The 72,089-nt window shown below is 36.8% G+C and overlaps 1 long non-coding RNA gene across 3 annotated transcripts; it reads left to right on the top strand.

Moving 5' to 3' along the window:
- The first annotated feature begins 41,893 nt into the window (after window positions 1–41,893).
- On the top strand, window positions 41,894–68,174 carry LOC139045211 (uncharacterized). Of its 3 annotated transcripts, XR_011503109.1 has the most exons (6): window positions 41,894–42,206; window positions 43,333–43,498; window positions 52,596–52,829; window positions 56,252–58,012; window positions 61,180–61,410; window positions 61,745–68,174. It is a non-coding gene; the product is annotated as an uncharacterized lncRNA (long non-coding RNA). The 3 variants fall into 3 exon arrangements; XR_011503108.1 differs by having other exon boundaries at window positions 61,180–68,174; XR_011503110.1 differs by lacking the exon at window positions 52,596–52,829 and having other exon boundaries at window positions 61,180–68,174.
- The last annotated feature ends 3,915 nt before the right edge of the window (window positions 68,175–72,089 follow it).

Below are 72,089 nucleotides of genomic sequence, written 5' to 3'. Positions count from 1 at the left end.
CTTACATCCAGTGGAGGAAACAGAGGGATGTATGGCAGAATGATTGTGGTGGATGTGCAGGCGGGGGACATGCAGGAAAAAGGATAAAGAGATTGATTCTAAACTGGTGGCTTGGAAGTTATGGAGGAGATGTAATTTGTGGTCCAAAACCATACGCCAGTGGTCATTGGTCCAAGGTCTTCCGCTGTTTGAATATTGCTAATCAAGTTGTGACCAGAAAAATCACAGATTGCTAGTTTTTGGAGATAAGCCTGGAGTTATAAATTTCCCACTGGGCAAAGTACCAGTTGGCAAAGATTTATAAAATGGATTTCTATAAATCAACAATTTAATATTCAGAAGGTTATACTGCAAATTCAATGACTTATATCACTAATACCAAGAGGTAGAGACTGAAATAATTTAGGCAAGAAATAATATTCATTTTAATGTAATTCAACTCAGAAAACTAACAAGGCACCAGATGGTTTAATATGTTTAAATTGATTTTTGTTAGTCTCACTGAAGAAGGAGAATTTAATTTAAAAAGATCTGATGTATAGATTAAAATATGGGATTCCATGTATTTAACAAAAGAACAAAATCTATGAAAAGGAGATTTATCTTTTATACGTTTTAGTCCCTGTAGGAGAGGAAGAAATTTTCCTCTGCTCTTCTAGATTCTTCTGAATGGTCTAAGAATTAAACTGAGGGAGGACAGATTAACAGAGGAAAAACAAAAAAGTGTACACGGGAGAAACCCAGGAAAACTAACTCACCAAAATAGTCGAAGCCACCCCTCAAATACCATCTTCAGCCAAGGACAAAAGGGAATGTTGGGGGGCGTGGTTTGGGACTTTGGAGGGGAGGAAGGTAATTCATAGGGAGATGGAAAGCGAATGTTTGGTGAATGAACGTTTGCAGCCTTGCAGAGACGACGGATCTTGGGGAGCCCTCATCTCCAGACCCTGCTGTCTCCCCACCGCACTGGGCCTTGCTCTTTGTGGACGTCTCTGCTGATAGCGCTGCCCTGCTACAGGCCATTTATCTAAATTCTTGTTAGGCAGTTAAGGGGAGGTAACAAGAAAAGCTCTCTGAGTCTTTTGTTTCTTAAAAATAATCAGCCTAGGGGCCCGCCCGGTGGCGCAGTGGTTAAGTGCTCACGTCCCGCTTTGCAACCCGGGGTTCACCGGCCTGGATCCCGGGTGCGGACATGGCACCACTTGGCACACCATGCTGCGGTAGGCGTCCCACATATAAAGTAGAGGAAGATGGGCATGGATGTTAGCTCAAGGCGAGTCTTCCTCAGCAAAAAGAGGAGGACTGGCAGCAGTTAGCTCAGGGCTGATCTTCCTCAAATAATAATAATAATAATAATAAGCCTAAAACAATCCTTATTTTAAAAGGACACATTTTGGAGGGGCAAATTTTGTTTCCCCTTCATCCCAAAGAAGTTTGATTTATTGAAAACAGCTCCATTCAGTAAAGTTTTACAAACGGAAGATTTTCCAAAGAGAAAGACTTCTTTGCGAAAAGAGAATGCAAAAGTAACAAATGAAGCAAGGAACAAATGGTCCACACCTGGGCATATACAATTGTTTTCATTGACGGTCATCGTTTACAAGAGTACCAGGAAGGTTTATCTGTGAAGAGCTTTGTAAAATATCTATCTATCGTCTATCTATTATCTATCTATCTATGTATATCTATGTATCTGTCTATCATCTATCGTCCTTTATCTATCTTCACAGTAATAATCGTCTGCACATTTATCAAAGATGAAAACACAAAAGGAATTCTTCATTCGCTGAGAAATGTTTAATCTAAATTATAATAAATATTTATTTTAATAAAAATTAGTTTACAAGTGACATTGTAATTTATCATAATTGTTTTGATTTTACCCTTTTTATCTTTACCAATTATTTTATATTCAATAAATTTTACATGAGTCAAATTTTGGATTTTTTATTCTCTTTCAACATGATAAGTTTATATTTGCCAAGAGAAGTAATCTGCTTTTGCAATCTATATAATCTTAGCTCCAAAATATTAAATAAATAACATATTGAATGTTAAATATATAAATATTAACCGGATTAAATCTGAATATATATTTTCCAGATTCTATCTTGCATTAATTTAATGAAAATATCAATTAAGGCTGTTTAGAATCTTTGAGTTATACACTGATGAATACTTATAGGTAAATAAACATTTAAAGAATCAAAATAAATGAATACATATAAATAAATACTTCTAGGTAAATATATATAAAATGTTTATGCTTAAGCACACATGCACACACGTATCTAGAAAAACTATAGTTCATTAGTTATCTGTTTATATGTATGTAAACAGCACACGTATGCATGTGTATATCCATATTTATCTTTCTATATCTGTATCTATATCTCTAGATATATAGAAATCTATTGCTCTAATAAGAAAGAGAGAGTGCCTATAATTATCTAGGTAGATATTTTCCGTTATTTGGAAAATATCATATTTATAATGGTAACAGTCCTTTCTGGAAGTATCTGAATTTTAGACATTCCTTGTTCGTTTTTTGAGACTAAGTAACTGAATTGTCATTTGGCCTTTAATACTTCTATCATCATCAAATATTGTATAGCTCTGTATTATGAGAAAATGTATTTTCATAATATGTTTATTTGTAGTAATAAAATAAATAACATTATTTCTTTTAGTATGGTACTCCAATGACCTATGTAACACTGGGAAGTAAGCAGTGCATTGCAAATGAGATCCACAGGTACTTCCACAGTTTATTCCATATTTCCTACAATCTTTATGCCCACTCATTAAAAATGTATTTCTGGACAGAGGCATCTGTGTGGCCGGCTATCAACAGCCACCACAGAATAAATTCCTGAGGAGAGGCTCTTCTTTGATTCAAGGAACACAGAGCTGCCTTACTGATCTTTTCTCCTACTTTTAAAAAATTCTAACTCAGAAGTACAATATATGAACTAGATTTTTGAAAACTCTGCCTCTATTTTTATCCCATATTTGGAAACATTTGTGTGATTTGGGTCCAGCATTTTGTCCCAGAAATCTGTGTGTTTGTGCAGGGTGCACGTGTGCTGTGTCTGTGTTCTGTGTGTGAGTCTACCTTGTGTGTCTGCGAGAAGGACGCCTGTGTGCGTTCATGTTGCTTATTTATTGAACTGTGCTACCCATCTTTCTCAAACAACATGCAATTTAAAATTTAAGTATTTTATACCTTTGGATATTTTAACGTGTTTTACTAAAAATCATTATTATGTATTAATATACCACAAGCATTTTGTAGAATATTGGGTTATGAAAGAAGCAATTGATGACTAAAGTGAAAAAATTGGATAATAAAATCTAAGAGTTGGAAAGAAAGTCCTCATTCCTCTCCTATTTTATTAGCCTCTAAGTCCTCCTTTCAGTGTTCTTCCAGACTGTTCTGAGACCGCTGCTGAGGGGAACCGCATCCTCCTCCAAGGCCATTCAGTCCTTCTTCCTTCTGCTCTGTTCAAAGTTTCACCTTATTTTGACCCTAAATCTATATCTGAGGTGATTCCAAACAATGGTAATTATGTGTAATTCTCGTTTTCCCTCTTGTACATGATAATCTTGCAATTATTTGCAGAGTTGCCCATGGACCCTCAGAATCTAGAATGGCTGATTCAGCACTCTATCCCATAAAAAACAGATGTGATTCTGCTCAATCGTTCCTCTCTTTTCTCTGAATCTCTCTCTTTTCCTATAGGATTGTTAATGTGTGTCTTCAGGAAGTGGCTCAAACTACAGGAGTCACTTGATCAGTACAAATTAGAGCAATTTTAAAAAAGAATTTCACTCAGATATAATATATTGACAAAGAGTAAAGATGCTCTCCAGTGGCCCAAGTAAACAGGGATTTATTTCAGGACAACAGGTAATCTGATAGCCAGTCACCACCAAGGATAAAATGGTGCCAAAGTCTTGAGGGCCCCAGAGTTGGAAATGCAGATACCGCCATCTCACAGTAACTCTTGCCTTCATGGTCTTTCTTTTTTTCTCTTCTTCTTTGTTTTTATGTTTTTATTCTTATCCCCCTTCAGATCATCAGCTCTTTCCAGTCTTCTCTGCTACTTAATCCTTTCTTTTGACTCATCACTCATCCCGTTTCCGAATGGCACTTCAGCCCCTGAGTCTAGATCACGCCTGCTTTGGCTTCTTATAAATAAATCAATTGGTCTCCTAGTGTTCCAACTCCAGACTCCCAGGAGGGAGACCCTGGTTTGTGGCTCCCAAATCTGGTCCAATAAGCTGGGGCCTATTGGGGTGGAGGGAGGCACAGGCTCGCCCTGGCAGAAGGCGTGTACTTGAGGCAATGCTCAGTAACAGCTGTGAGATGAGCAGCTAATGGAAAACCCAGGACTGAGAGACTGTCGTCTTTCTCAATCTAGACATCATATGTTTTTATTGTTATTATATGCATGTAATTTACCATTACTTATTTTGGAAAACACATTTGTCTATTGAGTTAGATTGGAATATATATGATTTTATCAACCATAACTTTTCTTCTATAAATAACTTTGTCTATGTTAATCCCCAAAATAATGTTTAAAATGTAAGTATGTAAGTTATGTATATTTTAGGAAAAAGGGACCTAATCTGAAGAAAGATCAGATGAGATTGTTAAAGCTGCAGGAAAAACACATGCAAGAGATGAAGAGCATTTCTTGACAATTTATCATTGCATCTTTCAGAGCAGAGTTTACATACATGTTTTTATGCATGTTTACATACAGGCAGAATCCAATTCACACACACGACACACTCTTACACTCCCCTTCATACTCATCATCCGTTGAGTCTGTCAGCCTGTTCTTCAAAGTTTGCCTCGTAGCTTTTATGTAGATTTCCCCCACTACTGCCAACATCACCACCGTCAATCTTGGTCTCTTCATCCTTACTCAGAGGTCACCTAAAATGCAGTATTATAATCAGGCACTTATATTTCAATATTTTGCACAAGATTGATATTCTTTCTATTTTGTGCCAAATATATCACATTTCTCTTTTCTATTCAATGTCAACAAAATTAATTCATGTTTTTCGTTATCTAATTGGTATATATGCATATATATTTCTCACAGGGTTTGTATTATTTATCTATTGCTGCTGTAACAAATTAACACAAATTTAGTAGCTAATAAAACACAAGATTATTATCTTATAATTCTGTAGTTCAGAAGATCGAACAGGGCTCATCAGGCTGAAAGTCAAGTGCCTATTGGCAGGGCTGTGGAACTTTCTGGAGGCTGTAGGGGGGGATCTGTTTCCTTGATCAGTAGGGTTAGTGGGAGAGTTCAATTCCCTGTGATGGCAGGACTGAGCTCCCAGGCTCTTTGCTGACTGTCAGTGAAGGGCCATTCGAACTTCTGGAGGCCATTAGCCTTCCTGGGCAGGCATTGGCACGTCATATCCTCCCAGGTTTTAAATTGCTCCTGGTCTCTTTGACTCACACTTTTGCCTCCCGCCTCCAGTTTTAAGGACTCATGTGGTTAGACGAGGCCGACCTACATAATCCAGGATAATTTCCCCATCTCAAATCCCTTTTGCCATATAAGGTATTCACTGGTTCCAGAATTAGCACGTGGTCATCTTTGAGGTGGCATTATTCTGCCTACCACACAGTTCTTTGAAAAAATTAAGTAATAAACACTAATATCCTTTGAATCTTTTTTACCTCATGTCTCCTCATATTCAGTGGACATTAACTGATGCAGACTGGCGAAGTATTTAAGTTTTAAATAACTCTAGTGAAAGGTTAATTGTTTTCTTCCTAAAATGGATGATCCAACAGTTTGCTCCATGTAGTTAATGTTGAACTTGATACCAGATCCAAGAGAAAAGGATGGATCAATGTCAGGCAAACATATTAATTCATAATATGAATTAGCCCTAACCAACTTTTACCTTCACCCTATTGTGCTCTTGTCAGAACTTGACACTGTACTTGAAGGCAGAAAAGGAGACATTAACTAATATATGGTTAAGTTGACATGTGATTTGATCTAAACAGTTTCTCTTCTGGAAACACAGATATTTGGAAGCAAAGGAAAAATATACAGTGCTGTACAAAAGAGAGAGACCTGCACATTCCAACCTTTGCAGCAATCTCCGCTGATGCCCCGGAATGTGAGTGAGGCCATAAGGCCCCAGCAGGGCTGCAGTTGGCCCGCTGACTGAGTGTGTGCATGAGACAGCCAAGCCCTCACCACGTAGAGGAGAGGTAAGCCATTTAAGCTGAGTTCTTCCCACAGTGCCAAAGCCCAGATTTGTGAAAATTCAACGGTTGAAGTCTTAAGCCACCAAATTTGTTGTGCAAAAATAGATGCTAATATACAGGAGAATGCAATGATAAATAACTTTGCTTTTATAAAAACAATTGGTAAATATATTTTTCTGTATTTCTCCAGAGAAAAATTTGTAGGACCAATAGATAGAAACCAAGAAGATATTCACTCATCCAATCATACAAAACCTTTCGCTGAGAACTCCTCTGGACATAAGCAGTAGAAATACAAATGAGTTAAAGTCCCTTTAAATCAAGGAATTTACATGCAAATGCAATGAAAATTGTTGAAAATTTAATGAGCTCTCTTTATGTTAGTGGTCAGCTTGTACCCAAAAATACGCAGGGCTGGATAAAGCAATAGACTTCCAATTTATATTTTTTGACTTGATAGACTAAAGCAAGCTAAGATTTATTAAATTTTTATTTAGGCTGAGATAAGTGATATATATATCTATAGCTATATCTATATCATTGAGATAAGTGTGTATGTGTATATATATACGTGCTATATACCTATATATACTACATATATGTGTATCATACCAATGCTTTGTAAGGTAGGTATTGTGGAAATTAATAAACAGCAACTTCATTAAAATGGAGTCCGGAGGCCATGCCCTATGTCAACAGCAGAGCTCAACAGGAAGAACAACTTCCTCTTCTTGCCAACCGCTCAGCGAGTGAGAGGCGGTCACACTCAGCCAAGGAAAGGCCACTACGCCTGGAGCTCTTGTTGACACTAGCCCTCCCGACTTCCTCCGCCCTCTGTAAAATCTCTCCTCACTTGCTGCTGGGGGACTCGCACTTGGCTCGCTGTGCTTGCAGACCCTGAATTGCAATTCTTTGCTGACCCCAAATAAACCCATTTTTGCTGGAGAAATAACTGGCTGTCTATTTGTTTAAGGTCAACTGTATGCTTACTATGATCACTTAATACATGATAAAGACGATGATCAGAAACATTCAGTAGCATCTAATAAGAGAGAAACTCAGGACTCCAGAGATCAAACTTAGACCAGGACACTATTCTGTAATTCCAGTCTTTGATAGTAAATTAAATTTAGGAACAAGTGTAATTTTATTTGTGTAATAAAATTCGTATTACAGCTTTAAAACAGATTGAAGATTGTCACATATTTTAAAACTTTCTAAATTACAGTAAAGACATATTTCATTGTCTAATTTCTTACTTATATATGCAATCTAATAAAAATGTATAGAAGTAAGAGGAATTAAGTAAGACATGTCAAAGGGGAGTTCACCGTGTTTTCACATTGTGTATTAAATTAATAATCTTATTTAACTTTACTTGCAAAGTGGCCTCAAATACCATAAGTAACATTTTAAAAAATTACTATTTGGAAATTATTCATCACATTTTAATTTTTGTAACACTGTTTTGATTTTAAATGAATTTTCAAACTTTATGTCAAATAAACACATCTTAATCTTGAAGTTTTAGATGTGTTCAATATTTTTTTTTTCCTAGATTGGCACCTGAGCTAACAACTGCTGCCAATCTTCTTTTTTTTTTCTGCTTTTTCTCCCCAAATCCCCCCAGTATGTAGCTGCATATCCTAGTTGCGGATCCTTCTAGTTGTGCTATGTGGGACACCACCTCACCATGGCCTGATGAGCGGTGCCATGTCTGCGCCCAGGATCCAACCAGCCAAATCCTGGGCTGCCAAAGCAGAGCTCGTGAACTTACTCGCTCGGCCATGGGATTGGCCTCTCAATATTTTCTTGATAAATTTCTTTTTAAGTGATTCCATTGGGAGGAATAATAGTAACTTTTTTCTCAAGATTAAGTTATATTCTGTCCATATTAACAATACTTGTCAATTAGAATTGAAATAACAATTGTTATTGTGAATTTTATTTGTATCATTCTATTTCACATATTGAGACTCATGAATTTTAAGTAATTCCACACAGACTTAAAGCATTATTCTTTTTCCTTGTATCTCATATAGTGACTTTCTCGTAAATATAACTGAAGCTGTTTTTGTGTTATAAGGGATTGGTTTGTAAATTGACATTTACAATAGCAAAGGAAACGAGTTAAACAAGCAGGAAATTAAGGTGAGATCTATTTACATGCCAATACATGATCCATGATATTCCTTTCTAGAAATTATACATTATCCAAATATACAGAATGACTCCAGAAACAAGAAGAGAGTGATTTGTATGTTAGTGGTCATCAGAGTAAATTCATAAATAGCTTTAATCACCACAATGTTTTGGCCTAACTTTCATCCTAGTTAGTCACAACCGATTGCTAAAACTTCAAATAAGAATCAGCGTTTTGTCATAATATTAGTTGCCTACCTAGCAATCTTCAGTTTTTTTAATCTGTTGCATAATTTATTTAGAATCTTCCTAAAACAATCTCCCATTTATCATGTTTTTATACTTTTATGATACTATAAACTATGGAGACTCAGAACATTGGAACAGAAGGTACTATTTTAACAGGCCACAGTGATAGAGACGGGAGGAAGAAGCGTTTGCTGCTGCTGTGGTGAGCTGAAAGGAGCTCAACTTACCTAGGTTATTTCCTAGATTTACATTCCTTTTAGACACATGTTGAATCCTATGATCCTTTAAAATTATTCAAATCTAGCTGTTATTCTGAAGACAGCTTAATTACTATACTTAATGACTAAATAACAGACTATTTTGTTGTCAGTATTTCAATTTCAAAGCCAAAGCCCCCGATTTATCTCAATAACTAAGCCCAACATTAAGCCGAATTCTGCCTCCCTGAGACGGATGATGACCTCAGCCAAAGTGCTTCTGACTCATGTGTGGCAACTCTCTCCAGTGAATGTCAACTCCTCTTTTTAAAAATTCTGCATAATGAAAAGAAGTATATTTTATGAAAATATTTAAAGAGCAGCTTTCTGAAAATAATATCTCTGAGGACATCTGAAATTACTCTCGACGTGAATTGGTGACCTTATGGAAAGCAGTAATATTAAAATGTGGTGCAGCACCCAATTACCAATCTTTTCAAAGTGTGGTGACATCACTTAGAATCCTGCATGTTAATATTACACATGTGGCATCACTTATTGTTAATTGCTATCTATTCACATTAATTACATGTTAAAAATGAGCATTCTTTTAAAAAGTTTCTTCCATTTCAAAGCACATTAGGATCATCTAGGATACTTTTTAAAATAGTTCGGATTAGGCTCCACAACAGATTACTAAAATTAAAATCTCCAGGGAAGTTGAACTAGATCACGTTAACTTTATCAATCCCTTAACAGCTTTATTGATTTTTAAAGTGTCACTTTTCTGTAAAACATTTTTTTCTACAGTATCATGCACATTAAGATGAATAAGGTGTAGTTTCTTTAAATTTTATTGTTTTTATAATGAATACTTTCATCACACATGCAATGTAATATTTTTAATAAGAATATTCATATATTTAGAAAAGACCTTAACATCTAAAACACCCTTTCTCATTCAGGCTCTAAATTTCTAGATGAGCAGGGTCGCTTCACACAGCTGGGACAGTCAGATCAACGGTTTCAGGAGGACAGTAAAAGGCTGACGGACTTATTACTCACTGACTGCTCCTAAAACTATTGAGCCAGTTAAACACGTTTATCCGTGAGCAAGACTTGTTTTTATTAGTTTATGAAACAAAGCCCTTTTGAATAGTTTATAAAATTTGAACTAAAGAACTTATTTCCATCTGAATTCATGTAACCTTCGGTTATTTGTCTTGGTCTTTTCAAGACCTTCCTTGGGGGAAGCTAAGTATTTATAAATGATTTTAGCATCTGGTGAAAAATAGTGCATATTCTTCCTCATATTTTAAACTAAAATCAATTCAAGTTGATAAAATGTTCAACTTAAAAACAAAGCAATGAAATTTGTAGAATATAATAAAATGCATGCAACCGTGATGTGAGGAAGATCTTTCTCAGCATGATTACAAAAGCAGCATAATCTGTGGTTTTACAGAAATGCCCCCCACACCGTATTCCCGAATCATTGCTCCTGTCAGCTGGCAGAGACAGTGCAGCATAGGGGTTCAGAGTGAGATGTTTAGTGAGGCTGTTCCTGCAGATTCTGGTTCTCACCAGCTTGAGACCCTGGGTATTCGTCTCAATTTATCATCTCTAATAAAACCATTTACCTCTTAATGTAGCTAAAGGGGGAAGAAAAAGGCTCACCTTGAGTGCTCTGTAAATGCTACTACTGCTATCGACCCACACACACGAGGATTCGCTGAATTTATCCATAAAGATAAACCTCTGAATTCTCTTCCCAGAAATGAGATTCCTACTAATTATGAGGCCATCCTTTGACTAAATCCAAGATTTTGATCATATCCAGTTTTCCTATAGGAAGCATTTCATATTCAATTCGCTTCTTTGAAACTTAATATCAAAGTATTTCATCCATGGCCTTCCAAAGTATCAGCGACTATGAGTTCACAAAGAATAAGATCATCCAAATGTTTACTAGTAAATTAATACATTGTTGATTTCAACACACTGCCTCTTTTCATTGTACGTAGATAATTAAGCAATGAGACAGACAGAGAGTGAAGTGTGTGGCACTTATCTACACATGGAAGGTTATTTCAGTCATGAGGCTGAAAGGCAAACGCATTAGATGAGTGAAGTGTGAATTGGGCGAAGCCTGCTGGGCTGACGTGTCGAAGTGCATTATGAGACGTGAATCCCAAAATCAAATTAGCATATGCAGAAATGCTTCAAAATTACGAAGTGAATTAGTGTCAGCAAAACCCATAGCCGAGGATTGTGTGACTTGAATAGTGTTAATTAAAACAAAAGTTCAGAATTCTTGTTGAAAACATAAGCAGTTGTTTTTTTTGTTCAATTGCTTTTGTTGGAATTTATTACTCATTTGGCTCTTACATGAGATTTGTTAACGTAGATATTAACATAGCATGTCAAACAGTCAAACAGATGTGACAAACGCAGAGTCCACAGTACTGTGATGCTACGGTCTTAGGCTACATGGTTTTGAAATTTTCTATAAGCTCCTTTTGAAATCCTGATCCCAGTGCCTTCTCTGAGCCACGTTATTCCATTGCACAGCAATCATCCTCAGATACACGGCTAATCGTGACCCCATGTGGACTATGGTGCATTAATATTACATCTACTATATAATATTACATATGTTCTAACGCTATGGGTATAATCTGTAAATTCTTCTCTCCTTTTATTCTCTTTTAGGATTTAGGGACACCTTCAGCTAGTCTATATCCTCATTCATGAAGCCCATTATTAGAAATAAAAATATTTACAAAGAAATTTAGGCAAGATTTTCTATGTCTTTCTTTTAGCATTTAAAAAATACTTGAATAAATATAAACTATGTTCCTCAAGTGAATTAACTTCATCTTTTCATATTTACATGGTTTCAAAGGCAGTAATCACACACACACAGATTTTTTCATCTATCCTCATAATATTTATGAGTCAGGCCACTGTTCCACAGCTGTACAATGAGTTCCCAAATATCCTTTAATCAGCTTCCCCTTATAGTAACATACCATAATCATAAAACAGTCATCAAAACTAAGAATCTTTTCTTGGGACAGTATTGCTACCCAAAGTTCAGAAGTTATCTGGATTCCAGCAGTGGTTCCACTGATGTGGAACTTTGTCTTTTGCTGGATCCCATCCCGGTTTCCATATTGTGTTAAATTGTGTCTCCTAGTGTCCTCCGATCTGTGACAGGTCCTCAGTCCTCTTTGTCTTACATCACTCTGATACTTTGAAGATTATTGGTCAGTTATTTTGTAGAAAGCCCTTCCATTTGGGTTTGTCTGGTGTTTTCCTATATTTAGATTAAGGTTATTCATTATTGGGAAGAATAGCAGAAGTGTTCCCTTTTGGAGCATCGATAAGTGGGTACATGATGTGCACATATATTGTGATGTTGACCTTGATCACCTGGCCAAGGTGGGGTCTGCCAGGATTCTCCATTCTAAACTTTCTCTTTTCCCCTTTGAAATTACTAAGTATTTGGGGGAGATAGTTTGAGTCAATGCATATATACTATTTCTGGTTAAACTGCAACTCACTAATTTTAACATCCTTCTACATTTATTAATTGAAATTCTTTTTTAAGAAAGAGTTGCTGCTTCTCACACATTTGTTGCTCTGTTATTTGTTTATATCAGCGTGGACTCAGATATTGATTTCATTCCTTGGTTATTGTGCAATGTCGTTGTTGTTTAGTTGCTCATGTTGCCCACCTTTGGCCTTTGGAGACTCCTGATTGGTGCCTCTGCCCTTTCTGTTGACCAACCAGCTCCTATCCTGTTGTTTTAAATTACCTCCTGACTTTTGGGCCAGATGCTCCAGACTCATGCTGTCTTTTCCCTGTCCCACCCTTGGAATCAGCCAATTCTCCAAGGAGCCTTCCTTTTGTTGGAGAATGGTGCTTGGAAACCAAGATCTGGACACTACCTGTGCTCGTTAACACTGAGGTGTCACCACTTGTAGCCCATCTCAGTAGAGAAAGCTAGAAAATATGTATATTCATACTAACTCATGCATGCACTCATATACATTTTTCTTTGAATTTATTTATCTGTATATACATTTTTTAAAAATGAGTCAATGTTGATATCATCAACTCCAGTCTAACCCCAGGATCATTCTATCTTTCTCCTCTTTCTTATTTGCAAGTTCTTTGTCTGATTCTCATTATCTACAATACATATACATATTTGTTCAAAAATAGTACACTAATTAGGTAGTTTCAGGATTGCTAAGCCAAACCTCTGTGAAAAGCAAATTTACCAGCTAAGCTACAAGGTCTGTGTGCAGCTGTTTTTGTCTATAGCTTCGCAGGATCCAGTGAAAATATAGTTTTCCAAAAATACTAAGGTCAGCACTTTTCTTCCCTCTTCCCTTGACTGTAGTTATGTTATTCGTTTGTAATACAATTGGATGCATTAGTCACAATGTGTCTTCCATCTCCCCACAACACATCTGCTGATTAGAAACATGCATCAATAAGATTCACTTTTTGTTGTGTACAGTTCTACAGTTTTTGACAAATGCATAGTCATGTGTCCAACACCGCACTCTACACAGACAACTTCTTCACCATGTTGCCCCTTGTAGAAAAATCCTCTCTCCAACCCCGTGAAACCAGTGGCCTGTTTCCCTGCCTATGACGTGCCTTTTCCGGAAGGTCATATTCACAGAATCATGCAACACATAGCCTTTGGATTTGGCTTCTTTCATTTAGCAAAATGCATTCGAAATTCATCCACGTTGTGGCAGGAATCAAGAGTTTATTCCACAGGTGGTTTATCTGCTCACCGACTGAAGTAATATTGGGGCAGTTTCCAAGCTGTGGTGATAAGGAATAGAGTGCCATAAATAATTTCATAAAGTTCCTGTGTGGATCCATGTGTTCTTCTCTCCAGGGTACATACCTACGGGGATCACCAGGTCATAGCTAGGAACATATTTAACTTCATAAGAAACTGCCAAATTGTCTTCCAAAGTGACTGTCCCATTTTCCCTGTCAGCAGCATAATATAGAGTCTCTTTAGCTCCGCTTCCTCCCCAGTACGTGGTGTCACCCGTTTGTCTGAATTTAGACTTCCTGACAGGTATGCAGTGGTATCCCATTGTGGCTTAAAATTTCATTTTTCTAATAATCAATTATACTGAATATACTTTTCTAAACTTATTTGCCACTGTATATCTTTTTAGTGAGGTGTCTTTCTAGATCTTTTGCTCATTTTTAATTTTTTTGTTTGTATGTTGTTGAGTTTTAAGAATTCTTTATATTTTCTAGCTACAAGTCCTTTGTCACCAATAAGATAGGCAATATTTTATCCCATTCTGTGACTGCCTTTTCATTCTCTTAACATAGTCCGTCACACAACAAAAGTTGTTTTTAATTTTCATAAAGTCCAATACATATATTTTTTTAATGAATCAATGTACTTGGTGTAGTATATCCAGCTTTTCTGTCAGAATCTTTAACACACGTGTCATATATGACACTAATTTTGCTGTTCACTTTCTGTCTTCTGAGTGTATTTTTTTCTTGCCTTTTTATATAACTGGTAATGTTTGTTGTTGTTTTGGGAAGCTGAAAGTCAGACACCTCGTACTAATGGATGTGCTGAGGTCAATGGTTTTGATCCCTGGGAATGGACACGCCTTTCTCTCTGCAGCCTTTAGGTGGGCATGTGACTCAATCCCCCTAGAAGTTGTGGTGGGTTCGAGTTTGTTGTTGACACGGGAACTTCATTGCTCCTCAGGCTTCCAAGTCCTGTAGAAATGAGTGTATTTAGGACAGGTGTTGGTTTGGCAGAGCAATGTCTGCTCCTTCTGAGTTTCAGGTCTTTCCTTCACTCTGTGCCTCGACAGGTTTTCTCCGCGTGCTCTTATCCTCTCTGATCCCTTCCCGGAACGTTCTGCTGTTACTTCCTATTCAAAGCTGGCTAGGTTGGTGTGGGGATGGTAGTGGTGGACGCACGGTCCTAGCTGTACTGATGAAACCTCCGTCTGAGGCATGTGCCCTGTCCTGTTTCTCCAGGGATGTGGCCTTCTCTGCGCACCTGCACTGGTGTAGGCTCAGCACCGATTCCTGATTCTCCCTGTAATAGCCTTCCTCATCCTCTTGTTGATCCATCTCTCCAGCCACGATGAGCTTCCATCAATATCCTGAAGGCAGGAATGCTCACTGCCGGCCATTCCCTACCCCTCAAGGTCTTGTGGTCCACATAGAGACACAAGAAACAGATTTGGGTCAAGAGCCTTGTTGCCTCCACAGACACAGTTGACGTCTAACCCAGGCTGAAGTCACAGATGCCTGTTAGGGCTTTTTCCATCCTTCCCTGTGAGCACCCAGTGGGTTCAGGAGAAGGAGCCTCGGCTTCATCAAATGTCACCTCTTCTGGGGACTCTCCCTGGCCACCTCAGGTGTGTTTATCCAGGTGAGCTGTGCTCATTTTCCTTTCTTCCTGCAGAGACAGTCTCTTTTGTCCTTGGGCTGTTAGGTGATTCTATGGTATGAGGTCTCCAGTAGGTTTGAAAAAAATTGTGATTTTTAAAGTTGCCCACATCTGAGAAAGTCAGTCGGGCCAGTCTAAGAATGGGTTTGGGCTTAGGATATTTCCAAGTGGAGATACAGACCCCTCGGAGCCTGTGCAGGTTCTGTCCCCCAGTGCTGTACATCTCTCCTTTTTCTAGACTCAATGTGCTCGTTCTGCTTCAGTGCGTGTCAGTGGCCCTTAGGCAACACCCCTTCCCCCAGCTTCTGTATTTCAGACCCCTTGGGCAACAGTCGGGTCCTTCCACCACAGCAGGAGGTGAGGTGTTTTCCTGTGGAAAGATCCACTGGCCTGGGAGGACCTAAGCATTGCAAGGGGCTAACTCTTGTCACACTCTCTCTCCTCCTGCTGCAAGTAAACCCTGTACCTCTTGAGCCTGATGCGGGTGTTGTTTGTTCTCAGTGACCCCAAATCATGCACCAGTTTCTCCCCTGGGTGGCACTTATCTGCCTTTGGACTGTGGCAGAGCTCCTGTTGTTTTCTATCCTGTGGTGCAGCCTGACTGCTCAGTGGACAGTGAAACATCTTTTCCACTGAAGGCTAGGAGCAACACTCCTGCCAGCGTTCTACCTCCTGGGTGCAAAACCTTGAACTTCGGGCATGGTACTAACGGTGTACATTTTTTCTTAAATTAAAGTTTTCTTCATTATAAAATTGTGACTATACTTTAAAGCTTTTGATATACTACTAATTAATACAGAATTCAGCTTAAGGTCTGCAAATGCACTGAGTCTGTATAAGGATTTTTCTTTCTAATAAGAACTGTCATTTTTGATGGTTTTTCAAAATTAAAAATTTAAATGCAACGTTACAGAAGCAAGCCAAGTTGGCTCAATTGTGTAAATCAGCTGAATGATATGGAAGTGTTTCATTAACACAATAATGATCACACATTTCCCAACGCCACTAAATTAAACAGACAGATGTGACGAGTCTGCAGTCAATCCTTGATTATATTCTCTGGATACAGTAAAGTTTAAGGGAAAACTACCTTCACCTTTGCCTTTGAGCTGTTCCAAAGCTTTTCAACCTACAAAACACCAAGAAACTCATTCAATAGACAAGGTGTTTATTTGGGATCAAAGAATTGAAATTTGGGGGTACAAAGATTCAGGCGGAAATCCAAATAGTGTCCCGATTACAGGAGAAGGAATCAGGGTTTTTATGGGAAAAAAAGAAGGTGAGGTCAGATGTTTTTAAGAGTTCCTCGGTGCTGACAAGCTGAGCTAGATGTGAACTTCAATGATTGGTCAGGCCAAGGGGTCACTAGGTAATAGTTCACTGTGCTTTCAACAGGATGTTTTCGTTCTCCCTGACTTCTTGGGATGTTGGCAGTTTGGCCCAATTTAAAGGTTCAGAAAACAGGACGTGCAAGGCAGTTCCTCCGGAAGAGTTACTCTGGCTCCATTTTAAAGTGGCTCCACTTATGTCATGTTTCACAGCTGCGATTTCTTCTTGAGTGTTCAGGATGTTTCTTAGCACATACTGGGCTTCATGGTTAGTTGAATTGATGGTACTGTTACTCACGGATACATTTACCCAAATATGGCATTGTAGGTCTAACTAATGCTAGTGGAGCTGGCTGGAGCCTGGCAGAGGTGTTGTCAGATTTACACGGAATGAGGGACTCCTGGAGCTGCTCAGACAGAACGCTCACAGTGACTTCATAAAACAGCACAACAGAAAGTGGACCATAATCAATGAGAACTTAAAGCATGACAGGAGAAGGGTGATGCTGGGAGTCGGATCAGACCTATAAAATCAGGTTGGAAAGAGCAAAATGAGTCATGAAGTCAAAATCCAGGAGAATTGGGACCTGGAAGTAGTGGAATACGAAGGAGGACAGGAAGTGGTTCCACACCAAGGCTGTGCATGTTTCAAGCCTGCTTTGGTCCTGCTCTCATTTGGTGTCAATAGCATGTGACAAATTCAAGACTAATAGTTTACAAATGGACAGCACCAAAATAGACACACACGCTCTGAAGATAACCAATCTCTCTCTACCTCAGTTAGCTTCAGGTAAGAATTAATATCAAAGGAATTAAGATAGACTTTGATGTACTATTTTGATTATTAACTTTGTGAAATATATTTTTCTGAATTTGGATTATAATTGGTCGTTGTGCATTTATATCTTTGTCTAATGTTACTAATTGGTTTAACAAATATCTTTTGGGATTTTGGAAACATATTACTTGCAAATACTAAATAAGATTTCATCTTCATCTCGATAACCCAACATGAATTTTATTCTTCATTTAAATAACTTACACTCTGGATAGTCAGCCAAAGTTAAATGCTAAATGATATATTTTTCTTATTTTGGAAATATTATAAACAGTGGATTCAAAAGTGTCCAAATTTTTGAAACTCTTAACTTCCATGATGATACAGTATGTTAAGTAAGTGCTCAGTTCTCAATATTGATTCAGAACGGTTAGGTACCGAGTTTATCTATTCATTAGTACACATTCCCTAAAATTTCTAGAGAAGTTTTGTAGCAAAAAAAAATGCTCTATCCACTTAACTGTGTATTCCAAAATTGAAGTAGGAAAGCAGGGTAAGTGTAGTTCAAAGGTCAATGATCAGGGAAGCAGATTTTTATTAAAATGTGAATGAATCATCTGTGCTATTAAACTGCTATATAATGAATTGCATTTGAAAGCAATTAGAAAGCTATGTACACCAATATGGGGATAATTCACATTTTAATATTGATGGCAAACATTTTTGCAGTAAAATGTGTATGAAAATGGAGAAAAGCCTATTAAAGATGTACGTAAAAGAAAAAGTTAATGATATTTGGAAAATAGCATGTCAGTTATGATTTTATTAGAAATATTTTCCTTCTAAACTTGAAAATTGGAATGGAAAATCAGATTACAAGACAAACTATTGCTTTCTGGCATTTTAAGTTATTTTGATGGTTTTAAAAAAAAGGAACTGTGTTAGACATATATATAATAATTTAACTAATGAATGAGAGAACCAAAGAATATGCACAATAAAGAATTGAAAAACCAACATAAGTTATAAATAACTTCTCTGGACATTATTAAAAAAATACTTCTCCAGAGCTAATGGCTATACTGGTTCAAATAATATACAAAGAATAATTACAATATGTCTTATTTTTCTGGATACGTTAATTAAAAAGGTAAGTTACTGTGAGCATGAAAACATAGGTTCATTAAAAGATGGCAAGTTCCTGAGGAATAGATGAATATCTCATGGTAAAAACGAGATTGTTCAGATCTTTTTCTCCTCCCTAAAATAGTTTTGTACCTCCTTTCACAATTTTATGTTTAAATGTGATAGCATTAATTACAATAGTATTTATTCATCTATGTAGCTGCAAGCCCATGGTTCCCAGAGTATTGCGAGAATATTTTAAAGCAAAACTCTTATGTGACTGTTTAAAATGTATTTTGTGGAATCTAAATATAGTAGAGACTTGATATTAACACATAATCCAGTTTAAAAACACATAAATAATGCTGTTTTAGAGTCAAAATTTTACTTCATTACATGTTTTCATTGAAGTCATCATTCCATTCCACTTTCTCCACAGAATTTTATCCTAATCTGTTTTTATGCTTGAAATTCTTTTATGGATAACCCTCTCATTTCCCTGTGACAACCTTCACCTAAATCTCATAGAGTTGTATATTTTCTTCTTCTTTGTTGAGCTGGTTTTAGAATTATTTTGCACACAGTTTATCACAATAAATTAAATGAAATACACATTTTTAGGAATAATTAAGAGCTACAAAAATAAATTTTGATTGGAGATTCACTTCTAAGTAACTTATATGGGGTTTAAAGTTTTATGTTAAAATGTATTCAAATCAGGGGCTGGCCCCGTGGCCGAGTGGTTAAGTTCGCGCGTTCCGCTGCAGGCGGCCCAGTGTTTTGTTGGTTTGAATCCTGGGCATGGACATGGCACTGCTCATCAAACCACGCTGAGGCAGCGTCCCACATGCCACAACTAGAAGGACCCACAAGTAAGAATACACAACTATGTACCGGGGGGCTTTGGGGAGAAAAAGGAAAAAATGAAATCTTTGAAAAAAAGAAAAAAAAACATATTCAAATCAAACATATGGCTATAAAAGGAACTTTCTGTGTTTTTAAACTTAAGAACGTCATTCAGTGCTTTGAATGCCTTCTAGCCATACGCCAAGAAACACATCGTGACCTGTCATGAAAATTGCTCATAACATTCTGTCACGGGGCAGCTCAATCACACTGTTCCTTAATTGCATTGATAGCAACAAAATAAAATGAAATAAAAATGAAAAGGAGATTACCTGATCTGCTGATAGAGCTGTTATCTCATCATTAGAGTCATTCATTTTCTACTATTTTCTGTTTTTCACTCTGATCAGTATCCTGGATCTTTTGTTTCTTTGTTTCCATTAATGTTAGCTTTTTTTTTTCTTTAACGGTTTTGTTGAGATGTAAGTTACATGTCACAAAGTTCACCTATTTAAATCATACAATTCAATGGCTGTTAGTGGAGTTACCGAGTTGAGCAGCCACCACCATGGCCTGATTTTAGAACATTTTTATCACCTGAGTAATGAAAAAAATCACTTGCCATTCACAGGCCATCCTCGCACAATGCAGCGTAGTAAACTTCACTGTCGTGTAAGAAAACGTCTAACTGGGCTGTGATTGGTGCAGGCAGGGAGGAGAAACCGCCTCTTTTCCAGGCCCTTCCCAGGCAGATACTGTTAATAATAGAGTACACATAGGAATTAAAGAGATGGAAAAGGACTCCATACAACGCTTCATGAGCTGGTACCTTCTGGAAAGTCTGTATACGCAGCTAGGCGTATGCTTGCACGGAAGGACGCCGTGATGTAGTAAGGCATTAGTTATCTTTTGAAACCTATTCATCTATTGAGGAATAGATAATAAAGTCAGCATATAAAATTTCAGTAGGAAAATTTATAGATAGAAACCCATAAATTACAATAAACAGAATTTTGTTATGGGCATATAAACCAGTAGCCTGAATCTTTTGTTGAAATTATTATTATTTTTTGTTTGTTTGTTTTAAGGAAGATTAGCCCAGAGCTAACATGTTCTGCCAATCCTTCTCTTTTTGCTGAAGAAGACTGGCCCTGAGCTAACACCCATGCCCATCTTCCTGCACTTTCTACGTGGGACGCCTACCACAGTATGGCTTTTGCCAAGCGGTGCCATGTCCGCACCTGGGATCCGAACCGGCGAACCCTGGACCGCTGAGAAGTGGAACGTGCACACTTATCCGCTGCACCACCGGCTGGCCCATGAAATTATTTATAAATACTTTGCGATAAAGCATGGCTTTCCTTTGCTGGATGGTTTGGCTTGTTTGCAGACTGTGAGAACATTTTCTTGCAATATCTTGCCACTGATAGATTTTTGGTTTTTCTGGAAGATTAGCCCTGAGCTAACTACTGCGAATCCTCCTCTTTTGACTGAGGAAGACTGGCCCTGAGCTAACATCCGTGCCCATCTTCCTCTACTTTATACGTGGGATGCCTACCACAGCATGGCTTTTGCAAAGCGGTGCTATGTCCACGCCTAGGATCTGAACTGGTGAACCCCAGGCCACCAAGAAGCAGAATCTGGGAACTTAACCACTGCGTCATCCGGCCGGCCCCTGATAGATGTTTAAAGTTCATGTATTCAGTCGTTTTTCAAGGTGTTTCACCCTCTGTAAAGCTTAGTGTTACTCTCGGGTCAGCATAAGCACCTGACACTCTGGCTTGATATCTTGACTGTATCTATGCCACATGCTGATGGCAACTTATTGAGTGTTAGTTGACCTCTCAGGGCCACTGTGGCCCGAAGAACTGCAACTGGTCATTTTGATGCATTAGATGAAATAGTTAACACATGTTTATGTTCAATATATTTCCAAAATGTACGTTAGCATCAAATTTATTATTGCTACGTGACGTTTGCACAGAGTCATCTGAGAAGAAAGCAAATCCATAATTCTTACCCCATGCCTACTTTGGAATTGTTTAGTCAATGAAATGATAGTAAAAGAACCTATTTAATTTGTTGTCGTTGGCTTTCTATCTTTCACTCCAACATATGCTCTCTCTTTCCAACATCATGTAGTGTGGATTCTCAAAAGGATAGTCTCAAAAAGCAATAGTTTTCTGTGGAGTTTCATAATGTCCACACATATGATCATTTCAGTAAATTTGGTGAAATATTTAATATCCATAATCAATACTGGAAAATCCCTTTATGTGAGTCTAATTCAATCTCCTTCCCAATGCTAGATTTAAAAATATATATATATCCCTAATTATTGGCATTCACCCTCTGTCGAAAGACATATATTATCAGAGGATACACTAATTTAAGAAGCAGCACTTTTCAATTTTTGGATAAATATTATTTTTACAAAAACCTTTCTTATTTTAGCTTAAAAACTAGATTTGAGTAACTTCATTCTCTAGTCCTGTGTCCAACTCCTAGGTGAATGTAGGTAACTCCTTGGAAGCTAGACTTTTACAGATGAAATAAAAAAAGCAAAATGAAAACAATGAAACTAAGACTTGCATTATCTCAAGTCGCTAAGATTATTGAAATCAAATCGTATGTTTAATCACAGCACTGTAATACCTATACAGACAAAATTTAATTTTAACCTATTTATGCACTTAGAAAGCATTTATCGGATGCCAATTTGTGCTGTCTTCTTTTTCTGTGAAATAGCTAGTGTAATAGGACCCTTGATAATGTTGTAAAAAGGTAGTGAAAAAGTAAAAGAGTATGGGAGAAAATAGAGAAGTAAATAAACAGAAGGAAACACATCTTTTCTGTCTTTTTCCCCCACATCCCAGCTACATAGGTCATAAGCTACCTTAGACCAGCGAGATTTTCTTGTGGAAAATTAAAATGTTGAAATGACTACAAATCCAAGTGTATGCAGTATAGGCTCAGTGGAAAATGTATGCTATTATGAAGAAATAAAGAAGAAAAGTAATGAATTCATGATTTTATAAATGATCTTAAAATACTCTGAAGGAATAAGCATTGAAAATTAGAATGGTAATAACAGAAATAAATCAGTAAGTTTTTAAGAATAAAATAAGGAATTAGGCAACAAAGAAAAAAAATTCTTTGCCACGATGACTAAACAGACAAAATGATGACCAACCAAAAAACACTCTAAATCAACAGAAGTGGAAGTTAAGATGTGAACCCAGTTCTTGTCCCCCGGAGGGGAGTAACGTGGCGGTAGAACACGGCGGTCACCTCAGTGCCTTGAAGGCGAGCTGCCTCCATCTCCTGTTAGGGTAGTGAGCCCCCTCGGGGGCAGAAGAGTGGGTCCTGAAAGACGATCATACTTGCTACTTCAGAAACAGATTATCTATAATTTCATGAGATGTATTTATAAATGAGAATGTGAATATAGCTAAAACAAGAAGCCCAGGAAAGCACTGTGTTAAATAGATAATAATTCAATGTGTAATAATTTATCAGAAATCCAGTAATGTTATACTTTAATAACAATTTGAAGGCTATTTTAGTTCCAAAGCTTCTAGCCAATGGAACATAAAATAGAGTTTAATAGAAATCCTAACTACAAAATTCTATTTTCATAAGTATTAAGGAATGTCTCCAAGGATTGTAGCAAAATAACTTTGAGAAGAGACAAATACTGATTTTATAAAATAAACATTGAAAATCAGAAAATTTAAATTTACAAAAAAAAGCATAAAAGTGAAAATATAGCAAAAATATATCTGCATTTTATGTGGCAGTTAGTAAATTACGCAGGCATGTGAATATACAAAGATTCTAACAGGTGAGTGGTGGAATACTGTGTTTGTAACATGACCCACATGAAGACAGAGATATCACTCTACTCTCTGCCGTCTGCTCACATCTTCGGAGCAAACATGGCAGCAGACAAACACTCCACACTCTTGCTGAATAGATGGTTGGGTGCATCATTGAGGGGGCAGATTCTGAGACTAGCTCCCTCCAAATCTTTGACAACATTGGATCAGGGAAAGACGTTGCTGATTCTTTCAGGGTAAGGCCAGTATGCTGGTGAGCTTCTCCACTTGTGAGACTGTGTCTATTGCTTAGAAAATTACTCAAACATGATTTTCAAACTTGATTTTCATGATTTCTTGATTTTCAAACATGATATTCCTACAACTGTGCTTGACAGTAACCCACCAGTAGGAAATACGTGCACATAAATAAATAACTAAAGTTTCATGAATAAAATAGACTTAACATAGACATACACCCTGATATTTTATGTTCCGTTACATTCAAACATATTTGATTGCAAGTTACAAAATCTGTTGTAGGCCCGGTGATGAGAAGAAGCCCACTTTAGAGCAATCCCCGGATATTGCAGTTGCGATCAAGAGAATCCATAACTTACCCTAGTTTATTCAGCTCAGTAATATCAAAACTCAAGTTTTTTGAGGGGCTGGCCCCGTGGCCGAGTGGTTTAGTTCGCGCACTCCGCAGCAGGCGGCCCAGTGTTTCGTTAGTTCGAATCCTGGGCGCGGACATGGCACTGCTTATCAGACCATGCTGAGGCAGCGTCCCACATGCACAACTAGAAGAACCCACAACGAAGAATACACAGATATGTACCAGGGGGCTTTGGGGAGAAAAAGGAAAAAATAAAATCTTTAAAAAAAAAAAACTCAAGTTTTTTGAGACCTAGCAGAGCACGTTCCATAACTTTATGCAAAGTCAATATTTATATTCAGGCTTCAAATAAGCAAATAAAGCCATAAATAAAAAAATAAGAATCACCTTTGTTCCAAGCTCTTAAAACTTGAATACTTCATAAGTAACGGTAAATGTGTTTGCTCGATTTATTTACTAAACATAATGTGTTATTATGACTAAAGGAATATATTTCAAAATCCCTTTTATTTGTTCACATTTTGAGCAAGGCTGATAAATATTGTTCTACAAGGCAAAGGAGCTGAATTATAAGCAGGTTTTTAAAAAGGGAATTTACCTAACTTCTCTCTTTTCTCTCATCTTTTTCCCTGTCTTTCTCTCTCAAAAACATTAATTCACCACCTCTCCTTTATGCATCCATCCATATAGCCACACAAGCTTGGATTGAAAATGCCAAAAAAATTTCTGTAATATACCAATCAAAGATTTCTATTAAGAACTTCTGAGGAATTCAGAATTCTATATTGTCTCATAATATGAACTGATTATGTGTAGTTCCTCAACGTGAGAAACAAATTTTTAGATCACGTATTTGGATTAACAACTTCGTTTAATAAGACATTTTCAAAAAAGGTTATCCATGTACTTCATCTACTTATTTACGCCCACCTCCTTTTAAAACGAAATTAGGCCAGTAGGCATTTTCCTAGTATTTTAAAAGTTATCTTTCCCTCAAAAGGTTTCTATTATAATATTTGATAAAGATAGTTATAAATAAAGCATATAATATAATAAATTTATATTAATACACCTAACTATGTATAGGAAAGTATCATAATGACACTTTTCATGCAATGAAGTGTATTAAATCTATTTACTTAAAATTAAAAATATGGGAGATTCAGGGGCCAGCCCCATGGCGCAGCGGTTAAGTTCACCTGTTCCGCTTTGGTGGCCCGGGGTTCACCAGTTCGGATCCGGGTACGGACTTACACACCGCTTGTCAAGCCGTGGTGTGGCAGGCGTCCCACATATGAAGTAGAGGAAGATGGGCACGGATGTTAGCTCAGGGTCAGTCTTCCTTAGCAAAAAGAGGAGCATTGGCAGCAGATGTTAGCTCAGGGCTAATCTTTCTCAAGAAAAAAAAATATATATATTATATATATATATATATATATATATATATATATATATATATATGGGAGATTCAATTAAACTTTCAGTTTCATTATACAAGTCTGTAACATAATAACCAGGCTATCAATATACGTTTTTCTACTGTTCAGAGGATTCATTTACTGTCAATGTGCCTTAAGTTAGGTTTTAAATTCCAGGCCAGTTTCTAAGTCCTAAGTGCAGCTCTGTTACAAAAAATTTTAAAGTAGGAAATGAGACAATTTTACTATTGCATTAGTAACATGAAAGGAAATCTATTTAAAAGAAAATGAAGAATGGAAATTAATTACACTATTATCTGACATACACTATTATAAAACTATATAAGTAATTGTATCCATTATTTTACCATATTCTAAATAATATCAATTGCACAATATCTGTAATTTAGACATTTTAAAATATTATAAAATCATTTTAACAAAAGTCTAAGTTATTTAATATGCCTGTTTATCAGTGTAAAGTGTTTCTTTTTCTTTATATTGTTTTTTAGAAGGAGAAAACCACTAAGTTGGTTTCAAATAATTTGTTTATATTCCTACAACTGTGCTTTCAGTAAACACTCTTTAGTAGTCTTCGTCAATTAACAGTAATGCCTAGGAGGCACAAAATTTATACAGATACTAATTAGACATGCATCTCAAAATGTTTGGCATTCAGATTTGCTGTAGCTCTCAAAAAACTTGTTGAAAATAAATCGAAATTCATAACTTGAAAATTAATGTGTCATGAGAATATTTTGTCTTTTTGGAAAAGAAATATATTTATTCTCTCTCTCTGTCTCTCATGAATAATTTTAACAAAAGAAGTTTTTCATGGAAATATTTGTTTATTTAGGAAATGAAAGAAGCCTGTTTATAGATACCCATCTTTCCTCTTACTTTTATCATATGAAAGGAAAACTAAGAAATGGATTCAGAACACACATACATACAGGGATTAATTTTGGCAAAGGTGTGGTTTAAAACGCTACTTTCTCCTTGCTGATTATTATACAAAAGCACATATAGTCATATATAGGCAGTTTTATGCATGTCACAAAGCAGACTAGAACCTTAGAATTGACAAGGTACATTCTTATTATGTGAGGGTATTTTCTGTCTCCACGAAGAAGTGTTCTTTCTGGGCTTCATTGATGAGAAATCTCCTGAGATTAAATACTTGACGCCTGGTGTGTGATTGTGACCCATTCTGCTCTACATCATCTGTTTAATAAGATAGCAAACTGCAAAGAATTGAGAAATTGATTTTACCAAGTTCTAACTTAATGAAAAACAACCCGGTTTCAATCACACTGGAAGGTGAGAGATCGAATTGCATATGACCTAGATATGGAACTCATGCAACTTCCTGTCTTTAGAGATAAGATGAAACTGGAGAGAGTGGTCTAACAAAACAAAACAAAACAAAACAGAGCGTGCTGACAGGGAAGACATCATTGAAACTTCCAATGGGGAAATTACATAAGACTCACATTATGTTGATTTTCTATGTCAGCAAAACAAAAGACAGTAAGTTTATTTGCATCTTTCTTTGATAAACAAGGAAAGATTCCTGGGTACCCCCAATTTTTCCTTTTTAAATCTCTCTTTCTCTAAGAAGCATGCAGAAACCTTGACTTATTAAAACCTGGTCAATGAAGAAGTTAACGACAAACAGACTCAAGGTTTTTGTCTCTCCTCAGTGGATGAAAGGAAGCTGCTTCCTCACACTGAGTCCAGGTCTGTTTCTCCTGAGGAAACATAATTTCTTCCTTTTATGATTCTGCCTAAGAAGTTTAAAACACTTTTATTTGCTCTATTTACTTACAAATAGACTTTTAGTCACTAGTTATTTGCAAATAGGTGGATAGTAGTAGTTGGTTACGTAGCTAGAGTCAGCCATACTTCTTAGGGCTCACCGCATGCAAATTCTGAGACAAGTTCTTTGTTATTTGATGAAAACTCAAGGCCCTTGTCTTTGGGGTTCTGCAGATCCTTGATGAAAGGTTATCCACCTGGGGGCAAAGGACTTCTCATGCTAAATTCCTAACCTGAGATTATATTCTTATTAAGAGCAGTGGTAGAATTTAACCTCCTTTAAACTCTTTTCTACCTATAATAATTACATTCTTTTCCTAGTTCTAGTTAGTTAAATATTTGAAAGAAAAATATCACCTTGTAAAAGAGAGATTGAAAGGGAGTTACTGGTATATTTTTAATATTGCGTTGTCTAGAAAGCCAGAGATTCTTTGATAATTATAGATATGCAAAATCATTAGCATGAGAAAATATAAGTGCTTTAGTGATATACATATTGAGTTTTTTGTTTTGTTTTGTTTTTTAAACTTTGAGATTCAAAGAAGTAATTCCTGTTTGGAGGGGATTGTGTTTACTTTCCTCAGATGTCAATCAGAATTAGCAGTTGTAACAGTATAACACTGAAAAACCATGAATAAGTACACTTGGAGTAAAACCTGGACCATAACATAGACAACTGATTTGCTTTACAAAAGAAGTTAGTTAAATAACACATTTATTTATCACGCTTTTATTGAGTACCTTCTCTGTGTTAGGAAGTTGGATGGGAGCTGACAAATTGGAAACAAAATTAAGAAGAGAAAAATATACATTAGGAAAAGAATATTACAAATGATATCAAAGCTTCTTCCAAGGAGCTATGTCCATAGGTCATTAAACTTCTTATTTATTCTAATGAGCCTGTTACTGTCGCTCTAAGGACAGAAATAAGGCTATGTGTAGTTTGAGGTTTTCTTCAATACATTCCTTAACTTCAAAATCAATTGAAAAAGAGGTTTGGGGGCCAGTCCAGTGGCATAGCGGTTAGGTTCCCACACTCTGCTTCAGTAGCACAGGGTTCCACAGTCCAGATCCTGGGTGTGGACCCATGCACCACTCATCCAGCCATGCTGTGGCAGGCGTCCCACATACGAAATAGAGGAAAATGGACACTGATGTTAGCTCAGGGCCTATTTTCCTCAGCAAAAAAGAGGAGGATTGGCAGTGGATGTTGGTTCAGGGCTAACCTTCCTCAACAAAAAAAGAAAAAGAAAAGGAAATTTGGTTGGCATGTCTTTGGGATACAGAATCCAATATATCCAAGCAATTATTTTAGAGCTAATTGCTCCTTTATTTTTTCCCTAGTAAATGTGCAAAGGCACAAAAGTACTGAGACCAGGTTATGACCAAGAGGTAGTGGTTTTCAAATTAAAGCAGTATTTCTAGGATTTTGAAATCATAAATTAGAATTTTACTTTATAATTACATTTTGCCTATTATTAAACTTTTAACTAAAAGAAAAAAAAAACTACACAAACATACACCATGAAATGAAGGCTAACACTTTGTTAAACATTACAACACTAGGTCATTTTTGTGCAGAATTCAGAATAAAGTTTATCTGCATGTACTTTGTGTGTTATATAAATACGTCATTGATTTGAAAGATTGTTGCTCCGCACTGACATTTGTCTACTTGCTTGTTTTAATTTAAGCCTAGCCACTTGCATTAAATCACGCAAATGACCCATTTCTACATGCCACATACTGAATTGCCTACTGGGTGAAGCAAGCAGATGTGCTGTTGAGAAACGGATGTTACAAAACAACAACCAAACTTCAGATATTGTAAGCAGTTTGGGGGTTGATTTTAAGAGACTGATTGCTATATAAATTATTAATAACGTAGAATGGTTTAAAATTCAGCAGGTTTAAAATTACATCTCTCTTATTCACGATTAAACTCTTAAGAAAACCATATTCTTCGCTATAATCTCAGCTATCAGAACCAGGGCAAGTAAAGAGGATTCTGTGACTTCTTGATAAGCCTAAAAACCAGTTATCATCTAAAAACACTTGTCTGTGCAGTTAATAACTGTTTACATCAGAATGTCATCAATATAAAATACAGAACTGGATTGGTTGCTGGCTTGACTATAGTTTCAACATAATTGCTAACTCCCGATGTAAAATCTATGTTCATCTTAATAGCCTCATTTTTATTATTCATTTACTTTATTAATTTAAATTTATAAAAATAAATTAAATGTATAAAAAATTTAAGTAATATAATTATAAATATTAATAAAATATACCACAGTGTCTATTTGTTTTAGTCATTAATAGTAACAAAACTTAAATTACTATTTGAGACTTTAAATTTACTTTGAATATTAGGATTCTGCTATCTACAGATATTTAATCTCCGTGTGAGATAAAATAAAAATTTACTGATTTCTTTATGAGCACATATAGTTTATTCAAAGTAGAATCAATGAAAAATGCAGTGCTGCCAGTGTCTCTAAATAAGTAAACCAATATAATGTGGGGTACACATTATGTTAAGGAAAGTAATGTATAATAGTATATTAAAACATTTTGGAATTTATTGGAATAAAAATGTTTTCTATATCTGTATATACATCTCTACTCCTTTAAATAATACCATGAATGAATCAAAATTCAGCAGGTTTAAAAATATATATTTTTTTTCTGAGGAAGATTCGTCCTGATCTAACATCTGCGCTCTATTTTGTACGTGGATCACCATCACAGCGTGGCTGACGAGTGCTGTGGGTCCGTGCTGGGGACCGAGCCCAGGCTGCTGAAGCAGAGGACGCCAAACTTAAACACTAGGAAACCTGGGGTGGCTCAAAAAAATTTTTTGATGCATACACAGTTCTGGATAAGGTTAATTTCTCTTAAAAAAAAAAAAAAGCCAGTATGCCAAGAATTAAAAAGTAAGAATTTTTCCAGATTCTATTTTAGTGCCCAGTATCACTACTCTAAATAAATGCTAGTCTTAACTAGTAACACAAATCATGGGTGGTCACACTACTTTCCAATCATGTTTTCAGTTTAGATACTAATTTAGAGTGGAATCTAGCTCATTAAAAATATAACAGAATTAACTAACTTGTCACATCGTGACCAAAAGTGTCCCATAGGGCTGTGACTAGTGACCCTCGAATACAGTTAAAGGTGGGCTAGTGGTTTATTTTTTTGACAGGAATAACCGACTCTGTGTGTGTAGAGCAAGGGTTTTTAGCATTTTTCTTATCACAGAAGTATTACAAGATGACCATAGAGCTTTTTGAGAATACACCTATAATTACCACCCAGCCTATGTCTTTGTATGCATATGTGTGAATATAGTAATAACTTTACTCCAGCCTTAACAAGTCACCTTTTATTTGGTTAACAATATGGTTAATAAGTATGTATTCTTATGTTATTTAATGTGCTTCTAAAACCATATGGTTTCACTGAATTGCATCTTATCACGTGTCGTAATATAACTTACTTTAAAAGTACAATTTGGGGGCTCGTTTTCATGATTCTTACAAACAATGTGATGAACACAAGGGAATACTTGAGCACAGTCATGGATATTGCTTAAGAATAGACTTTTAGAAGCAGCGTGCTGAAAGGAAGGATGTAAGGCATTTAAATGTTACTCATGCACGTGTCCACGCATATTACATTTTATGAGCCACGTATGAGGTCAGCCTTTTCTCTAAACCCTGGAAAAAACTAGCTAATGGCCCCCTTTTTGAATAATTTCAGTTTGCTAAATTAACAAATTATCTTCATTTAAAATGTGTTTTCACTTTTCTTATGAGTTTATTCATTGCTTTATATGTAAGGTTGTTAAACATTTATGTTTCATATAAAATAATTTTTTAAAATTTTTCTAACTATGCTATCTCAACTATATTTTAGTTTGGTCATTTCTAAATTAAAATGCATTCTAAGTAGTAATTAATAACATTCTTAGAATTGACTTCCTCACAATGAAAATATAAATATTGGCTACGTTTTCTTCTAGGAATTGTTTGGTTTCATTTTTTAATATTTATAATTTTAATTCCCCTAGGATTTATTTTTATGTATAAGATAAGCATCAACCATATTTTTCCTAAATGGGTAGGCTTTTCTCAAATCAACATTTCACTGAAGCATATGCATTTTGTTAAATAATTTATCATGCTCTCGATTAATGAATACTTAGGAATTTTTCTGAACTTATCAATTATTGATTCTTTATTATTTTGAACTTCAGAATTACTTTGTTAATCAGGAGTTAGATTTAAAGTGTCTGAAATTTATTTATCAATTTGGGCTTAATAAGTAGTATCCAAGAATATTAAGTGTACTCCTATCTGCATATTATTGTTTTTATTCTTTTTTTCCAATATTTATGAAATGTCAGTGTGCTCAATGTGATTCCATCATTATGGCACTTGCAATGTAGGAGACAATAAAAAAATACTTATGATGTTATGAAAGACAAAATTACCTATAGAAGTGAAAATGAAGCTGCTGAGATCACAAAATGTGTGTGGCAGGGGGTAGGGTGCATTTTAGTTGGATGGGTGTCCTTGAAAAGACTTTCTAAGGATGCAAAATTTAGGGAAAACTTGAATGTGCACTGGAGCTGGCATGCAAAGAAAACAGTTGATGTTACAGAATCCAAGGCAAAGAGAACAGCCTATGCCGAAGCCTGAAAACAGCTTGCTGAAAGAAAGGAAAGGCGGCCAGTGAATCTGAAGTTTAGCGGGGAGAGGGGTCAGGTACAAACTGATGTTGGAGATGCTTAAAGAAACTAGATAATAAAGGATCTATAAAACTATGGTAAAGTGTTTATATTTTGTTTTTCATAACATTTGTAGGGGAGAAACAATTTCCCCCTCTTCCCTTATAGGTTCTTTGGCTGGTCTAGTAATTAAATTGACTTAAAACAGATTAACAGGAGAAAAATAAATTTAATTTTTTCCATACAGGAGCTCATAAAAATATGAAATTCAAAGAAATGAGCAAAGCAGACAGCTTTTATATCTTTTAGACAAGGAAACAATAAATTTTTGAGGAATTGGCAAAACAAAGGGGTTTGGGCTTGGGGTAGCTAATTAGAGAAGAAGTAACAAGCTTTGTTTATACAGTTTTCTCAGCCCTGAATTCCCTCTCTCTGATGATTAAGATGCTTTCTACTTTCCTGATATAGGGAAAGTACATTCACAAGGGATATTTATTTCCTGTTTTCAGAGGGACCAAGGAGGGTCATGGTATCCTTCTTGCATTGGTTATTTCTCAAGTACCTTTAATTCAAAATATTCCATATGCCAAAGGGGCACATTAGGGTGGTATATTCTGTTTCCCTTCCCATTCAGTTGAGATTTATAGCTGAATTTCTTGCATGTTTTGGATGACCCTTTGAAAAGGAACATTCTTCCACTGAATAACTTGCAGTGTTAACGCTAGTGTACAGGATCCTTACTGACTTTGGAGAATTAGTTGTGAATGCGTCACCTCTTTGAATTTATTACATTATTAATAGCTTTGAAAATGACAATATGCTATCAATATGCATCTTTATTTTGTTCTTCACTTTAATGGCAATGTCTGTCATGTTTGATTATCATATTGATGTTGAGTATTGGTTTAAGACACATAGCCTTTACCATGTTAAGGATATAGATATTTTTTTCTTCCCTAATCAGAGTTTAGTGATGAATTTTACTAGAGTTTTTAATTTCTCAACTGATGAATTTTACAAAATGCATTTTTAGCATCTATTGAAATAATCATGTCTCCTTCTTTTGATTTATTGATGTCCTTAGTACATTTCAAGTAGTGAAAAATTATTCTTTTCCTGAAATAAAAAGTATGTAGTCATGTTTTATTATTCTTCAACTCATGAATTTAAATTTCATTTAAATTTAAATTTCTTAGGTGTATTTCCCTATAGAGTTTGTTCCATTTATGCTGACCTCTCAGCTTGAAATTCACCCTCTTATCTGTCATCTCCTCATCCTATTCTTCTTAGCCTCTTATTCACACTTTAATTCCTCACAACTTTCTTTATATTCTGGGAACACCTCTCCTCTGCCTCTCTCATTCACTAATACCAGTTGAAGAGAGGCAACTCTCTCATCTTCAACATCTCAATTACAGCTCTCAATTCTATTTGAGTTCTAGCTCCTTACCTTATTGATTTTGATTTTTCCTTCATAACGTGATATTTTTGTGCCAGCTACACTTTCTTGTGACTGTCCACTTCTGTTTCACAAAGGGCATATCTTATTACACTCTCCTGGAGATATAAAAGAGTTACCTGCCTTGTATCCAGGAAGTAGTCAAGATTGTTTTTTTCTTTAGCAAATAAATTGGACAACAACAACAGTGCATTATTCTTAGGTGTATGTTTTCTGATGCTTTTTTCTCTCTAGCTTTTCAGGATACATTTTCTGAATTTCAACTTGTTTGGTTGTTTTCTCCTTGCTTACCCTTGTTTCAAAGGAGATGTTTCCAGACTGGACTGTGATTAGTGACTTCATCAGAGCTGTCTCCTTAACCACAGACTTTCCATTTGTGCATGGATAAATTTCATTCCCAGAGTTGATGCTGAATCTCAAGATGGCATGAGCAGCTCTCAAAATCCCCAGTTATTAACCATTTTAGACCTAGTACAAATCTTCTCTTCTAGACAGCATCTTCTCATAGCTTAGTAGACTGACTGCTAATGTTATGGAGTAAATGGGATATGAAAACCCCAAACTGCCAATATGAAAAGCTATTCAAAAATTCTACTGCCACTACCCCATTTATACGGGAATAACCATTCCAGAACACTGCAATTTTGTCAGGCAGTCCTTCATCTTGTCCAGCTTTTGTCTTGTTTTCTTTTGCAAGAATGTTATTATTCTTTTCTTTGATGGTATTTTGCAAGGTACAGAGGGACTATAGTCGCCCAGCTTTCTTGATGATACAGTTCATGTGTTCCATGTTAGTAAATAGTTTCTTTTGCTGCTGATGCAATGAGCTTTCCATTATATGCATAGGATTACCATAAATTTAACCTTCAGGGGGTTTTTCTCAATGTGGCTCCATCTGTCTTATCGTAGCAGGTATTCTCCTAGATTCTAATGTAGTGTTCTACATCAATCTTCACTTTGGTTACAAACTTTCTCTTTTTGTTTGTATCAGTGTAACTGAGCAAAAAAGGGCCCGTTCTGCTCACTGCATTCTGGCGCCAATCAGTTACAAAGAAGCTGGTGGCTGAGAAAGGAAAATTTCTACAATTATCCAGCATAATTGAAAGGTGGCAGATTAGTGTCCTAAAGAACCATCTAAAAATCAGACAGAATCATGAGGCAGTTATGTAGGGGAAACGGGCAGGGAAGGAGGGGGTTTAGGGATGTCAACTATGCAGTGTGACAAAATTTATCTCTTTTGTCTGTCATTCATGATGGGTACCAAAGCAAAATTTTTCTTTCTGGAGGTCATGATGTTCCTGGGGAACTCAGAGAACAAAGTAGTCTTATCATAGCTGGGAGATATATGTAAGCAAGACTCATAGAACTAGCAGATCATGTATTTTGTAAAAGTGAGAGATGCTTGATCATCTAGGCTATGTGCAGGCTAGAATGTATTCACAGAGACTAGTGGATCAGGGGCATAGTTACAATATTGCTTCCTTTCCCTGAGATGGCTTCCCTCATGCTAACTTAAGATCTAGCTGTTACCATTTCCCCACTGTCAGTTGTAACTTCATAATCATATGATGTACTCAGGAATAAGGCCATTGACGACTTCTGGCTACTTCCTGCCAATGACTGGGGTGGCAAAGGGGAAGAATCTGGAAGCTTAAAACCGACAGCGTGGATCTGAGCAAGCCTTTTAAATTGTCTCACCCTTTCTTAGAACCGAGGGTTAATTCTGACCTTCATTAAGGCTGTTTGGTTTCCTGGTTGTTTTGATGGGGACCAACAACATCTTCAGAAACACCTGCAACAATATTTTCTACATTTCCAACAAAGGCAGAAAGGAAAGTGGTGGCACATGCCAGGACAGTGGTTCCAATGGGCATAGATAGTGAAGGTGAGAGAGAAGAGAAAAAGCAAGTCATGCCACCTGTGAATCATGTACATGTATGTTCATATTTGTTGACCAACTGGAAAATTTTATTTCCCCCATTGTCTGCTGTGGTCTGTACTTTATGATATACTTGACTAATTTGTTTTAGGGTCTGCATTAATTCTTCATTAAAAAAAGCTAACTGCTCTTCTGGCCAAATAGTTTCTAGGACCTGTACTGCAGAGTCAGGTCCAAGTTCTACCTCTCATGTCAATTAGGATTTTATATCAGTGTTGTCCAATTTTAGTTTGCTGGGCTTCAGGAACAAGGGTGGTTTTAGTTTTCAATGCTTCTAAATGAAAAGGATAGAAAAAGTTGAAAATGTTAATTTGGAAATCCATACCAGATAGTGAGGAAACTAGAAGAATTCAGGATCCAGTCCAGTTTACAGATAGAAAACAACAAACCTCAAAGACAAATAACAGAACAAAAATCCAACATTCACAAGTCTGTATTATGGTTTCTATTGAAATATAATTTTTCTCTCTAAATTCAATCTCATTTTTATCAAAGATAGCCAAATTAAGACTTATTGCCTTGCAAAATAAGTCTAGTTTGAATAAACTTGGCCCAATTATTCACATAAGTACAACAAGAATAGCAATTTATCATATAGGATCTTTGTAACTTTTTATAAGGAATCTCAGATTGAACCCTATAGGCCTCTTGAGGCCAGGCCAACTACTTGTTGTTAGTCTCTACTGGCAATATCTACAGATTTGGGTGAATTCCTCTCTTCTCAAGGTCCCCCAAATATCCTTGATGTTCCCTGCACCTGCCAGAGAATTGACATTCATTACTCACCTGGTAAGGTTGCTGGCAATCCTGTAAACAAGGTACCAGGCCAGTATTTCCAATTGGCTTTATTTCGTAAAGTCAATCTTTATTCCTCACAAGTTGCCTGGTCATATCTGAGTCTGCATGTTTCTCTCAATTATTGCATACCAGTCAAAGCCCTGGCAATACAAGCAGTGTTCCCAATTGTGTCCTGTTATAAGGAGAACAGATTCTTATTGAACTTATGCAAATAACTGTATTGCCATAAACATAAGAACACTCACTCATCAAGAGTTTTTTTAGGGAAGATTAGCCCTGAGCTAACATCTACCACCAATCCTCCTTCTTTTTGCTGAGGAAGACTGGCCCTGAGGTAACAACCATACTCTATTTTATATGTAGGATCTCCCTCTATTTTATATGTAGGATGCCTGCCATGGCATGGCTTGATAAGTGGTGCATGTGTCCATACGCAGGATCAGAACTGGCAAACCCTGGGCCACCAAAGTGGAACGTGTGAACTTAACTGCTGTGCCACTGGGCCAGCCCCAAGAGTTTTTAAATTCTGGAGGGATCAGATAGGAAGGGAAAGACAAATGTTTTGATTTTCCTTTCTAATTTCTATAACTCATAGTTCCTTAAGAGAAAACAGAAAAAGGTTTCCTTAAAACTGGAAAAATAAAACATTAAAAATCAATGGTATTTCAAACAAAAAGTCATAAAAATTATAATCATCCTTATCAGTTTATTTAGTTTCATGTAACAAACTCTTGATCTTCTGTTAGCAGTTGTATGAGGCCATCCACTTATCATCTACAGTTCTGTAATTTTTTTACACAGCTCAGTTTCACAACCTGAAAGTTTATAAGAAATCTGCATTCTAGAGCAAGTGTCAGAGTCCTTTCCATGAATCTCTCTGAAGAGGAAATATATTTGCAAAAAGAGAGTAAAACATCACCTGGCTGCAAATAACAAAATGATCAAAATGGCAATTGACAAAGACACCTGGTGATTTCTGTGACATACAACACTTTGAGATAATGACTAGAATTATGACTGACAACCAGAACAGATTGTAATTTTGGAATGTCATATAATTTTTTAAATACTTATATTAATAATATTTACCCACACAATATAACATATGAAGTCTTATTATCATTTATTTGACAATACTTGCCATGTAATTTAACATACCAAATAAGTCTAATTAGTTTAACACCCTCCTGTTTATAGAAAGAGAGAACGATTCTTTGAGAAGTCCCAGGGCTGATCAGAAATTTTCAAGGTTTCCTTCTTAAGTGAAAAGAAAGACTTTATCCAGGTTCTGAACCTTAGGACAAGTTTGTTAAAAATATCAAAAAGTTTTAAAACACTTGGTCAAATAGGAAACAATGCTTAGTTATCCATTCAATCAAGGTGACAACAGAAGATGTCAAAGGCAAACTGAGAGTTAAAAGAGTCAAAAAACCTTAATAGAGAAACCTCAGTCTTTCTGAACATAGGAAATTATTTTAACAAAACATAAATCTTCTATCTTTAGGTAGACTTACTTAAAAATAAAGAAAAGCCTCTTGCAACCTCTTCATCAAGAGCAGACCAAAAGTTTAAGAAAATTACCTTTTCAAGACAGAAAGTCAAATTCCAACTTTCTACCATTTTACTTTTGATGTTGAAATTCATTCATTTTAATCTCAGCAAACTTGACCATGCACAAAACTCCTCGGGCTTTTATTTCCACAAGCCTTCTGTCTCTTACTTTTTACATTCAGAATTTGTCCCGTGCCTTCTTTTCTTTCCTAGTACTTTAGGACAAATTTATCTTTCTTAACACAACAAACAAAAATATCTCTATTCTTTATACCTTTTTTACTGAAAACATACTTCTACTTTCCCTGTATACAGACTTTCCAGAAATAGGTGCTTTCTCATAGAAAATTTCTCAGCATGCAAAAAACATGTTTATCAATAAATCTAAGCATCTTTCAGTTTCTTTGAGATAAGAGACCAGAGGCAGACAAATTTATGCTTAGTAATCAATTGCTAATATTTTATCTCATTCCCAACAATTGTTTAGATTTCTCACAAAACGTCATGTGACATTAAAGCAGTTAGCCATCATCTTAAGTTTTTTTAGCATATACATCATAACACATAATTGTTGTTAAAAAGTTCCCCCAAAACTTACCCTTTTCACATATATTCAGTTTACTTGTTCCCAATAATTATATTTAGATTGCCTACAAAAACCTCACAAGACATCAGACAAAATCAGCTATTATTTTATTTTTTGCTGAGAAACTTTGTAACAGAGATAACATGCTTGAGTCATATCCAATGCTGACAACTCTGAAAACATATTTATTTTAATCAAAGAAACAAACAAACAAGCTTTCATTTACCAAAGATCATTTGATGTCATGTTAACCTGAAAGGCATCTGGGCTAGTTTCTATTACATTTAGAAATAAGTTATAAAAGTGTTTACTCCAAGCCAATTAAACAGAGCTCCTTTAGAAATTATATCTTCTGGAGGCAGAAAAATACTATAGAGACAGATAGACACAAACAGAGATCTTCAAAATTTTAACCAGGTCTCAGGAACAGAACTCAGAGGAATGGTTGGATCCAAACTATTTTCCTGGCAGGTGGACCTGCTCAGAGGGCCAAAAATATTTCCTAAAGATTCTTTTTGCTGTTGTCATAAGGATCATTTTTACAGCTCTTTTTGAAACAAGTTTGTCTTTTAGAAGTTTCTGCATATTAATCAAAGACTGCATCCCATCATGAGAGGTTTTGAATCCTCTCTTATCAGGGTGACCCTTTAAGGTGGCCTCGTCTGAACCAGAGTTTCCCCAGAATGACCATTATAATTCCAAATTATCTTAAAAGTTTACTTACTTGCGGTTGCTTAACTTTAGATCAGGAATTTCAGGGCAGTTGAAGTGGGGAAGTTCAGCAAGAGAGGAGATTTGGTGTTGTTTCACCAGCATGTTTAGTTATTTTCTTTATAGGGCAGTGGATTATTCCTGATTTCATTTGGAAGCTTCAAAAGATTAAAATAGGCTTCCCATTGGTTGTTTAATTTTAGAGCTCACTTTTTCCAATTGCATATATAAATACACCAGTTTGAGTAAACCAAAATTGTCCCATTTTGGCCATTTTCTCTCTAGAGTCTAAATAATGTTGTGGCCATGTGGTGTTATGAAAGAAAACTATCTTCTTCCTGGGCATGGGTTCACAGCTGAAGTCAGCCCATTTAGCCAAGAGGTATCCCAGAGGGCTTTTCTTGGGGTCAGATGGAGTCCCCCCCATTTCAGAATTACAAACATATAGACATTCAGACACAGATGGGTTTCCAAACAGAACAGACAAGTGCACCCAACAGATTCCAGGTAGTCCTACACTATGTCTCTTGTTAGTTGATGCCCAGACTCAGGTGGGTCTATCCCTCTGGGATTTCTCCTACAAGAGACAGGGAGTGCAAGACAGGCCTGACTGAAGTGGCTTACCCCACTCCAGATTGAGCTCATTGACTCACCAGAAGCAAAAACAAACAAACAAATCTAGAACCTGTTTCATTTCCTCAGCCACAGGGAAGCCTTGGAGGCAGTCATCAAGTAAGAGAACTCAGGGAACCGTGCCCGGGAGAAAGAAAGTCCCAGCAGCTACTGGGAGAGTCCCAAGACTTCTCCTGGAGTTGAACAGTCACCAGCAGAGGCGTGTCCCATCGGGGTCACCAGAAATTTATAACTGAGCAAAATGGGGTTCCTCCTGCTTGCCACAATCTGGTGCCAATCAATTGCACATGAGCTGGTGGTTGAGAAAGGAGAATTTATATGATTATCCAGCATGATAGAAAGATGGCAGACTAGTGTCCCGAAGAACCATCTTCGAATCAAGCAGAACCATGAGGCAGTTTTATAGGGGAGATAGGCACAGAAGGAGGGGCATTAGGGATGTCAACTATCTGGTGTGACGAACTTCAGGGCACCACATCATCTCTTTTTTCTACCATTTGTGATGGGTACCAATGCAGAAATTTTCCTTTTGGAGATCACGATGTTCCTCAGAACTCAGAGAACAAAGTTGTCTTATCACAGTTGAGAGATATACGTAAGTGAGAGTCATAGAAACAGCAGATCATGTATTTAGCAAAAGCCATAGGTGCTTAATCATCTAGGCAACATGCAGGCCAGAACGTATCCACAGAGACTAGTGAGTCAGGTCATAGTTACAAGATTCTGCCTTAACCTAAGATGGCTTCCCTCACTGTAACTCAAGATCTAGCTGCTACAGAAGCAGAGGCATTAGAGGAAAGTCGGAAATGGTCGTGTTAGTACTAGTGGCTCAAATCCAGGAGCATTTTTCCTCAGTAATTAAACTTTCTGATAATTGTTAGTCTATTTTTCTATAGGATAAAGATTACAATTTATATTAATGAACATACATAAAACTCTGCTTGAGTGAGAATTGCTAAAGGATACTATCTCAAAAGATAAGCAGTAAGTGTTTCACTAACAGAACAACTAAGACAAGACCAAATTAGATATTCCAAGTTCTGCAGTGGGCCCCGGTGTGTGTAACTGAGGGTATTTAGGTAAATTGGGAGAATTTAGGTTAGTGAGGCTGCATATTATGTCATCAGATGAAACTAGTGAATAGTTCTTATTGTCATTTAGGGTTTGCTAAACACTGTGTGAATTCTAGTACGAAAAAAGACAAGGGTTTAAATTCCTTAGATAGTGCATAACTCACAAAAATAGCAATAATCATGAAATCTAACCATACTCTGCAGCTAGTTTTACACAACCCCTCTTGTTCAACATTGTAAGAGAGGTGTCGCTCCCAAAACATTTCTTCAAACTGCATTAATACGCTTTAAGTGCTAAACAGAATTTTTGCTATCAAACTGATCAATACTTGCCAATGGGAATATTTCTCCTGTTTTTTATTTTTCTCTTGTTTTTTCATTCTGCTTGTTTTTTCAGTGGAATTGGCTTTCTTTTCCTATGTTTACTAACTATCCTCCTCCTTTATTTTATGAATTGCTTGCTATTATTTGGTCATTTTTCTAGTACTATGATGTGTAAAAAAACTGTTTTTCTATTGAAAAGAAACACACAAACCAAAAGCCTATCTATTCCTTGTCAAATCTGTTGCGCATATTTTTTCTTTTTTGTCTTTGACTCTGGTTATGGTATTTTATTCATATGGAAATTTTTATGCAGACAAATTAAAAAATCTTTTTCTCTGTGTTTCCGGGTTTTGCTTTCATGCTTAGAACACCTTCCCTTATTCTAAGATAATAAACCACATCTTATATTTTTTTCAGTTATGACATCGTTTTATTTTTATAACATTTAAATGTTGCTCCATCTGAACAGCAAGGCTAGTGAAGATGAAAAAGAAGGCTGTGCTGATTTTATTATCTAGAGTGGGCAATTTGAATTTTTGTACCATACTTCTGATATCTTTCATTGGTTTGTTTTCAGTATTTTTATTTGTTCACATGAAAATATTTATTTGAATTTTACTGTCTAAGATAAAACTCTGCAGTAAATGTAAAAATTGTTTGCCTGATTCTTATATTCCATTCAACACTAAAGAATTGTAGTGAAATTACAAAGCGCACCAACCCAGGAATTAGTACACACACTGGTTCCAGTCCTACACCTGCTGTTTGCTAATTGTTGGCCCTTTGACCAGTCTTTCTTCTCCCCAACTTAGAGTCCCTGCTAGAAATAAGCAAGATCCAGACAGGACAATGGCTCTTTAAATCCATACTGTTTTATTGTACCTTAAAAAGCATCAATTAGTAGAAAACTGGCTTCTTGCCCAGCTTTATTGTTGGAGTGCAACCTCCCAGGGAAATTGACCTTGTCTTGCCACGTCTGATAACAGGAACCCATTTGTTTCAAACTCAGGACAAAATCAGCCACTCAGTCCTGGCATTATTGGTTTTTTGTCTGTTCTCATGAAGGACTTGATTTCTGCCTCTGATTTCTGGCATTCACATTGCATTAAGTTGCCAACTTCACTTTTAATAATATCTCCATTGCATGGGGAACTTGCCGAGGATTCTGGAAGCTCCTGAGAGACTGGAGGACATCTGGGTCTCACATGTTAGTCTGCTCTGACCCGAGACAACTGTGTGCCGCTTCTGCCCGCTGACCAAGCAGCGTCCTTTTGGAAAATTACTTTATGCTCTTCATTTCTCCAAACTTTCCTTGGATTTGTGTATCTATTCAAAGGTAAAACTGGGGACTGGATTACATAATTTTCAAGCTTCCTTTGGTTCTGACAGAGTATGATTTTATAAATCTATATTTGAATAAGTGGCTCTAATCTTTTTTAAACATTCATAGACTTTTTCCCTAATGCAATTATGATTTCATTTTCTCTTTAAGGAACCTAGTTCATCTTGGGCATTCTTTTCTTAAAGAACCAAAAATGATGATTTTTAATCACAGGTCTTGCGTTCTAAATTGCACTGTCTTTATTTGTAATTTTACCCGATCCATGTAACTAAATTAAACCTGCAGGAATTCATCGAGTGAAAAAGCTCATTGCTGGCATCCTTGGGTATAAAACATAACTGAAAGGCACTGTTTAACTTTAAGGAGGTTATAATTATATTATTCTCATTCTTTTATTTTATATATTGTTTCCAATTTTTTCTTCTATTTTATTCTATAGCGGTCCACCTATTCCTTTATCATTTTGCTGAAGATTTGCCTCACTGTATCTCTCTTTTATAATAATCCAGTTAAGCATAAACTTCCTGTACCTCAAAAGGAAGAGACATAATTACTTTGAAATGACCTAACTGACCTAATTCCAGGTGTCTTGTTCTTCTGTATCAAATTCCTCTGACACTGCTCATATTTGTTTTGTGACTTATGTTAGGACCTTAGCAAATAAGAAGCTAAAGAAATAGAGAGGAAGAAGAAAGAGGAGGAGGAGAAACACCAGGAGATATTGTCAAATTCTAGAGTAGGAGAAAAGAAACATCATTTCATCTCCTTAAAATTTTTATTTTGTTCCTAAACTAAAGCCATCACAGAGCGTTACAAAAAGCATCTTTCTTTTACAGAATGACCTTGAGTATGTCACAAGGTTTTTCTTCCTCTTTTTCACAGTAAAAGAACTTCAAAGCTCCTTAAATTTCATAAGAAATTTAATTATATTTTGTCATCAATAATTTATGGTTCCAAATTACACTAAATTGGCAGCTGCTGATGTGAGGTGCGAATGAAATCAGGCCAATTCTAACCAAATCAGGCATAAAATTATATTTTAATAAACCTCGATTCCACTTCCTGTTACCCTTTTGTCTTTATCACACATGCCTGAGCTGCACATAATTTGTGTACACAGATGCTGAGTTCCATTGCTTTGGCAATTTAGAAACCTGACTGTTGAAAAGAAGATGTTAGTGCAGACAGGCAGACACCACTGAAAGTGAAACACGCACACGCTGGTGATGGGAAGCTGCTGGTTAAGAAACAGCTGAGGAGCCAAAGCAGAAGAGACCATGTAACGTGTACGTATTCAGCTTCTCTGTGTTCCTTTGTGGGGTTAAAAATTCAGCCAGCCTGCTAGCTTTTGCACTAATTACTTATATAACAGGAGGAACTAAGGAGACGCAATGGGGAATGTAGCCTTTAGGCAAAAGAAAGGTGGTAAAATAAAGTCAGCATATCTCCTTTTATAGAAAATGGGAATCTAAAACTTACTATCAGAGAACTGTAACACCATCTCTTAAAAATGTACCTGCCGGCTGGAAATCGTGAATAGCAAGCTAATGGCGGTGAAAAAACCCAAATCTCTTACCAGTTCCTCAAAAAAAACAAGTAAACAAAACTACATAAATTCATGCTTTTAGCATAACTAGAAGATAATGACCAAATTTCAATCACCTGTAAATAGAATAATAAACCCGACTCAGCAGAGTTCTCTCTTATCCTCTGCCCAAGCCTTTGACGGCAGAGAAGAGCGGTCCAGGGACACGGCAGAGACAGAGGACGGGGAAGGAGCTGCAGGATTAAGAGGAGGTGACCTCTTCAGGGCGAGCAGGTGCAGAGGGTCAAAAGGAGGGCACTCATTCATCCAAAAAAAAGATAAACTTGGCAACAAGAAAAAACAAGAAGTATCATGAAGAATATCTAAAACTTAAAAGGGCCAGCACCCCGCCACACCACTGCTCCTGCCTCAAAAAGGCCATATTTTTGGACTAAAAATAATCCATTGATATTTCTTAATCTACTCAATTATTTCAAATGAAAATGCCGTTGTAAGAAAATGTGCAGAAAGTGCAAGGAAAATTTTCAAGAGATCCGCTAGAATCATTACTAGGATAACTACTACCTCAAGTAAAGTCGTTAGAAAGCAAAATTCAAAAAAAAAAAAAATTAAACTCTGCAAATTTGGGGCAATTGTTTATTTTCAAAGTATGAAGAAATAAATGGACCACGCCTTCCATCAGCCCCAGGGCATCTTCCTCTGTAGCCTTGAACCTCCCGCCTCATCTCAGCTCAAAACCGGCCCCACGCAACTGTTCCTGCCCCTCCGGGGGCTCCTGCCCCTGCTCCCGCTGCTGCCCAGGCAAAGACCGCAAAGGCACCTGCTGCAAGAAGCGCCCCTGCGAACGCTGCCCGGGGGGGGCCCCACATGCCCAGGGCTGTGTCTGCGGGGCCTCGGCCCGCCCGCCGCTGCGCTGATGTCAGGAGCCTGCGCCCGATGGAAACAGGGCAACGTGCACACACACATGCAAACACGCGCAGACCTGCTTTTCTCATATACTCCTCACCCGTGTGCAACATGCCCGGGTCTATGAAATATGTGAATTTTAATAAAAGTTGTTGACAAAAAAAAGAAAGAAATGCAAGTTTTTCTGAGAAGGAACGAAGGAGCCGTGCTTTGCTACCGTGGCGTGCGCATGCGGAGCGTTTGGTAAACCATCCGAGCCATAAGCCACAGCAACACAAAGGAACAAGCAATTTTCACTCATAGAAAACTCCATAAAAGGTAAGCAGAAAGTAGGAAAGAAAGCAATTAAACTTGCAGAGTAAAACTAAGCCAATTAGATAGACTTCACCAAGCATTTGAGGGATGTTAGCAAAAAATAGAAACAGAAATAGGGATAAACCAAAAAAAGAAAAATGAGAGCAGACTGAACTCAGAAAATGAAAGAAAAAGACAAACGAATGTCTGAAGTGATGAATAAATTCTAAGTTTTCTATCACAAGACCTGAGAGAAAACTTAGTAAGGGCAATGAAAGGAAAACAGTAAAACAACCCAAAAAATGATGTAAAGAAATAAAGAAAAAATGGTCAGAGAGCATGCTTGAAACGGAACACAGGAAAAAAGATCCAGCATATGTTTAACTGGATTCTCTGAAGAAGGCAACCAAATTGAAAGAACAGAACTAATATTGAAAACCAGGACCCAAATTTTTCCTAGAAATCAAAGAAACCCGGATCTACATATGGAATGGGCCAAGGAAGCACAGAGAGAACTGACCTGCCAAAATCTGTTTTTAGACATTTCATAGCAATTCTATTAAACTTCCTAGTTAAAGAAAATTTCCTCAGGGACTCCTGGCCAGAATAGCAAATAACTAAAAAGGATGAGAGAATTAGAGTGACATCAGACTTCACCAGTGATGGGGTGTTTTATCAGGCTTGTTCACAGAAAGACTGCATCACTGATTAAAATCTGGCTTAGCTGTCTTCCAAGTGTCGAAGCAAAAAGGCAACATCTTCACTCAGGTGATCAAGGAATGCTCTCCCCGAGTCCTTCTCAAGCAGCCTAGTGGAGGCAGCGCTCCATCCAACCAGGAAACGACTGGTGAGACTCCAGCAAGAACATGCACGGTAATTGAAGACCACAACAAGGAGGGGAAAGAGTCAAGAAAATTGTGTTGTATGCTGTACAATACGTCATATTTTGTGTGTTATATGTTATGATGAAGCAGAAGTAATATAGTTGAAATAGGAGAAGAGAGTAAAGAGAAATACTGAATAAGCTTATGAATTGCCAAATAGGTAAAAGGTTGTAGTTAAATTATATTATTTTAAATTGACAAATGGGATTGTAAAAGGTTAAATTAGGAAACAGAAACAAAGTGTATTTTAAAAGGTACAGATACAAAGGTAATTACTAGAACAAAAAATTAAGCCATCCTAAATGCAAAAAGAAATTTCAATAAATAAAAGAGCAAAAAAGTCACATCGATAAATGCAGAAGGTATAGCATAATACACTTAATAATTATACTATAAAAATATTATGACAAAGCCGATATTGAACAAAACATGTATTGTGCATAGTAATAAATCTAAATGGACCTAATTTGCCTATAAAAGAGAGAAAAAAGATAAATTTAGCTAACAAATCAAAACCTAACTGTAAGACACATAACTATAAGAATTGAATCTAAAAGACTAAATAGAAAAGTATGGAGAAATGTATTCTGAGAATTGGAAACAACAGGAAATACAGGGTTGTTACAACAGTAATAAAAAAATTAGAAGGGCTGCCCCTTGGCGTAGCAGTTAAGTTCACATGCTCCACTTAGGCGGCCCAGGGTTTGCCGGTTCAGGTCCTGGGTGCAGACCTACGCACTGCTTGTCGAGCCATGTTGTGGCAGACGTCCGGCATATGAAGTGGAGGAAGATGGGCATGGTTGTTAGCTCAGGGTCAGTCTTCCTCAGCAAAAACAGGAGGATTGGTGGCAGATGTTAGCTCAAGGCTGGTCATTCTCAAAAAAAGAAAAAAATTAGAATTTAAGTAAAAAGATGCTAAAAGTGAGAAAAAACAATTTTAATGCTAAAATACAAAATTTGCTAAAGAAATATAGCATTTATGAATTTCAATGCACCAAATATTACAGCAGTCACCTTATAAAGCAAAAAATCATGAGACAAGGAGATATAGATAGAAACACTATGAATAGCAGAAATTAATAGCATTCATAATATAGGACAGATACGGTAGGGGGAAATAATTAAAGATATATAATAACTGAAGGACATAATTGATAAAATAGATAATACAGATATATATATATATATAAAATTATACCATGAAAATAGAACACACCTTCTCCTGGAGTTTCCTGAAATTTTACCTATTAAGTCATAAAGGGGACAGCACCATGTTCCTTAGGCACAAATGACCCAGACAAAACTGCCGGATCACAGTGAAGGACAGCTGGAACTTATCAACATAAAGGCCACTTTGTCCTGAATTGTTAAAGCTTTCAATCAGACAGTTCTTGGACTCACCTGGAACTACACGCTGAAAACTGAGACATTCTTAGAAACAGACAAAACATATAGGGTTCATTTAAAGCAGCAAACAGGGGCACAGAGTCATAGTTCTAAATGCTTTTATTAATAAAAATGAACACAAAATAAATGAACTAGATTTCTAGTTAAAAAACACTAGAAAAGTAAACCAATAGTAAGTAAGGTGAGGGATTTATAATGGTGAAAACAGGAATAAATGACATGGAAAAATAAAATAATTATGCTTTTTGTGTGAAAAATTTACTAAGTGGCAATAATTGATTTTAAAAAAGCAAGGAAAAAAATTTAAAAAAGCAAGGAAAAACACAAATTTACAAAATGGGAACAACAGTGTGAAAATAGTTGTTTAAACAGGAGAAAAAGGGAAAAATTATGAGTGTTCTCATAACTTTCTGCAAATAAATGCATTTCTGGGGAAATAGGATTTACCAAAGCCATCCTCTTTAAAGATAAAAAGCTCAAATTTGCGGATGTCTGCAGAAAACAACAACAACAGTAGAAGTAGAAGAGAAAGTAAAGGAACCCCACTGGCATCAGTCAGGCCAAATTAGTTTCAAAGGGAAAAATCTGCAAAACCTTCCTAAACCAAATAGTTGCGACGTTCCGTAAACTGCTCCAGAGTATTGAACATAAAGGAACACTTCCTAATTTTTATGAAGCATTACCTTGATAACTAAGCCTAATAAAAACAGTGCTGGAAAGAGAAAAGAATATTAATCATGAAATATCAATGCAAATTATTAAATTAAATGTAAGCTAATAAATCTAAAATACCATTATTAAAATGATGTACCATGACCAATTAGAATTTATTCAAGGAATGTAAGATTTGTTTAATATTAGGAAATCATGAGTATAATCCTCTGTATTCATAGATAGAAAACTTTTGACAAAATTTAAGTCGTATTCCTGCAAAAGAAGCTTCAAGAAAATAGAAATATATGTGTATCATGATAAGACATATCTTCTAAATCTATTTTAATAGAATCTATTCTAAATCTATCCTAACCCTCACAGCCGTCATCTTACATGACGTGCAGATAGTAATGCCCTTTCAGTAAGATGGGAACAAGGCCAGGATGCTGCTATTGCCTGTAAGAATCAACACCTTCTGCAGGATTTGCCAATACAATGAGAGAAAGAATATCTATTAGAATAATGAGAATTGTAAAACAGGAAATAAATGGCCTCTATTTGCATGAGAAAAGTCCATATAGCCTATGAATTCGTGTTAAATCCTAAAAACTCAATATCAAAAGCTGACTAAAATAATAAAATAATTTTAAAAGGTAGCATGTTATAAAACTAATATATGGAAATCAATAGCTTTTATATACACAATCAATAACTAGTTAAAGGATGTAATATAAAAAAACTTATTACATCAGCCAAAAAGAAAATAAATTTCTTAGAATTAACATAGTAAAAATAAATAAGACAACTTATATGCAAATATACCTAAAACTACTGAAAATCCACAGTGAGATTTGAGCAAATGGAAAGATAGCCTTGGTTCTTGGATAAGAAGAAAAAGTTCATAGAAATGTTAATCCTCCTTGATTTAACATAAAAATCCAATAAAATAATGATAAAAATACAAAGTTTTTAAACTTAGACAAGTTAATATTAAACTTCATGACACAAAATAAGCATGCAAGAAAGCCAGAAAAAAAAAGTGTGAAAAAATAAGCTACCAAAGGATTTCCCATACCAGAAAGCTCTGTATTTTACACTGAGACTTGAAAATATTAAGATTGAGGGAATGGACTAGAGAGATTCAGAAAGAGATTCAAGTATATACCAAAATTTGGGAAATGACAAAGATGTCACCTGAAATCATGGGGGCAAACTGCTTAGCTATTTGGAAAATGTAAAATTAGATTCATACCTCACCTCCTGCCAAGAGTAAATTTCAAGTAATCAGAGACACACAAACAATGAGTGATAAAGAGAGAGGGAGAGAGATAAGAGAGGCATTCAACTTCCAGAAGAAAGCAGGAATGCATTCATTTATCACTGAATATAGGGAAATGTTTCTAAAAGTGACTCAAAATAAAGATGTGATAAAAGAAATAATTGATAAAAATGAGTACATAAAGATAATTTTAAAAGCTATTCCATGAGAAAACAACATAATCAAAAATCAAAAGCTAGCTGACCAACTGGAGAAAATATTTGCAATAAATACCACAGATGAAGGGCTAGTATCGCTGACATATAAAGAACTCCTAAATTTTTTAGGAAAAAAGGTCTACACGCCCATAGGAAAAATGGGGAAAAGGCAAGAACAGACATGACAAATAAAGAGGTAAAAATGGTTCTTCAGCATATGACGAGATGTACCAACGCATCATAATTGGAGAAATGACATAAGCCCTACACTGAAACATTTTATATATATATGTGAAAACCTATTCTGTTGACAAGGCTTGAGAAAACAGACATTCTCATCTATTGCTGATGGGAATGCAAATTTACACAACCCTCTTGGAGAGGAATTTGTGAATATGTAAAAAAAAACTATGTATGTATTTACATTTTGACTATCATTCCAATTTTAGGAATTTATCCTGAAAACGTGCCTTCAATAATATGAAAATAGATATTGTCAATAATATGAAAATAGAAAATCATCACAGTATTATTTGTAATTGCAAAATGTTACAAACAACCTAAGCACCTGTACACGAATAGTGGTTGAGTAAACTCTGGTATGTCCATATATTGTAGAAGTATTCACCTATAAAAGACATGTTTGAACTGATCTGTTTGAATGTATAGTATATTAGATATTTTTAGAAGTAAAATAAAATACACATATATTTGCTCACTTGTGTAAAACAAACACAGGACAGATACACCAGACAGTACTAAGGTTAGTTATTAACGGGGATGGGTTAGAATGGATGGATAGTTGACATAGCTCAGAATGTATGGAGAAAGGACACATTTATGAGTATGACTTCTTGCTTAGTTTTGACTTTTAGAACGTAGTTTTTCACATGATCAAAACTTAGATAAAATCCAGAAGGATCACAAAAAAATGGTATTAAAAAAAGAAACAAGTCAGCCTAGCTAATTTCAAATGACTGAAATAACCACACTGAAGGAACGAAAAAAGAAAAAAACCTAATCCTACTATACTAACTCCTGAACACATTATTTTGTCTATATACCCTCAGGCTAAAGGCAAAAAAGCTGTAGATAACTATTGAACTCCAGATTTTCTGGTTTTGACACTAATATCACTTAGGAATTCTGAAGTTACTTAATGTGTCTTCAAAGAAAGAGTTGTGGATACTGCCTTACTGACAAGAACTGTTCACAGAACCTTGGAGTATAAGGTGGGTGATTTCAATTTACCCTTTGAGGATTCTCTTGGCCTTTGGACATCAATCTCTTCTCAGGCAGTGAAAGCTGTTGTCACGTTTATCCACATGGGATAGCACTGCCTAGTGAAATGCCCACAGGGAGCAGATCAACCTCCGGGAGCAAAAGTACATACAAGCTTGAAAGCAAATGATCAGGTTATTTTCACTCATCCAGTGATAACACTTGTTGTACCCTGATGTCTGTTTCCAGATTCAGAAGAATGACTAAATTTGCAAATTGCATTTCATAGCATTTTACATTTCAAAACACATATGGTAGCTTAATCTATGCAAGAACAAATAAGTCAAATTAGGTAATATCAATTTTAGTAATATGCATCAGAGTCCGAACTTCAGTACAATCAACAGGCAAATGTATTTTGCAAGTTAAAGTGCTGGTGTTAGTTTTTTTGGATGATGATCTTTCACAAGGAGTAATTGAATAAATTAAGCTTAATGCATCTGAAACACTATGCTAATTATATTCATTTAAATAAATGTCTTTATGATGAGACTTTCATAAAAATATTTATAAGATTAAAATAATTGCCAAAATGCTGTGACTGTCGATGAACCTGGAGTCCACCTTATGCAGTGTTTATGTTCAAAGACATGTAAAACTACGGCTTGGAACACTTCACTGGACAGAAGGCTCAGTAGATGAGTTAAAATACGGGAGCAGGGCAGCGCTGGGGGTTGAGGGCATAGAGGTGGAATCATTGTAATGCCACATACACGTTCACGTAGTCATAAAGCCATATCTTGACACAAACCATACAATTTTCTGGTACAAAATTTTCAGATATTACTTATACTCCAAGCTCTTTGCTTAAAAATGGGTCTTTGTAAAGGTATACTTATGCGCTAAACTCTTTCCCCAAATAAATGGCAAATACCCCAGTCATACTTAGAATGTATTTGCTGCAGGTCATGAATTTTTAGGGTGTCTCTTCATTGGGATTCCTATGAAGAGTTCAGATATTAATGCAGTCATAACTCTTAATTTATAACAAATATTCCAGTCTGGGCCAAGATTTATTTGCTGTTGTTTTCCATCTTTGTTCCAGGAGATTTCGATAAGTCAGGAGATTTCTTCTACAGTGGCATTGCACTTCAGTCGTGTCAGCAATATTCCTGTCCCTCACTAGAGGGGGCCTCGCATTTAAAAAACATCACTCTGATTTCTTGGGCAGCCACTTTTCCTCCCAAAAACCTACATTTCATTATATCTGGTGGGACCAACCAAATTTCCTCTTTCAAAGAGTGTCTACACAATAGACCACTCTTTCCACGGTATTTATCCACTTGTACCATAAAGCAAGTTTATCCCGTATATAGAGTAAATTCACTCCAACTCTCCAGGATTCTGATAGTTTCCATTTCCTGGAGAAACTTATAAGAGGAAGTTAAAAGAAAAAAATACAGTCCCTGCCACTACATCGGGTCTACCTTCTAAACTCCCCATTCTAGATTCCCATCCCCTTTGAAGAGCATGGAATTGACTTAGGTGGTGCGGTAAACAGACCCTCATCTCTGAGTGGTCTGCTTCTCTGCTGGCCCTGGGTCACCACGCTTTTCAGAGGCTCAGGTTGCCGCACTTGTTAAACTGAAGGAGGAGAACACCAGGAGAGGTCCTAGGAGATGATCCAGAAGCCAGGTTTCCTCCCCATTCATAACAGGACCTTCCCTCTTTCTACGAGTAGCGTCCTTTGCCCCTACCAGATAGATTTCCTTTCCTTTCCTGCTGGTCTCTTGGCACATGGATCTCTTTCTATTTCCCCTGGTGAAAGTGTTATCCCTCTGTCAATACGATTTCTAGACCCATGTAACCTAAAGTTGTGGGAACAGGAGGCACAAGGTCCCCAAGGTCATTAGGAGTGAGAGTAAGTAGAGCCATTCCTGTCTCAACTTCTTTTTTTTTTTTAAAGATTTTATTTTTTCCTTTTTCTCCCCAAAGCCCCCGGTACATAGTTGTATATTCTTCGTTGTGGGTCCTTCTAGTTGTGGCATGTGGGACGCTGCCTCAGCATGGTTTGATGAGCAGTGCCATGTCCACACCCAGGATTCGAACCAATGAAACACTGGGCCGCCTGCAGTGGAGCCTGCGAACTTAACCACTCGGCCACGGGGCCAGCCCCTCCTGCCTCAACTTTTGTACTCAGACTCACCTGTTTGGTTCAAGGAGGAAAAGGTGATCATAGAAACTTTATTGGTTTTCAATATTAGTATCTTTTAGTTTTGAAATAGCAAGAAGAAAAATGGTTGTAATAGTCATTATGGACCAGGGACTGTTCCTAATCTTTTTACCTATAAGATCCTCTTTGACACTCAAAGCTACCTCTGAGTATGCCTACCTCCATTTGTTGGTGAAGTAACCCGGCTAAATTCCCATGCGTAATAGTCAAAGGTGATATTTGAACAGTCTAGCTCCTGAGATCAAGAACCAAACCACTATATTGTACTATTTCTTAAAATACAGTTTTTTACACTGTTGTATTAACAAAGAATGCCTGCTCTATTGTGGTTATATTGGCATTATATAAACCTCAAATATACCCTTAACGGAATTGGTAATATTTTAAATAGTTAAAGCATGTACTTTGGAATATCAGTTGGCAATATTCCCATTTTTATGAATATTTACAACACTAGATATACTTTATAAAAATAATTAATTTACTATTGTTTGGTTAGGATAGAGAAGTCATTTTTATGTGTCCTCCCCAGATTTTGAAAATCCATCAAATACATGAACAGAAAAACTAAATTAGGCATTATTTAGAGACTTGGTTCACAAACTGTAATGTACAAGAGATAATATGGTGGAACTAATTTAAAAGAAAACCCTAATCCCTATTCTATGTAAATTTAATTCACGAAGTTTACAGTGCTCAAATCTCAATGTTCTTAGAACCAACTGTGAGCATTGTGAAGACGCCTGTGCTGGACCAGAGGCTCTGAGTCCGTTGCTCTGGGAGCAGGCGGGGCAGGCAGTGCTTTTAAGTGGTTCCCAGGTGATCGACGTGCAGCCGGCGTGGAGAACCCCCGGGGTGTGACATCCAGACCTCCGAAGTTTTAACACATCTCATGTGGTTAGATTGTAAATGTTTCATTGAAGCGATGAACAAAATATTGAGTTAAACTGAATATGGAAAGGTGCAGTGTAGGTAATTTGAATGCTTTTGCATAGGAGCAGAAGCTGTATGATTCTATGCTAGTTCAGGCTTTTTTAAAAAATTAAAAAATATTTTTTTAAAGATTGGCACCTGAGCTAGCATCCATTGCTAATCTTTTTTGTTCTTCTTCTTCTCCCCAAAGCTCCCCAGTACATAGTTGTATATTCTGGTTGTGAGTGCCTCTGGTTGGGCTACGTGGGACGCTGCCTCAGCATGGCCTGATGAGCAGTGCCATGTCTGTGCCCAGGATCCCAACCAGGGAAACCCTGGGCCACCAAAGTGGAGCACACAAACTTAACCACTCGGCCATGGGGCGGCCCCCTAGTTGAGCCTTTAAGTTACTAACCACCACCTGGGTAGCACTCCTTTCAGATGGAAATAGTAAACTCAATACTGCCGAGGGAAATATGATTAACACAAAGCAATCATAGGATGCTAAATACATTGGTGAGGTGAAAATAGTTAAACGATATGAAGAAACTATGCAAATGAATGCAACAATTGCATATACCAATTAAGTCAATATACCTGAACTTGGTGAGAATTATGACACAATAATTATGAGAAGCATTCTCCTAAGAGTATATATTTGTGTTAACTATTATTAGTTGCCTGTTCCAATTTGGGAAATTAACAAGAGGCTTCAATTTTTGGTAACCTTACAATTGCCCATATCTGCTGACCTGTTTATATAGCTCTATCCAAGACTCTTACTTCTTGGGTTGACCAGAGGCTCTGGAAATCAAAGGTCCATAGCCAGTTGGAATTGGTTCAGAGAAAGTTAGAAACACTGCCTAGGTGAAGTGCGGGAACCATCTGTGTTGTTCCATTTACAGCTCAGAAGACAGAGGTTCAGACTGAATACAAAGGATCTGGAAACAGAGCAAGAACTGAGCTGGATTCTGTGAGATCAACACTAGCTGAGTTCATCTCAAACTTTACATTCAAAGTTATCTTTTGTTGAGTCTTTTAATTTTCTTCTCTAAAGAAATTTCTACCTAAGGCCAATTTTTCTTTTCTTTCTTTTGTTTTTTTTTTGTGAGGAAGATTGGCCCTGAGCTAACATCTATTGCCAATCTTTCTCTTTTTGCTGAGGAAGATTGTTGCTGAGTTAACATCTGTGCCAATCTCCCTCTATTGTATGTGGGATGCCGCCACAGCATGGCTTGATGAGCAGTGCTAGGTCCACACCTGGGATCTGAACTGGAGAGCCCCAGGCCTCTGAAGCGGAGGACGCAAACTTAACCACTATGCCACTGGGCCGGCCCCCCAAAATTTTGACGTTTTCTTCTTCACACCATCTCTCTCAGGCAAAGAAAACCTTTTCTATAACATAAATATAAAGTCTTAAAGCAGTAATTTTTAAAGTTCAAAATCGAAATAAGTTTAAGTAATGTTTAATCTTTCTGAATTTGTTTTCTAATTTGCAAAACAAAATACCTACCTCATATAATTATTTCGAGATTTCAATTAGGCAATATATTTTAAGTGCCTAGGAGAGTGTCTGAAACGTATGCATTTATTATATATTCAATACATGAGAGCTATTATTAATTTTCTTATTATTGATATTAATTATTCACCATATAGCTATTTGGTTGGTGAAAAAGGATTTAAGCATTAATATATCAAAATTTTCTATCTGTATATTAGAGGCTTTGCCAGCTACCCAAGTTACCGGTAAGTTTAGAATTTTAAACATTTCAGATGCCTTTAAAATTAACTTTATATTTGTAATTCAGATACTACTATAAATTGTTGCTCAATTTGGCTCAACTCTTGCTCACTAATCTGAAACAAAACAACTTTAGAAAAAGTAACTTTAAAAGAGGTGGCATCTTAATATTCCTTAAGATTTAGGCTAGTTTTAAAGTATTAAAAGTAGTTTTCACTTTTTTAAAAAGTAATTATTTCTAGAAAGTTCCTGTAGATTCAGATTATAAGACTGCACTATAATTACGGCTCAGATGGTACTGTTATTCTTAGCTTGTATTTTCATTTGTATGTAACTTCATGACAAGTACCTTTTCAGGCTAGAATTTCTCACACTTTTCAAGCAAAAAATAGAATTTTCTTCTGTAGATTGAATAAGCAAGAATTCACCAACTGCTAGGATAAAAAGAGTGTTTTAAAAATGCTGTAAAAAAGTTTTCTGTATTTGTTTTTTTCCTGACGTTTAACAGTTCTTTTCAACTTATATTGGTTTTACATTTTTACTTTTATGCATACTTTAAACTTTTCATAATCCACTATGAAAGTTATATGCTGAATTAAAAAATACTTTAGGAGGGAATTCAGTGATTTTTTAAACAAAAAATAGAGAGGCTCTTATATGATATCTGTATCTTTAAAGAAGAATATGTAAAGCAAACGATTTATAGAATTTCTTTGCAAACCATTCTGAAATTCTATCCTCCATTGAATTTTACGGTTGTAGATGTCATCTGGACGATTGTTCTCTGGAGAATCAGTTTCTTTGTGGCAAGACTGCACAAGGAGTTGATGATGGTTGTAGAGTCAGCAAAAGCCCAGAACTATGGCATTTGGATAAAAGCAGAAGTTTTGGCAAACAGACTATGAACACAGAATTGAGAGATGGAAAGTTGCGCCTCAGGATGTCCAGTCACTCTATGAACACCAGGACCCAGACTTGATTGGCAGCTACCAGGCACCCAGTATTCCTGACTGCCAAGCACCAGTTCTGTGTGTGGAGTGTGGGGAACACCATGCTGAATAGTGAGGCTGAGTCTGCTGATGTGCTTTCTGCCTTTGTCAGCATTGCTGTAGCATCTGTGAATGGACCTTCTAGATTCTGTCTTGCAAAAACTGCCCTATATTTAGCAGTTGCTATTTGTAGATTCTTCTGGTATTTATTGTTCTACACGTTTGTCTGCAGTGAAGCATTTGCTCAGAATTCAGACCATCTTTGATTTCTTATAAGCTTTATCAGTCAGTCTAAACGCTGCCTCCCCTGTTTTACATAGCCATGTGGCCAGAAGGAAACGGTAATGACTTGATCCTGACCATCTCATCAAGTTCTGATCACCTTGTCAGATCTTCATTACCTAGTTCCAGTCCACCTCACAATATAATTATAACAATGATCATGACTATAACAATGCTAAGGATAATAGCACTCAATTATTAAGGACTTTTTACTTACTGTGTTTGACACGTCTCTATCTGGGATTTGTAATCAGACAGTCCTTTGTCCACAGCGTGCAGTGGTCAGAATGACCTCCATCTCTATTCCCAGAGATGTCCACATGCTAATTCCCAGAACCTTGAATATGTAACTTTACATGATGAGGAATATGGGAGACAGCAGATGGAATTAATTCTGCTAATCAGCTGACTTTGAGATGGAGAAATTATCCTGAATTATCTGGGTAATCACTTAGTTGGTCCAATGGATTCTCAAGAGGGAGGTGAGCGAGTCAATGTCAGAGTGACGCAGCATGAGACTCAACAGGCCACTGCTGGTTTTGAGGGTGGAAGGAGAGCCAGAGAGCTTCTAGAAGCTGGACAAGGCAAGGGCATGGGTTTTCCCCCTACAAATTGCAGAGGAAACATCTGCTGAAGCCTTGATTTTAGACCAGTGAGATCCATTTTGGACTGCTGACTTGGGGAACTGTCAGAAAATAATTATTTGTTATATTCAATCACAAAGTTTATGAAAATTTGTTACAGCAGCAATAGGAAACTAATACAACTCATCTCTGCCATGTCTATCAACGTGCATAATGGGAGCAAGGGCAAAGGTTGTAGGAGAACATACAACTTCCTTAAAATGATAATTTGGTAGATTATCAAAGACTTGATAAGAATTGCATATAGACTGAGAAGGAATTGATGGCAGATTTTTGGAAAGGAGGCAAGGTACAAATTGAGTCTGAACTGAAAGAATAAAAAAATAAATACAACATTTGAGATCGTGAATGGGTGAAAGTAGAAGAAAAAATGCATTCCTGCAATTGAGCATTTTCTGCTGGTACCTTACATCTTATGTTGTTTACCCACCTGATCCCTAAAGAACAAGACTTTCCCAAAGCACCACATATTCTAAGAGAGGACGCCATTACTGAAGTCAAGAGAGCATGTGTTCAGCTAGCTCATATTAATTATTGAATTGATTGATGCTTTAGCAACACAGCTTCACTGCTCGAGTGTGTCTGGGTACCACAGCTCTGATCATCAGGTAAGAGTATCTCTCCCCTGAAACTGAGCTTAAATTTACTTCCTCAGATCACTTCAAACTTTCCCTTTAATATGTCATTTCTGTTTTGAGGTAGCAAATTTGATGTGGAACGTAGAACCGAGGTGTTATGGGCTGAATTGTGTCCATCCCAAAATTCATATGTTGAAGTCCTAACCCCCGGTTACCTCAGAATGTGACTGTATTTGGAGACGGGGTCTTTCAAGAGGTAATTAAGTCAAAATGAGGTCATCGCGTAGGCCCTAATCCCGTGTGACCAGTGTTCTTATAAGAAAAGGAAATTTGGACAGACACATGCGGGGTGAAGACTACGTGAAGACACGGGGAGAAGACAGCCGTCCACAAGACAAGGTGCATGTCCTGAACCAGATGCTTCCCTCAGGGCCTGAGAACAAGCCAGTCCTCTGACCCATTCACCTCAGCGTCCAGCCCTCAGAACTGTGAGGAAAAACGTCTGTGGTCCTTTAAAATGACAATCTAATACACCAGCAAACTAATACACCAGCTCAAATGGATTTTATTCAAATATCAGTGGCTGACTTTTTACTTCCTTTGTAGCATCTTTTTAGTGTTTATTGTTCTGAGTAACTAGAAACAGATAGTCCCATTAATGGACTTTGTTAGAACTGGTATCCACCTGACCAGGCAGACCGCAGGGCTGCAGTGCACAAAGAAGTTACAAGGGTGCCAGATCAGTGACAGAAACACAAACAAAAGCAAAACAGAGGCTGAGGAACAGCACCCATGTGTTTCTATGAAATCACCCAGAAAGGGGACTGCTGTGGGCCTCAGGGAAGCTGTGTCTTCCAGAACATTCTGGACAAACTTTATGGAGGAGGAAAGCAGTAGCTTGGAAAACATAAAAGAAGGCGGGTGTGGACCGCCGGCCTGAAAGAGGAAGCCTATCTGGAACCAATGGGAAAGCGAGAGTTAGCCTAGGAAAAAAGAAAGTGGCGGCTCAGCAGCCCCTCATGAGGGAAATTTCTGTTAAGTATTTGATTTTTTAAATAATTTTATTCTTGATAGCTCTAATAGGCAGCCACTGCACAACTGTGCAACCAAAAGGTGCTCTACTCAGCGCACGTGGTAGCACTTTGGCTTCTCTACGTTCAGAACAGGCACAACCAAGTGCCGACTGACCTGTTTTAGCTCACTTCTGCTCCTGACAGTTGTCCACAGTGCACTTTCCAGTGTTTCTTTTTTAAAGGTATGCCTTTTTTGGTGAGGAAGACTGGTCCTGAGCTGACATCTGTTGCCAATCTTCCTCTTTTTTCCTTTTTCTCCCCAAAGCCCCAGTACCTAGTTGTATACCCTGGTTGTAAGTCATTCTAGCTCTTCCATTTGGGATGCCACCACAGCATGGCTGGGTGAGCGATGTGTGGGTCCATGCCCAGGATCCAAACTGGAGAACCCCAGGCCACTGAAGCAGAGCACACGAACTTAACCACTAAGCCGTGGGTCCAGCCCCCACTTACTGTTGTTAACATCACAGCACCTTCATTTTCCATGATGCTATTAAAGGTCTTGTTCGTTGAAATCAATACTCATTTTTAGGATGCTCTTGGCCTCCTCTCCCCACTAAGAGTTAGTTTGTAAGGTAAGGTCAAAGATCCTCATGCTGGGAGAATATTTAAGTATAACTTGTTCCTTCAAAAAATAGGATATGTAATAATATTATTAACAAATTAACCTAGTAATTTATAGAAGTCAAACTGAAGCAAAGGAAACAAAAATAAAAAGCAAAATCCTTTCTTCATTTCCTAAATTTAATTCTATTCCCACATGTTAATTAGTTTAAGAAATTTCTAACCACATACAATCTTCTATATTTTATACAGTCCTTTTTGCTTTTAGACAAATCATAGGATGCAACTGTTCTGAAATTTTTATTTATGAAGATGTCTTGTGCATCTTTTCACTTTAATACTCACAGACCAACTTTATCTTTTAATGACTGTTGACTTTTAGTTTATTGATCTAGCAGATTTTTTTAGACACCTTTTGGTAGGCTGTTTCCAGTTATTTTCTGTCACTAAATGTCATGTAGTGCATATATTTTTACCTACATCTTCATTCACTTTTCAAGTCTATTTGTAGAGTAAATTTGGAGAAAAATGTTAGTCTGTTGCTTAAAATATATCCAGACTCTATTCCTTCTGAACACCTGCACTGCTTCCAGCTCTCCCAGCACCACCCTCTGGCCTAGAGCATGGCATAGCCCCTGATGGCCCTCGGATTCCACCCTTGCTCCCCTGCAATCCAGCCTCAATCCAATGGTCAAGACATCACCCTCTGCTCGAAATCTTGGGAAGTCAGACCACTCTGCTCAGGAGGATTCATCAACAGAGGATTCACCCCTCCACTTCCTCCACAGCAACTTTCTTGCTGTTTCTCCATCAGGTCAGGCCACAGGGCCTTTGTTTTAGCTGTTTCTTCCACAAAGATTCTGTTTCTGTGAAATTATGCAAGGTCACTTCCTGCCCTCTCTAAGTCTATTTTCAAATGCCAAGGTCTTAGTCCCACTCTGACTGACCACATGAAAAATTTCTGGCTCTTCAATCTACACTCCTGCTCCTCATTCCTCAATTGTTTTGTATTTTTAAAAAAATGTTCACACAGTGCTTGTCACCTTCTAGCCATATACAATCTTGTGTCACTTAACAATAGGGCTATGTTGTAAGAAATGCATCCTTGGGTGATTTCATCATTGTGCAAACATCCTAAAGTGTGCTTACACAAACCTACCATTTGTGGTACAGCCTACTGCACACCCAGGCTCGATGGTACAAATCGTACGGGACCACTGTCGTACATGTGGTCTGTCGTTGACCATAACACCATTATGTGGGATGACTGCGCTTTATAATTTACTTGTTTGTTATATCTTCATGTCTCTCCTCCTACTGGACTGTAAGATCTGTTACAACAGGAACTGTTATCTGTTGTGTTTACTGATGGATCCCAAGCACCAAAAACAGCCTAGCGATTTAAGCACTTAATAAATATTCAGGGAATAATTAATGGGTCAAGTTTATGTTCATTTTAAATGATAATGTTGCACATTTGTTCCCTAAAAAGGCTCTAAAAGTACAGTTCTTTCCACATACTCAGAAAATTGTATATTATTAAATGTGTTAATCTCTCTCTAGGAGAAAATTGAGAGCGAGAGGCGGACCACACTCAGGATGGAGGTCAGCAGCGATGTCCTGTAGTGCCCACATTACACATGAGCTTGCCACCAGGCAAACTGCCTTCCTATGAAATATCAGAAAATCAGTGCACTGGAGACGGAGCGTACTAATCAGCTCGAGCCGCCGTAATAAAGCACCACAGCCTGGATGGCTCAGACTGCAGACAGTGATTTTCTTAAAATTCTGCAGGTGGGAAGTCCAAAATCAAGGTGTGGTTGGCCTAGGTCTCTTCTGAGGCCCCTCTCCTTGGCTTGTGGATGGCCGTCTTCTCGCTGTGTCACTATATGGTCTTCTGTCTGTAAATGTCTGTGTCCACATTTCCTCTTCTTACGAGAACAGTCATATTGGATTAGAGCCCACCCTAATGACCTCAGTTTAACTGAATTACCTCTTCAAAGGCCCTAATTCAAAATACAGCCACATTCTGAGCTGCTGGGTGTTCCTACCTCAACATCTGAATTCGGGGCGAAGCACATTCAGCCCACAGCACTGACCCATGAAATTATTCGTCTTCCTCCTCCAGGGTGGCCATGAGGGTCTTCCTCTCAAGAGTGACACAGCCTTTGTAGTAGGCAGAGGTCTAAGGTGACCAACAATGACCCACAGCGCGTACAAGCCCCTCTCTTGTGTGTGGACTTGTGACTTGCTTCTCGACAGCGGAACATGGCAAAGATGATGGGATCGCAGCCCCTGGATTAGTTTACACTGTGGCGAAAGTGATGGGAGAGTCACTTCCACAGTTGTGTTATGCTGTATGACACTAAGACTCTCTCTTTCACAGACTGGAGCAAGAGATTTTCCCATCAGCCCGAAGAAGAGAAGCCCATGAATTCTGCAGCTTCAGGGAAAAACCTCATTCAGCAACCTAAGGGATCGCAGAAGCAGGTCTTTCCCTGGTTGAATGTCCATATGAGAACCCCACCCAGCTGGAACCTTGACTTCTGCCTTGGGAACGAGGAGCAGAGAACCCAGACTGTGCAAGCTGTGCCTGGACTTCTAACTTACAGAAGCTGTGAGATGATAAATGGGTGTGGTTTTAAAACACTAGTTTTGTGGTCATTTGTTATGCAGGATAGAAAACAAATACACTCTTTGTGAGAAGTTAAGAGAGGTGAGTGAAGACTTGATTGGCCCTAGAGCTTATGTGTCTGCTGGCTGCCTCTTAGTGGATCATCAAGCCTTTTTTATTTTGCCTTATTATTATCTCTCAAATTAGTGTTATCTCATCCTGCCCTAGAACATACGTGATATCGTAATTTTTGGCACCCTGAGTAATTTTCTAATTGATCTCACTACTTAATGGTTCCCTTTGTCAATCTTTCTCACCCAAACTGCCCCCTGGGATCATTTCCTGTGGTTACAGTTTGAGGGCTGTGGCTGCTCCATGGAAGAATTTACATATTCTTTTCTCCAAAATTCCATCCTAACACCATTTTACATCTTGCTTTCTTGTTACCCTTAAGAAAGAGGAAAAAAAGAAAGGAAAAATGTTAAAAAAAAAAAAAAAAAAGAACTCCATGCTTGGAGAACTTTGAAGATAGTTTTGCCTTCTTAAAAATCCCTGCAAAAATTTTTGCTTGAAATTCCAATGTTTAAGATATTATTGACAAGTGTTTTCTCTTTCTGGAATTTTCTTTTAAAATAAGTTACTTTGTGGAAGGATGTTAATTGTTAATGGGCTAGTGAAAATTATGGGTCGGGTTGGAGTTAGAACTGGGGTGAAGTTGGGATATGAAATTACAAGCAGACCTGCCCAAGGAGAGGGATGTGAGTGGGAAAGTGGGAAAGAGAGAGCAGAGGAAGAGTCTGAGACCGCTGAATAACAGCCTTCACATCCTTTACCATATTTCAGAGTTTTTATTAAAGAGAATCACCAGCGTCAGTTTTATATGTTCTATTAATTTGGCGACTGGGACCTTTCTTCCTTGCTCTTCAGTGGGTTCTGTACCCCCAAATCATGCCACGTTCTTAGAGCTCTCCATGATTGTGGGAACACCAAGTTAAAAAGCTGGGTAAGAGTCTCAAAGGAATTGTTTGAAAATGCTTGTTTATTTAAACGAGTTGTGGGTGGAAGGGGAAGGTGAGATTTCAGTCTCCGTGCTGCCCGTCAAACACGGGCTGTGCTGCTAACTTAGAGGAGCTGGGGATGCTGACTTGCTCTTTGCAAAATTTTTGAGCAAAATGGTAAGATGGCATAGGGAGTGTTGACTGATGCCTTATCATAATAAAACTGAACCCAATCCCTGCGGAGTTCTGGTATCTTAGTACGTGTGTGTCCTCCATTGATGCTTCCAAGCTGCCCGGGGATTTCAGGCTTGTAAACTTATCATTATTTCAATATTCTTCTGGATTTCAGATGCTGGAGATCCTGTGGAATGCTGTTTTTATTCTATCTATCTATATCAAAATAAACCCATCTTGTTTACTGACTGATAATATGAAACTTTGTACTTATATCTTCAATACACAATGTCTAAGAATTTGATCAGTATGCTGGTAAGTGGTTTCTTCATTGATTACTCATTTTTAATTTTCCATGGCACTCATTCATTCCTCAGGATTATCAGGTACTAGGTCAAATATAGTTTTTACCGGCTTTCAAAATTCAAGAGTCTGCATTTAATTTCCGTAATGAATACACAAACAAATATTATGTACCTATGTGTCTTTGGGCAACAACGTTCATTCAACTTACTTTAATTTGGATGATATAAGGTTGCAAAAATATCTGCAGCTACATAAAGAACGTATGTTAAATTTGTAACATATAGAAAGAATTTCAATATGATGACTTTGACTTTGGAAATAAAGCAAGTAGAAAATAAACTTTGTACCCCTAAACAAATATGTCCTTATTTTCAAACATTTTAATGTTATTGCCTGTTTTTTAAAACATTTGTTAATAGAAAATAATACATTTTTTAAATGTTCCATTATGAGCCATAAAGGATCAGAAGAATAATGAAAAGATACTTAGGCTCTAAGTAGATATAAAAATATTTATTTCCATTGTAAGTGACCAAAACATTATTAAAATACCACATATTCAGTTAGAAATGTGTTTTGTTCTGATCACATTAAGCTCTTATTTAATTTTATTTGTGCAATTCATTTTGTATTCAATCTTCTATTGTATCATACTGACTAACAAAACTTTATGGAAATACCATGAAGTAAATGGAGATATATCTTTACATTACATTTATTTACAATTATGCTTTCAAAACTAATCATTCTGTTACCAATTATTCTGTAATGTACTATCTATGAAAAATGTCTGGGAGTATATAAAGTCATCAAGTTCAAAAGTGTGTCATGATTCACCACGGAGGAACTTATGTGTGAATAAATTTTGTGATATTATGACACAGGACCTGGTATAAGGGCATTAATGCCCATAGACTTTAGGATCCCAGACCTCGTCTTTACATGTTGGTGAGAACATTTCTGTACATGTTGTCAGGAGGTTATCTGCCTTGGGGTAAGATAATCCTTGCTGTCTGCTTTCCTCTCAAGTTCTAGACAAAAGTGACTGCATATTAGACCAAAGCTACCCTAATTCAGTTAAATAAGCTAAATCAAAATTGTAACATAGATATAACAGTGCATCATGTGGAGAAGGAAAGAACATAACATTAAAATTTCAAAATAAAAAGATTTTAAAAGTTTTCCTATATTTGACTTTTGAGGTCTTTTGGCGAAACGTTCAATCACTTATGCTTCTAAATGGATTTTTTAAATTTTACAACTTGTTCAGTTGCTATAAAACCCATTTCCTGCAGATTCCAAAGGCTTGTCACCATTTTAAGGAGCATTCCTGCAACTTGCCTCTCCAGTTAGCTTTCATTATGGGAATGTCTAAATTCAAGGGCAGAAACTTGTTTCATTCTCTGAGGTTTCACAGACAACATCTTCATTAAAACTCTTAGATTTGTGATTATTCCTGGTAACAGAAAAATGTAAAACCCTATTTCTAATGTTCTCTCGTCTGATCACAACATTAATTAGAGGCTCAGACCTTGGTTTGTAAGGCAGTTGTAGCATCTGTTTCCGCCCTGAAGTGGAGTTCATCTGCATGTGTCTGATTTCTTCACCTTATAATCATCATGTCTTGACTTCCATGTCCAACAGATGTGACCAAGAAGAAGGAAGCAAACTGCCACCTCAGCAGCCCCTCATCACACTGCACCCTCTTCCTTCACATTCCATGCCCAGCGTCATCAGGAGCTAAAGCAAATATATTTGGAGATTTGTTTTGTTTTGTTTTGTTTTTTGAATTTTAATTAGTTTGTTTATGGGTTATATCTACAGCATGGGCAATGCAGGTATTTTCCACTCTACTAAACTCTTTTTAAAATGAGAAAATGTTAATTAAGTATTGTCATTCATTAAAATTTACAGGTTATGAAGGAGATAGTGCCAAAAATCTTATTTGTCTAATGTTACAAGTTTATCAGGAATTGTGCCTCTATTGATTTGATTCATATGTAAATTGCCTTAAAGTAGAATTAACCTGTCACTCCTGTAATTATTAATTATGCAATTATTTTATAGGTAAGAGGTAAGAAAGAAAAAGAATGTTAGGTATATTAATGTCAGACATCATTTATAATATTATTTACTATACAAGTAATTATGGTTTTGATTTCCATTTATTTTACTGTAATACCATATTAGCAAAATATATAATTAAATTTATTAATCATTTATTACATAAAGGAGAAATGCATGGAACACCTAAATTAAGGAAACCACACATCATGGCAGTGTTAATTTTGTAATATGATGATAACTTCTGATGTCAAGAGCATGGTCTCTTCCTTCCCATGCAGCTCATTTATAGCTTTGTTCATGACTCCTTATCTACTTTAGGTATTCTCTTATTTGTTTAAAGAAAAAAAGGATTCAAAGATTTCAAATAATCCACGTGAAGTCACACTGCCTCCCCTTTAAAGTACTCACTGTCTTTATAGATGCAATGAATTGTAATTAGAGAGGTTTTTTTTTTTTTAAAGACTTTATTTTTCCCTTTTCTCCCAAAGCCTCGCAGTACATAGCTGTGTACTTTTAGTTGTGGGTCCTTCTAGTTGTGCTCTATGGGACGCCGTCTCAGCATGGCTTGATAAGCGGTGCCATGTCTGCACCCAGGATCCAAACTGGTGAAACCCTGGGCCACCGAAGCACAGAGCATGAACTTCACCACTCGGCCCTGGGGCCAGCCCCAGTTGGAGATATTTTTGATGACCTCTAGCAGTCGTACCCTGAACTACCACATTAGTCGTGGCATGTATAACAGATATTTATTATTTTATTGGCTATCATAAAACATCCATGCACTAGTCCACAAAGCGCCCCCCGATGAAGGTGAAAGAGTGTGGGGTGCTCACGCAGACTTGGTTGCATCTGGGGATCTCTCAGTTACTAGCTGGATGTTACTTAATCTGAGCCTCAGCTTTCACCAATGGAATAAGAGCTTTGAAAAATTTTTCTGAAAATTAGATAAAGTATGAAAAGCATAGGGACTTTTTTATAGTTAGAGAATAATAACATGTAGCTTCTCAATATATTAGGATAAAAGAGACCTCAAGGGTGCAACAGTTAAAATTTAGCTGGGACTATATTAGGATATAAAACTCGGAATTCAACTCTCTCTATATAACAATTATACTCAGCTTGTTTTTGTAATAAAATGTATACATATAATTTGTAAATAAACACAAACATAACAAAGGAAGTAAATTTTAATTAACTCTGAAGTTGAAGGTATATTGTCTAAATTAGTTTGCCCTAACAGATTCTGAATATATTTGAGGTGTAGATATTCTCCTTAAAATTAAACACGTTTCATTTCTAGATACATTTATCATGTGAAGATGCTGCCTAATTTGTTTTAATATAATTCTCCCAGATTATAATTCCATTACCTGTATGCTAATTTGGAAATGAATAAGGTCTTACATCAAAAACTCATCTTTAAAGATTTGTTGATAAATTGGTATGTGACGGATACAGAGGACAGATTGGTGCTTACCAGAAGGGAAGAGTGCAGGGGAGGACAAAGGAATGAAGGGCACAGTGTGCAGTGACACATGGCAATTGGACTTTGGGTGGTGAACACAATGGAGTCTTCACAGAACTTGAAATATAACGATGCACACCTGAAATTTATATAATGTGATAAACCAATGTTACCTCAGTAAAGAAGAAAAAAATTAACATGTGAAATTATACTTCAAATGATTTAGATTACTCAATTCTATACTTGTTTGCAACAGTAATACAATAAATATGATCTTAAACTCTCAAAGCGATGCAGTGAATAGTTGTGGCACAACCAAGCTTTACTTAAACTTTAACTTCCTGAGGTCTATTAATTGTGGGTATATTATACAGCCCGTAGACATCATTGGACAGGTAATTACCGTGTTGATTAATTTTCCTGGTCTGCCTCTGTGGTCAGTGCAACCAGCAGAGAAGTGTAGACTGTGACTAAAAGGAAATACTCTCCCCCATTTAGTCTATGGAGAAAATATAATGTATCACAGGATAATATTGCTTATTCCCAGAGGAGCAAACACTTTCTTTTCCAGGGTGCTATTACTTAATTTTACTTTTTGATTACTCACCTTGAAAGAGGGCCCCCTGCACCAACTGTGGCTCAGGGCATCTTCCTGGAGATACACTTGGCCTCTTCAGAAGGACGGAAACCGTGCTGCTCCCCAAGACCAACTCTCCTGAACCCTCACTGACTAATTTAAGGCTGAAGCACAGGGAAACGCACCACTTCTGCTTTCAGTTTTCAGATACTTATAATTGGAGACTCCATGCTTAAGAAGGTCGTGCAAGTTTAAATATCACATGGTTCAAAGAGGTGTTAGTGCAGCTAAATCACAGAGGAATAAAACGCTTATTGGAGCTCCTGTTTGATTTTATTCTGCAAGCCAATGACTTAATTAGCACCAGCTGCAAGAAAAGCATTACATACTTTATTCAGTAAATAATTTAGTGACCCCCAACAGTTTATATTTACTTATCAAACTAATCACCTTGATATTTAGAATTCAAACTATATTGCTCCACATTTTGAACAGCAAAAAGTATTTGGTTGAATAAATGCATAGTATGAATTGTGGACATATGTATTCTAATGAAGCAATGAAATATTTTACTATATGCAAAAATCTAAAGAATAATCCCATAGTTGATAACATGAATGTGACTTTTTCTTATATAAATCTATTTTTAAATTTTCCCTGCAATTAAAATTTAATCTGTTATTGTAATAATACTAATAAAAGTATTTTTATTTACTCTAAACTAATCTAATAGAAAAAGGAAGTGAGAAGGTATTATTTAGAGCTCAGTTCTATGAATTTAAGGGCAATAATAATCTTAGTACATAAAAAGAAGTATAAATATTCTTAATTATTGTTGGTAATAGCAGGCTTTACTTACATCCTAAGAGAGGCAGCATGGAATAGTGAATAGATCCTGTGAATGGCAGTTATGAAGACTAATACTTAGTGTGAACCTATCACTAAATTTTCCCAGTTTATCCACAAACTAATGGCTCTGAACAAAATAATGTTGAAAGTCTTCTCTGGCTATAGAATTCTATAATTTTGAGGTTTCCTCATTCAAAAAACACAACCAATTATGGGGCTGGTTCAGTGGCATAGTGGTTAAGTTCACAGGCTCTGTTTCAGGGCCTGTGGGTTGCAGTTCAGATCCCAGGCACGGATCTAGCACTGCTTCTCAAGCCACGCTGTGGCAGTATCCCACATAAAATAGAGGAAGATTGGCACAGATATTAGCTCAGCGACAATCTTCCTCACAAAAAACAAAAAAACAATCAATTATTTGTTATCAACATAAAACATGCAGACAGAGATTATTCTAATAAGTGATAGTTTAGTCTAGATGCCATATCTTTCGATCGTGGGTGCTGATAATGGCCATTAAGAGACAGTAAGTGTGTCAATATAAAATTATCTTCCTCGTTGGCTTTACCTGTGTACTATTTCTTTTTAAATGCTTTTATATAGTATGAATTATAATGTGCACTTATAAATAATTAAATGTTTATCAAATTTTTCTTTGCCAACATCTATAGTGTAGAAGCATTTAATATCAATTTTATAATATTAATTATGAATGAAGGCACCAGATTGTCTACTAAACATTTATATTGCAATTATCTTGCATGGATGGGTACATTGTAATTAGTTAAAAATTTACTGTCAGAAGTTAATTGTGCTTATATGTGAAGTGCAGAACCTAAAACCTCGTTTGAATAATGTGGCAGCTTAAAAATGGTTGCTGTTATGTTGGGCAGATGCACTGTTAAGTGTCTGGAATAGAGGATTCCTTGCCATACTTTCAGGTCTATGTATCAGACGTCTTAACTTGATTCTAAACTTGAAGACAAATCTGGGCACAGCGAAGAGACTCATGGGGTAAGCATCATGTCAAAAAGAAAAAAAACGACAGCACAAAAGCAAAAACCTCGAGGTGAAGAGAACTGAGGCAAGGGCTGGAAGTGTTTGAAATGGGAATTGTTCATATTGAGTCCAGAAACAGATCAGTCTCAATCGCATCGTCCTTCAGCCAATTTTCATCAAATTCATAACTGAGACTTAGGACAAAAGAGTTGACAGTAGTTTTTTATCATAAAATATTGCAGGAAAAGTGAAGACATATTCACTAGCATTTGTTCCAAAATCTAGGCAGCTTCAGTGTTTACTTATGGTGGAAATGTGTGTCCTTCACACAGACAGACATGTGGACAGACCAGTCCAGTGTGGAGCGCTGGCTGCCCGTCTTTGACTTGCAGGATCCATGTTATCAGTTTTGGTAGGCACAATCAGAAGCTGTAGGCAATTTGATTGATGAAACCTTATGATGTATATTGTTTTTGGTATTTGGTTTTTCAACAGCAGAAGCAATAGGGATTATCTTCAAAGAAAGACGTATTAGGAAGAGCTGGACTCACAAAGGAGGCATAGTGATGGATCAAAATTCAAGAAGGAACCTCAATCTCTTTAAAGGGCAAGCCGGTTTACATGAGGGATCGGAGGCCACACCAGGGATACTAGTCTGTGACAGCAGTGGAACAATTTTTAAGTCTGGGCTAATGTGACTTTTGGGAGAAACAACTGATTAAGTACGGTAACAGATCAGCCCAAGACTAAATAGAAATGATTTGAAAAATTGAATAAAAATAGTTTTTACTCGAATAGCTAGGAAATTCAGGAAAGTGTCTGTGTGTGTGTGTGTGTGAGAGAGAGAGAGAGAGAGAGAGAGAGATCCCACATGGGGATAATCATTGTATTACCTCTAACAGGGGATTTTCACATTTAGGTGCTGCAAAGTCCTTTTGGGGGTTTAGGTCTGTATTTCACTAAACAAGAGTGTGATATGAAATTTTATCATGTTTACGTTTACAAGTTCAACCACATTTTCAAATTCAGTTATATACAATTTGCTTGATTAGGGCATTAGAATAAAAATACATCTTTACTGTTCCCAACTACCGTGAAGGAAGGTCTCTGAGGAATGGAGACGGTTCTCATGGGATAAGTGAGATAAGCAGACTTGCCCACGTTGCCAGGAATGGCAGATGCTTTGTGTTTTCTCCACAGTAGCCCCAAATCGATAACAGCACAATAAGTGTTTGCTTATATCCTCAGATGATAGTGTACAAATGAATCCTGAGAGATACGGTACAAATAAACCACATGTGCCCTTAGGTTTCCTGATGCACCATTTGAAAAGGTTAGCAGATTAAATCAAGGAATTCCTTCTCTCTTTTTCTGCCAGTTTGGTTTAATTTTTTCTAAAAATCTCCAGGTAGAAAAAATACACTAGGTTCTCCTGTAGAGAGAATTAAATGTAAGATTGAGTTATGCACATTCTGATATGCTTGCTTATCCAAATGGGAGAATTGAACCATGCTTCTTGGTTGGTTTCATCTGTCAATGATCTCAGAGGAATTTTACCACAGGTTAGCTAGATTAGAATTTTTGAGAGAAAATAGACCTCCATTAGCCTCTAACGCTTGCCTTCTGCTTTTGTCCTGCTTTATCTCCTCTATATGCCTGCTCCACTGTGTCTTCTTTTTCTAGAAATATTTTTGAATGAAATAAAACATAAAAATTGCATGTGTGAGCAAGACTAAAGAAATTCAAATTACCCACTGGAGGTGGGTATTGGTGTTATTGGGTCAATGTAGGTGAGAATAATCTTCAGAAACGGTATTTTATTGTTTGTTTCAAGAAACTATTCATTGTCTTCTTTTCTGTACGTTTAATCAAGGCAATTAATGATCTTCATTTTCATTATTGATTTTGTACTCCAGAAAGTTCAAAGCAAATTTTTTTCGTGAGGAAGATTAGCCCTGAGGTAACATCTGCTGCCAATCCTCCTCTTTTTGCTGAGGAAGACTGGCCCTGAGCTAACATCCATGCCCATCTTCCTCTGCTTTATATGTGGGATGCCTGCCACAGCAAGGCTGATGAGCAATGCATAGGTCCTCGCCCAGGATCCAAACCCATGAATCCAGGGCCACAGAAGCCGAGTGCACAAACTTAACCACTGTGCCACCAGGCTGGCCCCAAGCAAACGTATTTTGAAATGGCAGAAACACATTAAATTCCCAAATAACAATTCAAGTCAGATGAGGAGTATATGAACATACATAAAGAAATTTGCAGACATTTGTGTAACCCTAAAAGACGAGTCAGATGACATTAAACAGGGTAGAGATGAACTTTTTGTGAGACTCCTTAGAATATTTGTTTTGTTTTTTAAATGCCCTGCAGGCAAATTTAATTCTTGACCTTTCTGGGAGGACCTTACTAAAGCTGAGT

The sequence above is a fragment of the Equus asinus genome, chromosome 5 (assembly GCF_041296235.1).
Source record: "Equus asinus isolate D_3611 breed Donkey chromosome 5, EquAss-T2T_v2, whole genome shotgun sequence".
In the NCBI taxonomy this organism is placed as follows: Eukaryota; Metazoa; Chordata; class Mammalia; order Perissodactyla; family Equidae; genus Equus; species Equus asinus.
This window is presented reverse-complemented; position numbering and strand designations above follow the sequence as displayed.